The sequence below is a fragment of the Haliotis rubra genome, unplaced genomic scaffold (genome assembly GCF_003918875.1).
Source record: "Haliotis rubra isolate DU_JTF1 unplaced genomic scaffold, ASM391887v1 Scf1991, whole genome shotgun sequence".
Lineage (NCBI taxonomy): Eukaryota > Metazoa > Mollusca > Gastropoda > Lepetellida > Haliotidae > Haliotis > Haliotis rubra.
This window is the reverse complement of record NW_025765993.1, coordinates 10,913-78,546: the sequence shown is the minus strand read 5'-3', so window position 1 is coordinate 78,546 and position 67,634 is coordinate 10,913. Positions and strand designations below refer to the sequence as shown.

Here is a 67,634-nt window from a genome sequence, read left to right as displayed (position 1 = left end):
TTGGTATGCTTCACGTTCAGTTACACGTATTGCCGCATATTTATGGTACTTTATAATTCATTTGTGTCACGTAAACCTAGTCAAGTTATGCAACAAAACGAAAAATCATGGTTCCTCACCTTGCATCAAAGCTATAAATTGTCTAGTCACGCCAGTTTGATAACAACCCCTTTAAACGTTTTTAAGTTTGACTCATGATATACGTGGGATGTACTCGTTCATAGAGACTGATATATAAATAGCCTTTATTGTAGAGAATACGTAGGGGAAACCTTAAATAAAGTGATCCGGTTATCTTCCTTCCAGTTTCGTTTTTGAACAACTCGAGATTCCATGATATTGGGTTGTCGTTTGTAATATATCACGTCTCCATTTTTCGCCCAGAGTGGGACCGAGGACTTTGCGTGAGTAACTGGTTTATCAATAACTTATCTTGCCCATCATATTTGAAAGGAATAGACAAGACCAGGGCCAGAGACATACACGATTTCTCGCCGTGTATCAAGACAAAAGAGCATTGTTCTAATGTGACCCAGGTGATGTTCTTGAAATACCTCCCACCAGGTGTCATACGGATGTATCGAACCACAGGAACACCAGCTGCTAGGCATCATCACCTCCAATTGACAAAGCATAATTCTTGCTCCTTACAGTTATACTGAAATTTGTCTATAATGAGAAGGCTTTGATGTTCTTTTGGTCTGCAGAGTAGCCACAAAGGCATGTTGCAATGTTTACATACATACGCCATGGCAGTGACATATGGTGGTTTTGATGTGGGATATACGTTCTAACAGAGCTGTTCAGAAGGTTGAACGCACGTAATGGTGTCTTCAAACGTTTTTTGCTGGGTACGGCCCAACTTGGCTGAGTGTTTTCATCTACGGTTCTCCCTTGCAATAATTACAAGATGTATCTGTTAACTTTTAATATATAGATACTGGTTGATCGACTTACAGACAATTATATTTTATGCGAAGATCCCTAACATAGCATAAACTCAGGTAAATGGCAGGGGACGGTCTGCAGCTGCTTCTTTTGCTGAATCTTTAATGACACATACGTCAGTCTGGACTTTGTTGTTTAATGGGGGTAACTCCCTCTAGCACTCAAAGGCCGATTACTGAGGCAACCTATAGAGCCTTGAAGCTATTCAAAACTGTTCAGAATCGCCTTTATAAATAATACAAATCAATACACTTTTAAAAAAGCACCGTTGATTTTTCAGAACATTCGACTAATATTGCTTGCGGCAAACTCAATGCCAAATATACTATTTCTTTCCAGAGCATTATCTTTGTGTGACTAAACAGCTTCAACACCAAAACGCTTGAAGCTTGAATTTCAACTTTTCCCTTTGTTTAAGAAGCGTTTGAATAAGTATTGACCAAAACATCACCAACAAAATATGCAAAGCAAAATGCACGTGCGAGTAAGAGGCCAAAGATGTGGTATCGACCACTATAAATGGGCAAACGTGTTTAAGTTGGCCAATTCGCTGCCTGGAAAAGAGGAAATCATCATGCAACGACAGAGTGCCGCCAATTAAAACATCGCCATTGGCTGCCTTTGGAAGCTTGGAAGTTTCAGTCCGCAGTTGCCCTGACATTTCAATGTTCATCAAGAGCACCATCTCGCCTTTGGGATCGTTTCCGCAGACCAATTCCGTTCACGATCGCCCAAGAAGTGGCCGTCCACGACTTGCAAGCCAAGCCCAGGACCGCTACATCCGGGCGTAATCATCTTTCACCACAGCCATGGAGACTGCACAACGCATCCCTGGTTTGAGACGAATTTCCGACCAAACTGGCAGGAATCGATGGATTGAAGTGAAGGATTCGACCAAGAAGGACAGATGTCTTTTGAGAGACTTTGATCGGCGCAATCGCCTTCGGTGGTGTCGTAGAGACAGGGAACGGACGTTAAAACTGGAGGCGAGAGTCTGGTTCAGTAACGAATGGCGATTTCTTCTTCACCGGCGAGATGGAAGACAGCGTGTTTACCGTCAGAGGGGTGAATGTTTCGCCCCTTATTGCATTCGACAGGTCGACAGATTCGGTGGAAAGTGTCATGGTTAAGGGTTCGATATCCAGCACACAAAGATCTGATTTTAGTTGTGGTTCGAGGGGAAATTTGACAGCAAATCTGTACATGAACCGAAGTCCATTGCATGTACATGCTTCAGATTATGTGGACCGACAGAGGGAGTTGTTGCAATGCTACTTCACATACAGCCATCATCAGGTAAAACTAATGAACAGTAATTGTTAGGTTCATCAGTTTTACCTGATGATGATCAGGTCGGAACAGGCCCCAAACGTTGTATCAAAGAATAAAAAAGCAGATGAAATCTAGAAAAATTCTTTATGTTCATGGAAATAATAGCATCTTCTAACATACAAATCAGAGTATCTAACATAGTAGCAATGTTACTATACAGAAGTGCATGTATAGTTTGACTGTAATGTAACATATAGGAAATTAATGAATGTATTACTCTGACACTTAAGCTGTTCATTCAGGCTATGAGTTTACAGAGAGTTTATCATTTATTGAGTCAAATTTATGCTGCATAATATGAGTAGACATAAATGGAGGGAACTTTCAATACTGTTCAGGATCACTCAATTTGATGTAAATGGCGGTATTTTAGATTCACCTTTGTTCCTATAAACAAAGTGCATTAACCTGAGCCCAGTAGACATCGCACAACATTTAAAACATACATTTTCTTCACGAAAACAAAGAATGAACACTTACGTTTTTTATGCATCAAAGAAGCCCACTCTGATCTGGTGAGGAATAATCCTTGATGGTCTATCTTTGCATAGCCCACTTCCTTTGTGACATCACGATCCAAGTCTTTCCTTTGAACATATACATAAATGTTAGATTAGAAATGAATTCTTAGTTTTATACACATTGCTTTTTAACGTTACAGAGAAAACTCATGATCCTGTTGGCTTGCTAAATGGCGAGTACATGTCGTACGGACAGAGAGCTGCGTGCAATTGTTTCCTGTAACAGTGATCTGCTGTCATAACTGTTATTACATCTTGAGTTTATGGTGTCCAAATAGCTATCGAATTGCACCTGGTGCTGGATTACAGTGTCTTCTGATAAAAGCTAATAGATTTCAAATTAATGAGATGAGGTGAGAGTGAGTGAGTGAGTTTAGTTTTACGCCTCATTCAGCAATATGCCGGCTAGCTATATGGCGGCGGTCTGTAAATAGTCAAGTCTGACCCAGACCGATCCAGCGGCGATCAACAGCATGAGAACATCGATCTGCGCAAAATAGGAACCGATGATGATGTGCGTCCACCAAGTCAGTGAGTCTGACCACCCGATCCCGTTAGTCGCCTCTTACGACAAGCAGCGAGTAACTGAAGGCGAATTCTAAATCCAGGACCTTCACGGGTCTGGAGGTGAGGTGAGGTGAGGTGAAATGGGGTTAACGTCGTGCCCGAATATGTTCGCTCATATATGACGACATGCATGTGTGTGTATGTGTGGCTGCTTGTCCTAGCCCAGACTTGAGCTGAATTACAGTGATAGCTGACTGAGATACCATGCGGCAGTGAAGCATGAATACCCCATTCAGACACACATTATACTGACTCCGAGCAAACCAGTCCTTTGTTGTACCTATTAATGCCCAGCAGGCATGGACCAACAAGTACCATATTTTAAGCAGGTATTTTGGTATTATGCTGCCAGAGATCGAACCCGCGACCTTCTGTTCTTCGGGCGGACGCTCTAACCACTACGCCACGGAGGACTATTTCAAATGTAACTCGTTTAGCTTTGAATGCAAGCACAATCTGTAAATATGCCCATATGTTAAATACCAAAATCCAAGTGTCAGCTCCTTTTAAATGTGGATGAAAAGTAACAATAGTAATGTTTGTTTGCCAGTTTAAACATAATATACCTTGATGGACTCAGTACGTGATCACACAAGCTAGTTCTGACACCATAACCCATACGTTTCTTAACAGCAACTTTCTCACAGTAAAATCTCATACCTTGGTGAAGTTAAGAAAGACAGCCTCTTCTTTGGTGTGTCTGTGGCGGATATTTTGCTGTTGTAGCAGTGCAGGCAAGTTTCTTTATCTGATATATGCAAAATGTGCACTCGCTGATTTGACCACAGTGATATTTGCACAATTCAGGTCCTTGGTCATATGACGCTGTGACTACCACGGTGACTGTGCAAACTATTATAAGTGTGAAACGACATCCTCTGTGAGGAACCATCGTTCTCTACGCTGATGTTGCTGCAAGCAAATAGTTACACATTACTAAGCTCATTGATTCTTTAAGGCGTTTGGCCAGTGATCAACATGAATGTGAAAACTACCTAAAAAAGATATAGTAACTGCATTCAAATGATATGCCGTCATGCATGGTATCTTTCACCAATGATATACCGTCATGCATGGTATCTTTTCACCAATGATATACCGTCATGCATGGTATCTTTCACCAATGATATACCGCCACGTATGGTATCTTTTCACCAATGATATACCGTCATGCATGGTATATTTTTTACCAATGATATACCGTCATGCATGGTATCTTTTCACACATTTTGCAATCTCAGGAGATATTTGAATATTTTATTCATCTGGTGTAAGAGGTAAATGCAACTCTTATGTTTGAAAATTCTAAATAGGTTGCTGGGATTTCATAGTAATCACAATGTGCAAAGGTGTAAATGGCAGAGCGTAGTATTTCCACTCAAAGGTAGGTTTAGTATGTACCAGAATCACTGGCCACGTTCCACCTTAATGGTTTGTTAATCTACGAATTCTCTACTCATTTGATTCAATCTATAAATACAAATTCTCCCTTTACAAATCGACATCCTTAATCAGTTAACAAGCATATCATAACTGGTTGCGTAAGTCACAATGTCTCACTCTGTCACAAATCTCTATCTGCTAAATGGACCCATACGTGTATGCAAGCGTATGTGTAATAAGCTTATTGAAATGATTGGAAACACAAGTGACAGAGGAGAAGGATATTTGAGAATATCTGTTTACATTCCAAAGTATTCTTCAGAATTACAAGACCTTCAGTCCAATTACACTTGCAGTATGCAAAAAAAAGTAAAATTTTATGAATCATGGGGTAAGGTAAGTCACTTATCTCAACTTCAAAATGTTTGCAGCATTCATATCTCATTTTACCAGTCCGAGATGATAGCCACATGATTAACACTGCGTTACATAACAGATTCCTTAACGCAGCAGATCTTCAGACTGAACACTTCAGTGTTAGCAATGTAAGGATATCCGGGAGCACCGTTCGTTGATGTTTAAGGGCAGCCGGACTCCGCTGCGACCTGCAGCTCGTCCACCGCTGACACCACGTCACAGGCAAGCGCTGTTGAGATGGAGTAGACATCGTAGCGGCTGGAATAAACGTCAGTGGTCTCCTGTGCTCTTCACAGATGAAACCGGATTCAATGTGTCCTTCCATGATGGTCGGCAGAGGATTTATCGTAGCAATGGAGAGCAAATCTTAGATGCAAATGTGGCCACGCATAACCGATTTGGCGGGATGTCGGTCATGGTTTAGGCAGGGGTAACTCCTACTGAATGTCCTCCACTGCACGTGGTCGACTGTAATCTTACCGGACAGCGTTATGGGGACGAGATTCTGGCTAGTATAGCAGTACCATTCCTGCAAACTATGCATGGCTTTTACATTACGACAATGCTGAGCGGATGGAGTGTCCAGCATGCTGACCAGACCTCAACCCAATTGAGCTTGCCTGGGATAAACTCTGTCGATGTGTGTACACACGTCAACCAGCACCAGTGGATATCCCAGGACTCCGCAGGGCTCTAACAGAGAAATGAGAACTTGATAAGGAGCATGAGAACAAGGTGCACTTATGTCCTAGACGCGAGAGGAGGATACAAAGACATTGTATGACCGAGTGCTTCATGTTTGTCATTTTCATTTTGGGGAGTTGGTCTATACAAGTGATGCTTGCTAGTGTTGTTTGAACTTTTGTCTGTATGTCACGCTCTGTCATGTTTGTCAACACATTAAAAATCATGGTGACACTCCAAGTTCTATTATTACTGAGAAACTTTTATTTCTCCCTTTATTAATGATGCCTGGTATAGTTATGCGCATATTTAATGATTAAAACACGGGTGGAACCTATTGATTTATTTGTACACGAAAGGGATTTGTATACAATCTTGCTATTTACGGGTGTAATTGGGTTTGTATACAAATCATTCGTCAAAAGAATGGGTAGTTTTAGAGACCTAAAGTGAGAAAGAGTCGTCATTTGGGGTTATTTGCCTAGTTTTTAATGATAACACTTGGAGTCTAGGGTTAGTGTTATCATTGAACTAACGGTGGTGGTTAGGGCTACATTGAGCCAACGGTCGTAGTTAGGGCTAGGGTCAGGGTTTTTTACAAAATACTGTTGTTTTTATTCATTGTTATTGGGTTGTATACAACTCATTCGTCAACGGTGGTGGTTAGGGCTACATTGAGCCAACGAAGGTGGTTAGGGCTAGGGTTAGGGGTTATACAAAATACTCTTGTTTTTATTGCAACTGGGCTGTATACAATTCATTCGTCAAAAGAATAGGAACTTTTAGAGGTCTAAAGTGAGAAAGAGTCGTCCTTTTGGCTTATTTTGTCTTGTTTTTTATGGAAAACAGTTGGAGTCTAGGGTTAGTGCTGACATTGAACTAACGGTGGTGGTTAGGGCTACATTGAGCCAACGGTGTTGGTTAGGGCTACATTGATCCAACGGAGGTGGTTAGGCTAGGGTTGGGGGTTACACAAAATACTGTTGTTTTTATTGTAATTGGGTTGTATACAATTCATTCGTCAAAAGAATGGATACTTTTAGAGTTCTAAAGTGAGAAAGAGTCGTCATTTGGGGTTATTTTGCCTAGTTTTTAAAGAAAACACTTCGAGTCTAGGGTTAGTGTTAACATTGAACTAACGGTGGTGGTTAGGGCTACATTGAGCCAACGGTCGTAGTTAGGGCTAGGGTTAGGGTTTTTACAAAATACTGTTGTTTTTATTGATTGTAATTGGGTTGTATACAACTCATTCGTCAAAATAATGGATACTTTTAGAGGTCTAAATATGGAAACAGGGGTCATTTGGGCGTATTTTGTCTTGTTGTAAACAAAACACTTGGAGTCTAGGGTTAGTGTTAACATTGAACTAACGGTGGTGGTTAAGGCTACATTGAGCCAACGGTGGTGGTTAGGGCTAGGGTTTGGGGCTTTTACAAAACACTCTTGTTTTTTATTGTATTTGGGTTGTATACAATTCATTCGTCAAAAGAATGGGAACTTTTAGAGGTCTAAAGTGAGAAGGAGTCGTCCTTTGGCCTTATTTTGTATTGTTTTTAAGGAAAACTCTTGGAGTCTAGGATTAGTGCTGACTTTGAACTAACGGTGGTCGTTAGGGCTACATTGAGCCAACGGTGGTGGTTAGGGCTAGGTTGAGGGGGTTACACAAGATACTGTTGTTTTTATTGTAATTGGGTTGTATACAATTCATTCGTCAAAAGAATCGGTACTTTTAGAGGTCTAAATATGGAAACAGGGGTCATTTGGGATTGGGATTGGGATTTTACGGGTTTATGATTGACGTAATGCTAAGATCGGTTAGTTGAACTGCACCCAGAAAGATAACATACAGATATTTGTTTTTCTGTTTCCGTACCTGTGACCTGAAGGCATATAGTGAAACATATTGAAACTGACTTTCCAGCGCTCTCCCAGAAACATGATTTTCGTTCAAATATATATTCCAGATTTGACAACAAATGAGTATGACGAGAAAAGTTGAGACAAATGTTTGTGAGAGACATACGTATCCTGAACGCAGGTCAACGGGCGGCATGTTTCAGAACTCTAGCAAGTGTTCCAGTAGAGGTATCATTATCAGTTAAATATCGATGCCTCTTTCCTGAAACGCATGTCTGCTCACAAGTGAGAATTTGCACGAATTTCACACTTTAGCACACCTGCATATTGATTGCCAGTACATGAAAACAAATAGCATGTGAAAACTACAAACGTGTTTGTTCCTCCTCTTCTTTTACATCATCATCATCATCATCGTCATCATCTACATCATCATCATCATCATCATCTACATCATCATGTCTTCGGGGCGGTTGGGTAGCCAAGTGGTTAAAGCGTTGGCTCGTCACGACGAAGAGCTGGGTTCGAATCCCCACATTGGCACAATGTGTGAAGCCCATTTCTGGTGTCCCACGCCGTGATGTTGCTGGAATATTGCTTAAAGCGGCGTAAAACCAAACTCAGTCAGTCAGTCAGTCAGTCTTTTGGGGAGCTGTGGCCCAATACATCTGACAGCGATCTGATTTCGGTTAGGTCCGATCGAAATAACACAGTTGTTACAATAAAGAACACTATGGTGGATTTTGTGCCCTCATTATTCTTAAGTTTGTCACAGATGTTCAGATTTTGTTACGGTTAATAATTTTCCATGACAAAAGGTTTAAAGGTCCCCTTTGAACCAGCCAAATAGAACACAGTCTAAAATATTCAATAATATATTGAGCAAACAATGAGCAAAATACAATGCATTACAATACAGATATCTAGTACAATGCAATTGCGTCACAAATTTAAAATATTGGCTCGAAATATAAAATATTAATTACCAGAGTCTTGACATTTACAGTGTGAGGACATATACTGATTGAAGGTGGTTTACAATGACATATGTTGAATATAAACGAGCAGTCAGTCAGACGATGGCGATGGCAGACAGATGTACACAAATCCAGTCATGTAAAAAAGTCCCGCTCCAAACACAATAACCAGCCTTTATATAGCTCTTACACAGTTCTCCAGCATTCTAGTAAAGTTAGGGTGTATCACTATCCTATATCATGACATGACGTAGTCAACACGATGAACAGCCAGCCAAGGGAGGCAACTCTGAAACGCTGTCTCAAAAGGCGTACCGCTACAAATACTACTGCCATAGAAAATATATGATGCAAGATGTAAGCCAAAACCCACACTCAAAACTTTAAACATCGTAACCCATAATAAGTATCACTCAATCAACGATATTACAAAGTAAAATAACACACACACTCTCGTAACAATATTCTTTTTAGTTTCAATAATAATCGAGGAGTAACAGGTTTTTTATACTGGACAATAGCCAATGTCAAGAATCCTATCACGCAAAGTCTCTCAGATGACTTCACACCAGTGCCTGCAAAATCACGCTTTAGATAGTCATGAATTTATAGGAAGAGGTGGGACATGGTATTAAATAACCTGCCTCCATGCGACTTGAAGCATCCCTCAAGGAGAAGAAGAAGGGGCAAATCTTAAAAGAAGAATGGTGAATTACTGGAATATCTGACAGAGTGAAATACAAGTGTATTTCTTATAAATGAGAACATTATCTGTTACGAATTTTTGCGGCAACATTAGTTTGTTGACGTGGAGGAAGGCATGTTGACATAAAACGGAAATAACACGGCCTTTAATTAATTCACTGGAAAATATACTTTTCAAGAACCCTGTCTTTTACTGAAGGTAGAGAAATTATATATTATTTAATTATTACCAATCATTCCGATAAATAATTTATTTGCTGATTAACGTTTCAGATCGATATGATTTAAATACAGAACTAGTAAAATAAATAATAAATATATATACGCTTTGTTGACTGAGCAAAAGAGTGTGTTAAGATGAAGGGTTTTGACAACTTGTCCAAGATTTGGTGATGATTGCTTGAGAATGAAATTTATGTTTACTTGAACAACCTTTTGGAGGAGACAAAAGACTTCGGGACATTTTCATTTGTTTTGGTAAGTAAGTATGTTAGAAAATCAACTAGCTGAATAGCTTTTTGGGGGTGTCTCTTTATTATTTAATAAAAAGCTATTTTAGTGAGAGTCAGATTTTAGTGTCCGGGTACGTGACATCCAAGGTTATGGCGTTGGGTTTGTGTCAGACCACAGGACTGTTTGGCCCAGAAGCTAACTTCACATAGCAGGAATTTGCTGAGTGTGGCGATACACAACCAGGAACTAAATCAAGACGAGTCCGCATCATACGAATGTGGAGCTAGTTTCTTGCAACATTGTGAAGTGTCACTTCAGGTTCCCGTGGACAGGTAACCTGTGTGTTGTCCTTTTTGTCGAAAATTGCCGTCAAAGACTGATATAGAGGTGAACGAAACAATTTCGCCAACTCTGACCACGAGGTGCATTGATAACAAGATTAACATGGGTAAATAGTTGATAATCACAATAACACATGATTACATGCAGCTGATAGCAATGTCTGCAACTGAAGCGAGGACTCATTCGTGAACCATCATGTAATATAAAACTGTCAGGATCAATTTCATGCTATCAAGGACACCGACACATACATCGTCGTCATAGATTGATTTAAATGTTTTTGAAATAATACCACAAGCCCTGACCATGAAAATGTTCATAAAACCGTAAATTACATTATTAATGATTGATCAGCACCATAAAGACACAACAAACCTTTCGGGCGATAGAGTTATTGCAGTCGAAATTTGTAGGTCATTTATTTCCCATTTTATACCCTGCTACGTGATGTTACACTTCATGTATGATAAAACTAGGTTGCTTTACTTCTGGAAAACTATCAATTCCAGAATGGATCTTCATATATATGCTTCAGCTTTGTGACATAAACGAAATTGTACAATTGTCTTTTCAGAAGGGCCAGAAAAATCACTCTTGAAAATCCAGGTTATAATTAATTTTCAGCAACCCATGCTTGTCGTAAGAGGAATCTTACGGAATCGGGTGGTTGGGATCAGTAACTTGGTTGACACATGTCACCGTATCCCAACTTGTGTAGATCGATGACCATGATGTTGATTCTTGGAGTGCCTGGTCCGGACTTGATTATCTACAGACCGCCGCCGCATACTGAGTGCGGGGTTGAACACAATTACATTAAATTACAGTCAAATCCCGATGAGTCGGGACCAAGTAATAAATTCGACTTATCGATGTATTCGAGACATAGGTATGTCTATGGGGGTAGAAAAAAAAGATGATCCAGTCCTAATTCCTCCGCCTAAGCATTTGTTTATCTAATGATTTCCATATCACTAATAGGGGCACCTTATCAGTTCCAGTCTGATTAGCACAGACAGTGATTTCCATAAAATCACTAATCTGCCTTTTTGAACTCACCCGTCAATGGCGGAAAGGTGTGAGCCGCGCTGGTTTGTTAATTGGATCAGTTTGCTACACCAATCAACTTCTCATTGACGGACTTCGGCTTATGTATACAAGATTGCTGTTGTTTGAATCTCATGGGACCAAATTTCCTTCTCGAGTCATCGTGTGTATTTATGAGACGAATTCGTGTAACTGGTATTCAAATGATGACAACTATAACAGGGAATGGTCGGGACCGACAGATACTTCGAGTTATGCATAATATTCGAGACACCAGCATTCGACTCATCAGGATTTGACTGTATAAACATATGTCCTCGGAACTTGGTTGATGGGTACAATGCACGGAGCCCATTTCCTGTGTCCTCCACAGTGGGGTTACTGGAATATTTCCAAAAGCAGCGTAAACTAAAAACTCATCAACTCACTCCCAACACCCAACGTGTGCTCATATGGTATATGTACCTTAACAGTGTGTCATGTGTGAAACATATTCGACATAGAAGGTCACATTTATTGATTTAGGAGACAAATATACTAATACTAAACGTAATGGAGAATGACACGCATGAATGTGCAGTATATGTACCCTATTTTACCCTGTCGAAGCATAAAAGGAGAATTGGTTGATGTGAAGTGTTATGGGTTTTATTCCAACTGTCTGAGTGGGTTGTTCTCCTTAATGAAGTGATCATGCTGATCTTTACCAAATGAGTAATTCTCGGTGTGCTAAAGCATTATTTTGTTCACATATGACGGGCACATAGCCTTACCGTTGCTGTAGCCTGCTGTCTTCAGAGGTGAAAGTAATAGCTATATCACCAACTTGTATTAACCAGGTACATGTCGCTTCTAGTAAGCAGAGGCGGGCGATGGGGCTGGCCCATGCTTCAAGCGCCGCTCGTCACCCGGGTTCCATTGCCCACATGGGTAAACTGTGTAAAGCCCATTTCTGGTCTCCCCCGCCCTGATATTGCAGGAATACCGCTAAACGCAGCTGAACAAGGACTGCAGTTCTTCACACATTGTACCCATGTGTGGGGGATGGGGGTGGGGGGAGAAACTTTAACCTCTAGGCTACCCCCTTCCCCGCCCCCGTTCGTGCCAGATGTCGCTTGTCAAGTGCTTATTGTTACTTTGTCAATCTATGACATATGTATACAGGATTGTTGTATGGGACACCCGATAGTCACACAAGGTAGGACAGAGAAGTACATCCTTGGCCTTACTCCTCTTGTTACCACATAATAGAGGAATAATAAAACGCTCCACAGCTTACATATACATGGATGTAATTACATCTAAAGATTGAACCAGGTACGAGAGTAGGCTATGGTGGTGTCAGTGTATCAACATATATAACGCTCGATTATTGAAGTCAGTGATAACCTTGTACCAAGTCATCGTGCTATGCTTGTTGAATATAGAGACGGTACTCTTTAACGATGGATAACAATGAATGAACAACTTCATTACAGTAGGTGCAACGCTTCTTTATTACATAGTTCATCAATATATTTAAGGGGATCGGGTGGTCAGGCTCACTGACTTGGTTGGCACATGTCATCGGTTCCTAATTGCGCAGATCAATGCTCATGCTATTGATCACTGGATTGTCTGGTCCAGACTCGATGGCTGAGTGCGGTGTAGAGCTAAACTCACTCACTCACTCATCCATATACTGTTATCCACCCTTAGTGCTCCAACTTCTAAATGCCAACAAGTTAAGATGATGTTTGTTTTCCACTGCACTATCCCAGATAATGGCCCACATACTTGAGCCAGAAATATTGTCAGAAGTAACGCCATCGTTTCAATTTCCAGGGAAACACATTAATAACAGTTATGGAGGCTGCGGTAAGGTAGTGCCAATCTAATATGGTACAAAAAGAAGGCAATGGAAGCAAGAGAATTGTGGAAATGCTACGCTCGACAATTAACTGTATGAAGATGTATGAAAATGTTGATATCGGGTGCCCGTTTATTTATCCATTGCAGTGACACAAATCAATTCAAAAGAAACATTTCATGTTGCACAGTTTTATTTTTTGGTCGTCAATAACTCAAAAACTGAACATCCCACAGAAGATAACTTGTTACACGGAAAAGCAAGGAATGCCGTACTTTGTTCAGCGAAATATCATTACGTATTCATTAGACATAAGTGTCTTAAATTTATCTGTTTTTAGAGTTGAACAGTAGATAGAGAACTATTATATTTCATCTTTATTTTGCCAGTTTAACATACATTTGAAATTATATCTTTTCACTTGCATCCTCCAGTGTAGTGGTCGAGCCTCTGGATTCGAAGGATTTCCATATCGAAGGTATCAGGTGCATGCAGGGTTTCCGCTATAGCTTCCATGGCCTGCTGGCCAACTGGAGCGAAGTGCATCAGCTGAAATGGCGGCAGAGAACGAAGTCTTTTCAAAATGTTTTTGAGAACGATAACCATCATAGTATCTTCAGCAAACAATAGTGAGGTAATATTTGTTTATACGATCACATTGTAAACATTCCACACCTTAGGCAAACAGTAGGCAATTAGTTTACTGGTTTAGGAACCTCTCATTTGTATATGGCATTCTGGTATCATAATGTGCCATGGAGTGCTATGGGATAATCACAATGTGCTGGCACATTCATAGTGTACAGCTTACATTGCTCTAGTATACTAGACGTTACACCTTTTGGGTTATATTTATATCCAAAAAAAAGGTGTAGAATTCAACAATTAAATGCAACGATGGTAACCTAATTATACAATGAACTCGAGCCGTACTAAGCAATATTGCAGCTATATGGAGGCGGTCTGTAAATAATCGTGTCTGCACCAGACAATCCAGTAATCAACAGCATCAGCATCAATTTATACATCTGCGCAACTGGGAACCGATGACATGTGTCGACCAAGTCACCGATCCTGACCACCCAATCCCGTCAGTCTTCCTTACGACAAGCATGGGTTACTGAAGATCAATTTTAACCCGGATCTTCATGGGTACTACTCGAGTCAGTAAGCGAGTAAGTGAAATGAGTTTTACTCCACTTTGGTTTCATTTATAGCACAACATGTACATGGGATGAGGAAAGACGCTAGTGGGGAAATTAGAAACTCAAAGACAAACCTAGAAACTAAAGTACAGGATTACTGCAGAAGGTTTACCTCCACTGGAAGACTTGCTAGAGTTCTGAAACATGCCGCCCGTTGACCTGCGTTCAGGATGCTTATGTCTCTCACAAACATTTGTCTCAGCTTCTCGTCATACTCAGCTGTTGTCAAACCTGGAATAGATCTTTGAACGAAAAGCTCTGGGGGGAGCGGTGGACATGTCAGTTTCAACACGTTTCACTATATGCCTTCAGGTCACAGATACGAAAACAGAAAAACAAATGTCTGTATGTTATGTTTCTGGAATAGGAGTTGGACACTAACTTATCAAAGCAGATTGAGTAGGTTGATAATTTAACGGAAGCTGTGTAATTTTAATCTGTTGTGTTTGATCAAATATATAATACCTTTGACTGTAGTGTGTACCTTCTACTGTCAAACGCATCATAAACAGAAGAGTATATCAATCCTCGTATGTTACATCAAGGTAGAAGTATCATTTAAGAAGCAATCAAGGAACGATGAGCAGGTGCTATAAAATATTTCTGCCAGAAGGTATTTCAGTTCTTTGGTGGCTTTGGGGATCGACTACTCTGCTTTGAACGACAGCCGTGTTTACCCAAATCCCATATCAACATCTTGGGATATGTCTACCGTCGGCGTATCACATCATGCTGTAGGTGCATTTAGTGATGCTCCAACCATAGATATAAAACGGAACACACAAAATCTCTACCAGGCATACCTTTCACAGGAAATATCTGATTGCCCAGAAGTAAGTCCTCATCATCCGCGAGAGACGTATCATAGAAATCCCTGGTCATGTTCAGACCAAGTTCCCGGGCGAAGTCACTGCAGTAATACACTGGGGTCACCTTGACCTCATAGCCCTTGCGTGCCAGAAAGCTCGTCAACTGTGGCCAGCTGCACGCTTTGTCAACACGTAGAACTGCAAGATAAATATTGTTTCTTGTCAAGCAACATGTACTTTCTTACTGAGCTTTATGGTCCTACTCTGAAAACTAATGTCTCATTTAAACAGCCAGAAGTTTAGGCGTTAAGTGACACTTTACTTAATTTCCTTCTTGCAGTCACCTTGTTGTGTATTGTGGTAACATATCGTATTAAGTGAATGTATGTTAAGCAACAATTAGATGTATGTCTAGTTTGTTAGACAGAATAAAGCAGAACTGGTTTCGTAATTGAACTTACCAAGAATTACCATTGAATTCCCGATTTCCTGTTAAAGAAACATTAATTCGTTAGTGCCTGAAAAGCCATGGGCAAAGATCCATGAACATCTGCTGAAACAAATAGCATGGTCACATAATGATATTGGTAGCTGAAATCACCACCGTTACGTAACACGTTGCGCCTCAGAACTGCATTACAAGAACTACGTCGCATGTTGAAATGTCTGCCCAGGGCCATGTAGATGCATGAATGGCAGAAGGACTGGCATCAAAAGTTGGTCCCGACACTGTTTGGCGGTGAGATTTCCCTGGACGATGTGGCGGCAATTTAAATCAATTGTTGGCAGGCATTTCTCTTCAAACCATTTTGCTGAACCCTCCAGATCTGTCCATCTCACGAACACAAATCTCGGATTGATGGTCCCACTTTTTCTGCCACACCCGTACCTTGACACTGACATAACGCAATGGGAAACGAGACTCGTCACTGACGAATGGTTGAGTTTTGGCGTGTCTGCGGACACATCGAAAACGTTGAGATGCATCGTGATAGCTGCATCAACTGCGGTGTCCAGTCAATTCCCCAAGGTCTGTGTTGACACTCTACCCCTCAACACATGTTGCACATTTGTCATCAAACCATGGATTGCTATCCCAACTACAGCCCAGGACTCGAACAACTGCTTCAACAGAACGTTCAGCTAGATTTGTGAGGCGCCTTTTGATTGAATTTGGAATTCAATGCATTTTACTGTTTAGCAGTCTCTGTATCGTGCTTCCGTTACAATTTACGATTACGATTTATTACCAACTGTTTCACGTCGGACGCCCAAACCATACTCAAACAGCCTTCTTGCCATTAGCGTGTGTATGACGCAAGGAAATAAAATGAAAAACCCTCCTCACAATTATCTCCAATTTTGTGGGTATCTAGTTTCTAATTTTGTTGAGTATACAAACAAGCAAGGATCACTTTCAGCTACCAGTGAAGATCCGAGCTACAATTCGTCTTCGAGAACAGGTTTGTTCCTGTTTTGGGCGTTAACATTGACTGTTGTCGACCCGGACTCGGACTAAATGTAGAGAACACTGACGTGAGCCAAAACTAGGTCAAATTCAGTTTCAGCAAAATGTTGAAAACATTCATAATTGTGTTCCATCTTCTTATAAAAAGGTTCACAATTCCTGAGTTTTATTGTTCCCTTGCAAATTTTCACTGTTTTATAAGTTAAGGTTAAACAAACTGACAGGTCTATGTTGTGTGTGTCCAGCAACAGTCACCATCTGACACGAGTCTTGGCTAGATCCACACATTTGCGATCTACGACTAACTATTGAATATGATTTTACTCGTTGAAAATAATCTTAATCTTTACAAGGGGTGTGGTTAATAAAATCGCCATCAATCGAATTTGGAAACTGTTGAACTGTGTTGTTTTTCATACCGTTGTCTACGGTACTATATTGTGGTTCGTATACGATTCTATTAGGCTTGAGCAGTTTGGTTTCGCCCGCGCATTAATACAGCGCTAGCTCAGCTGATTTACTTGCAAACACTTACATAAGAAGATGCGGCTTTGAGTTCATAAATACTGATTTCTCGGTTTAATTACAGACTGGTAAATAAATAGAATAACCCACGAGGTATGAATAATTACGGGAAATATGTCCTTGACGAAATTCATTTTCAAATCAGTAAAAATTAATTTCACTCGGGACATATTTCCCGTAATCACTCGTAACTCGTTGGTTATTCTCTAAGTATCCCAACTGCGTAGATCGATGCTCATGCTGTTGATCACTGGATTGTCTGGTGGTCCAGACTCGATTATTTACAGACCGCCACCATATAGCTGGAATATTGCTGAGTGCGGCTCCTAATCCACATTAAGTCTTCGCAGTGATTCATCGATTCAATGACTTCACTTACCTTAAATGAAAACAGAACCTTGATGTCACTTAGCCCCGCCACTGTTGTTTTAATCTCCAGTATGTCGGCCTTCTCGTCCCTCCCTTCCTTCGGTGGAAGGGTGATGTCCACTCTGTACATACGGGCATCTCTATCTTCAGGGGCGCCGAGCACCGACGGGGGGAGACACGACAGGGCGAGGAGACCAAAGAGGACCGTGAACATTGTTGTGAAATCGTAATGTTTCCACACAGAGAAAAAGACAAGGCTTCGCACTTTTGGCTGCAGAAAGAATATATTTACGTTAACTTATAATTCTAGCAGATTGTGAAAATTATCAGGATAACTGTGTTTCATAAAATTATGCTTGAAACTTGTTGGAAAAGAGGAAGCCACTTAAGTTCTTGTGGTAGTAAGAGTATGGTTGCCTTTAGTGTCATCCAAACTAACGGGGTTTTCACATATCATTGAGATGTGCAGCCAACACGATTTAATGTTGGTGCATTGCTGAACATTGAGCGCTTGCTTTTTAATATTGTGTTATTTGATTTCAGGTTGCCGGGGAAACTGTATGTCGGCCTTTGATTAAATATCATCGTCAAAGAATGATTGACAGGTATGATAAAACAATATCACTATCCTGGCAGTAGAAGGACAAACAGTTGTCAGGGAAAGAGAAACTGCATGTCGGCCTTAATATCGTCGTCGAGGAATGACTTACAGGTCTAATAAAACAATATCACCATCTCTGGCAGTGGAAGGTCAGCCAGATGAGAGAACCACTACAACTGTACTATGTCTTGTCAATTATGACATCAGCCCTTCACGTTCAGAAAATGATCCACCATTAATCACATCAAGAGGCATATTCATATATTCCGTAATGCATAAAATATTGATCAACATAATATATTTAAAATTGTACCTTTTCAACAGTGGTGATGCTGAACGCTGGCTGCTGACTGGTGTTTGTTGGTTGACTGCCGCGAAATATATACATGTCCTTCTAATCGAAATTCCCACTGCGCATGTGAACACAAAGGCGGAGGACGAATGAACACACGTTCACCAATATTACATGCATATATGAATATTTATGAGATAAAATTTGTAATACATAGCACCAAAGTAGGTAGTAATTCAGGGTTGTAAATGTCATTGTAAATTGAATCGAACTAACGTATGACACTAAGTAGCATACACACACTGTAACCTAACGCAGTATCTACGTCCTGGAGTGTACACGTATATCACACAGGGCACTTACATGTAGTTAAGTAGCATACACACACTGTAACCCTAACGCAGTATCTACGTCCTGGAGTGTACACGTATATCACACAGGGCACTTACATGTAGTTAAGTAGCATACACATACACACACTGTACCCTAACGCAGTATCTACGTCCTGGAGTGTACACGTATATCACACAGGGCACTTACATGTAGTTAAGTAGCATACACACACTGTAACCTAACGCAGTATCTACGTCCTGGAGTGTACACGTATATCACACAGGGCACTTACATGTAGTTAAGTAGCATAAGTAGCATACACACGCACTGTATATCACACAGTCCTTACATGAACGCAGTATATACGTCCTGGAGTGTACGTCATGTAGTTAAGTAGTACACACTGTAACCTAACGCAGTATCTACGTCCTGGAGTGTACGTGTATATCACACACACTTACATGTAGTTACCGTAACCTAACGCAGTATCTACGTCCTGGAGTGTACGTGTATATCACACAGGGCACTTACATGTAGTTAAGTAGCATACACACACAGTAACCTAACGCAGTATCTACGTCCTGGAGTGTACGTGTATATCACACAGGGCACTTACATGTAGTTAAGTAGCATACACACACTGTAACCTAACGCAGTATCTACGTCCTGGAGTGTACGTGTATATCACACAGGGCACTTACATGTAGTTAAGTAGCATACACACGTAACCTAACGCAGTATCTACGTCCTGGAGTGTACACGTATATCACACAGGGCACATCACAGGCGGCATATCAGGATCGATCCCTCACGATCGGCGGGACAGCCTTACGGGCGGTAACACCTACCCCGGACACTGGATACAAAAGGTACAACATGTACTTGTAGACTTTACACATACACGATATATACATTTCACACACACACATGATGTGTTTACAGGGCTGTTTTACAGTCACTTGATACACAATACTACCACTATACATTACACATGAATGCTGACTGAATATTATTACGCCAGTATACTAGCTTAGGGACATTCCCAAATGCTCTCATATAAATCACAATTCCATCATATATCCAAATTATCCAGAATGTGATCCAAAGATCTGTTAAGAAAATCCACATGGAATGTTACTCATCTGACGATTGAATGTGGAGTGACCAGACAGATGATTTTATTTGTATGGATGGCCAAGAGGCCAACAGTACATCAACATTCATAATAGTAAAGAGTCCGGAGCGCCTGGACATTGATTCACATATGACCTGTATGTGATGGTACTTTTGTACAATACACAGCTAAACGTACTAGTATATTAGCTGATTTTGAATTCAGAAGAGTTACAAACTTGTGATAGTTGGGGTTGGTGAAGTAATAACAAGATAGATATTTTTTCCGTAGATCTTTGTACAATGGACATTCTAGTAATACATGATATTCATTTTCTAATTTATTAAGGCAATGTGGACACATGGCGATTGCGATATCTGCACTTTTCGATCTTCTGTATAATTGTATGTTAAAACCAGCAATACCACATCGAAATTTGGTCAGTGCTCTACGCAGATGAGCCGAGGGCAAGACTCGTAGGTAAGTTTCCGGCATTATATCAAGTTTATTGGTTGAATATGTGCGTAAATATTTGGAAGCAGTCACGGTAGCTGACCACTCTTGATAATAAATAGCTTTACATCTTTGTTTGAATATACACATGAACAATTCTTTATTACCTACGTCTTGGTTCAACCAGGCATAAGACAAGCCATGCTGGAACAATAACTCTCGCACTGCTGAGGTCCAATTAATATCTCCAGAATCATCTAAACGTTTTAACATGAGATACGCTCGTTTCGAAATACGAGAATCAGGCTGTCTGAGCAACCGTATCCAGTATGATATTACTCTAGCTTTGTAATTTACGTAGAGTGGATATCGTCCACACTCAGCTAAAATAGCTTTTGTGGGTGAGCGGTAACCAATTCGTAAGACAAATTTACAAAAATTGAATGTACCTTTTCAATGTTGTGTCGATACACTATCCCCCAGATTTCTTCCCCGTATAATAGGATAGGTTGGATTTTTCCATCGAAAATTTTAAAAGAGATGTCTGGAAGCACTGATTTATAGGTACAGATACATTTCTTGATTGGATACAGAGCCTTCTCGGCTTGCTTGGATAAAACATCACAAGCTTTAGAGAACATATTTCTACACGACAAAGTTAATCCCAAATATTTGTAATAATTGACAGTTTCAAGTTTCGCATTACCAATGTACCACTTTTCATGTTTTGATACTTTGCCACCTTTTTTAAACACTACGACCTTGGTCTTGTCGGTATTTATAGAGAGTCCCCACTTCTTACAATACCTTTCTAGAATGTAACTTTTCGTTTGTAAATTTAAAACACTGTCCCCAAATATTGCAACATCATCGGCAAACAGGAGAATGGAGAGTGTGGAAAGACAAAAGAACGTAGGTGGGGAAGGGCTTATGTTATTGTGCTGTGTGGTGAACATGCTCAATAAACTGGCTGTGGGTGATAGCTAAGGCAGGCTAAGTATCATGATAAAATGAAATGACTAAAGCTGTGCAATGAAATTTAGGGCATTTATTTACATGAATTCTAATCAATTTACAACATGTTAAAATATACAAAATCTGTTACTGCCACACATATACAAACAATTCATCGACCTGTTCTCACTAAGACATAACATAAAATTATAATACTCACACCAGTTGAATATACAGGAAAAACAGCCAACCTGACACACACATACACTGTCCAACTGGTTGCCAACTCACAACTTTCAAATCAGTCTTTATATACCCCCCAAGCTGCTTGATTGACCCAAAGCTTACTACCCAGATGCATACAATGGTCTCTCATACTGCACACCTTCGACACAAACAATCGCTCACTGCTAACATCACTGCCCTTGCTCGTAGTCCTCACTCCAAACCTGTCACAGCGGTACTCAAATATAAGATAAAACAGACATTACACTACTTGTGATCTTGACAATCATGTATACGTTTCATTATTTATGCATGTATATGATTATATTAATATATTGATATCATACCTGTACATCAGGTAGCTGTATTACATTAAGCCGTATGCATCACGGCTTTGTATATCTGTGATATTGTAATGTTTGGAACCAATAAAAGACAATAAAAACAAACAAACAGTTAAAATGAAATATATATCGTGTGAGGAAACAGAGGCAGTAGTCAGTTTACACAACATATGCTCCTAAAGCATTGTTCTTTAATATAATATTTGATGTTTATCACTTTATATTGGTATTTCAACACTTGTATTATGATGATAAATATTTATTCCATGAGTATAATTAAGAAGAGAATAATGAGTGTTCTTGATACAATATTATCCATACAATATCATCCAACATCCGAGAAAATCCTCTCCGGTCGCACTGAATGATCCATTTTACCGTTTTGGACTGGAAAAGGGTCGATGATCAATATCCTTGTCAGGAACTTTTCACAGCATTGCCAAAGTCGCAGTGTATTGCTAAATGTAATTTCCGTAAAATGCAACGTTTCAATTGTGCACCTTAAATGTAATAGGAGATGAGTACCACAACCGTTTTAACTGTCAATATTTTAATGAAATAAGAAAAAAAGGTTTATTCCCAAACAGTTCATTACAAAGACTTCAATATTAAATATGATTAATGTATTTCAGGAAAAACTGCAACATTGTAGCCTTGAGTGAATATAGTTTATATAACCCTGCTCTCCAGAAGGATACACATCGTTCCCTTATATTGTTGAATGCCTGGCCTTACCTTAAAAGTAAGGAAATGTCTGCAGTTTTAATACAAATATAATTATACGTTGAATGACACGGATGTGCCGCCATACAACTGGAATATTACTGAGTGCGGCGTAAATCTAAATATTAATATTTTAATCATTACACTGATCAAATGGCAATGGAAGTGTACCCTATGATATACTGGGTTCAAAGCTTTAAATACGTGTGCCAGTTTATCTGGGATTTACCCTGTATGGTGTGGAAATTCATTGGAAACTTTCTTCGTAAGATTTTAGCATCTGTTCATGGTTTTATTTAATAGACAAAAGATTTTAAGTTGATAACTGAAATGTATATGAACATGTAGCTTATTGCTTATACCCGACACAAATGCATCATATTCACTGGTATAATCTATTACCTATTTCTGCCTTGACTGATACTATTTTCATCTGTGATTTATGTATTACTGGAAATATGTTTATATAAATAGCAAGATTTGTATACAAATCCTTCTTTGTACAAATAAAGGAAATCAATCAGTTCCACCCGTATTTTAATCATTAAATATGCGCATAACTATACCAGGCGTCATTAATAAAGGGAGAAATAAAGGTTTCTCAGAAATAATAAAACTTGGAGCGTCACCATAATTTTTAATGTGTTGACAAACGTGACAGATCGTGACATACAGACAAATGTTCAAACAACACTAGCAAGCATCAGTTGTATAGACCAACTCCCCAAAATGAAAATGACAAACATGAAGCACTCGGTCATACAATGTCTTTTGTATCCTCCTCGCGCGTCTAGGACATAAGTGCACCTTGTTCTCATGCTCCTTATCAAGTTCTCAAAGAAAGCTCGCGGAATCGCATTCCATTTCTCTGCTAGAGCCCTGCGGAGTCCTGGTACATCCACTGGTGCTGGGTGACGTGTGTAGACACATCGACAGAGTTTATCCCAGGCAAGCTCAATTGGGTTGAGGTCTGGTCAGCATGCTGGACACTCCATCCGCTCTTCACCCTGCTACCTAAGGAATTCCGCGACAATCCGGATGCAAGCATTGTCGTCTTGCAGTAAAAGCCATGCATAGTTTGCAAGAATGGTACTGCTCTATTAGCTAGAATATCGTCGCCATAACCCTGTCCGGTATTCCACGGACCCATTGGCTTGAAATCTCTGCCACATTCTACTAATGGCACTCTGAGTCACATTAAAGTGCACAGCAACCTGCCGCTGAGTTTGATCAGATTCCAAAAGGTCTTTAGCCTGACCCCTTTCAGCAAGTGACAGAAAACGTCCCAACTTAAGATGCAATTTCAAACAGGTAGCTGAACAGTGAACGACAGTGAAAAAGCATCAATGTATGTGTATTGTCCTCAACTTTCCATGGATAGAGCGACTTGCACGTGCAAACCATTGACATTAAGTGGCGGGTGGACTTCCAGGTGACAAAATATAGTGGACGTAATTATAACATTTTAAGGGCCTGATGTGTTTTTCCATACTGTTAAGAAAGTTTGTAAAACATTCAGTTGTATACATTTCAAACAAAAACGAATGATTTTTACAACCTTTGAGAAATTGTGTTACCAATAGTTTGACCCTTCATTAATGACGCCGCATATATTTGAGCGTATTTTGAAGGGAAGAGATGGGAAAGGAGCTGATGTGTTCCCTTCATTATGATGTACTTTGGTTCAAGACATTCACGAAATTTTCCGTAGTGTGCAGTCATTTCTTTATCCATTGCTAGCCTCATCTTGGATAATTAATGTCAGAATCGATATGGCAGACATCTATTTGGTGTCATCTCTTTATCCATTGCTTGCCTCATCTTGGATAATTAATGTCAGAATCGATATGGCAGACATCTATTTGGTATCATCCCTTTATCCATTGCTAGCCTCATCTTGGATAATTAATGTCAGAATCGATATGGCAGACATCTATTTGGTGTCATCTCTTTATCCATTGCTAGCCTCATCTTGGATAATTAATGTCAGAATCGATATGGCAGACATCTATTTGGTGTCATCTCTTTATCCATTGCTTGCCTCATCTTGGATAATTAATGTCAGAATCCATATGGCAGACATCTATTTGGTATTATCCCTTTATCCATTGCTTGCCTCAACTTGGATAATTAATGTCAGAATCCATATGGCAGACATCTATTTGGCGTCATCTCTCTATCCATTGCTTGCCTTACCTTGGATAATTAATGTCACAATCCATATGGCAGACATGTGTCCAGCACGCCCCCAACACTGTGGATTAGCTTCACCCCGAAAACCCGGGTTCGATCCCCCACATTGATACAATATGTGAAGCCCGTCGTGATATTGCTTAAATGTTCCTATAAGCGCAGTAAAACTAAACACACTCACACAACTATGTAGACATGAGTTTGGTCGTACACATTGTACCCATGAGGGGAATTGAACCCGGGTCTTCAGCATGATGAGTAAACGCTTTAACCACTAGGCTACCCCTAACCAACACACACAACACACACACACACACACACACACACACACACACACACACACACCCAGATGTCGCTTGTCAAGTGCTTATTATTACTTTGTTAATCTTTGTCATATGTATGCAGCATCGATGTATGGAACACTGTATATCCCACAAGGTAGGGCCGGAAGTAAATCCTTGGTCTTACTTAGTTTTACCACTACATGTCAGTGTCTCCACCTACAACCACCACCACTACATGTCAGTGTCTCCACCTACACCACCACCACCACTACATGTCAGTGTCTCCACCTACACCACCACCACTACATGTCAGTGTCTCCACCTACACACCACCACCACCACTACATGTCAGTGTCTCCACCTACACACCTACCATCACCACTACATGTCAGTGTCTCCACCTACACACCACCACTACATGTCAGTGTCTCCACCCCACACACCACCACCACCACTACATGTCAGTGTCTCCACCTACACACCACCACCACCACTACATGTCAGTGTCTCCACCTACACCACCACCACCACTACATGTCAGTGTCTCCACCTACACCACCACCACTACATGTCAGTGTCTCCACCTACACACCACCACCACCACTACATGTCAGTGTCTCCACCTACACACCACCACCACCACTACATGTCAGTGTCTCCACCTACACACCACCACCACCACTACATGTCAGTGTCTCCACCTACACACCTACCACCACCACTACATGTCAGTGTCTCCACCTACACACCACCACCACCACCACTACATGTCAGTGTCTCCACCTACACACCACCATCACCACTACATGTCAGTGTCTCCACCTACACACCACCACTACATGTCAGTGTCTCCACCTACACACCACCACCACCACTACATGTCAGTGTCTCCACCTACACACCACCACCACCACTACATGTCAGTGTCTCCACCTACACACCACCACTACATGTCAGTGTCTCCACCTACACACCACCACCACCACTACATGTCAGTGTCTCCACCTACACACCACCACCATCACCACTACATGTCAGTGTCTCCACCTACACACCACCACCACCACTACATGTCAGTGTCTCCACCTACACACCACCACCACCACTACATGTCAGTGTCTCCACCTACACACCACCACTACACTGTCAGTGTCTCCACCTACCACACCGCCACCACTCACTACATGTCAGTGTCTCCACCTCACACCACCCACCACTACATGTCAGTGTCTCCACACCTACACACCACCACTACATGTCAGTGTCTCCACCTACACACCACCACCACCACTACATGTCAGTGTCTCCACCTACACACCACCACCACCACTACATGTCAGTGTATCCACCTACACACCACCACCACTACATGTCAGTGTCTCCATCTACACACCACCACCACCACTACATGTCAGTGTCTCCACCTACACACCACCACCACTACATGTCAGTGTCTCCACCTACACACCACCACCACCACTACATGTCAGTGTCTCCACCTACACACCACCACCACCACTACATGTCAGTGTCTCCACCTACACACCACCACTACATGTCAGTGTCTCCACCTACACACCACCACCACCACCACTACATGTCAGTGTCTCCACCTACACACCACCACCACCACTACATGTCAGTGTCTCCACCTACACACCGCCACCACCACTACATGTCAGTGTCTCCATCTACACACCGCCACCACCACTACATGTCAGTGTTTCCACCTACACACCACCACCACCACTACATGTCAGTGTCTCCACCTACACACCGCCACCACCACTACATGTCAGTGTCTCCACCTACACACCACCACCACCACTACATGTCAGTGTCTCCACCTACACACCACCACTACATGTCAGTGTCTCCACCTACACACCACCACCACCACTACATGTCAGTGTCTCCACCTACACACCACCACCACCACTACATGTCAGTGTCTCCACCTACACACCACCACTACATGTCATGATGCACGGAGCCCATTTCCTGTGTCCCCCACATTGATGTTACTGGAATATTGCTAAAAGCGGCGTAAACTCAAAACTCATTAACTCACTCCCAACACCTAGCATGTGCTCATATGGTATATGTACCTTAACAGTATGTCATGTCTGACACATACTCGACATAGAAGGTCAAGTGTATTGATTTAGGAGACAAATATACTAATACTAAACGTAATGGAGAATTACACGCATGAATGTGCAGTATATGTACCCTATTTTACCCTGTCGAAGCATAAAAGGAGAATTGGTTGATGTGAAGTGTTATGGGTTTTATTCCAACTGTCTGAGTGGGTTGTTCTCCTTAATGAAGTGATCATGCTGATCTTTACCAAATGAGTAATCCTCGGTGTGCTAAAGCATTATTTTGTTCACATATGACGGGCACATAGCCTTACCGTTGCTGTAGCCTGCTGTCTTCAGAGGTGAAAGTAATAGCTATATCACCAACTTGTATTAACCAGGTACATGTCACTTCTAGTAAGCAGAGGCGGACGAAGGGGCTGGCCCATGCTTCAAGCGCCGCTCGTCACCCGGGTTCCATTGCCCACATGGGTAAACTGTGTAAAGCCCATTTCTGGTCTCCCCCGCCCTGATATTGCAGGAATACCGCTAAACGCAGCTGAACAAGGACTGCAGTTCTTCACACATTGTACCCATGTGTGGGGGGATGGGGTGGGGAGAAACTTTAACCTCTAGGCTACCCCCCTCCCCGCCCCCGTTCGTGCCAGATGTCGCTTGTCAAGTGCTTATTGTTACTTTGTCAATCTATGACATATGTATACAGGATTGTTGTATGGGACACCCGATAGTCACACAAGGTAGGACAGAGAAGTACATCCTTGGCCTTACTCCTCTTGTTACCACAATGTAAAGGAATAATAAAACGCTCCACAGCTTACATATACATGGATGTAATTACATCTAAAGATTGAACCAGGTACGAGAGTAGGCTATGGTGGTGTCAGTGTATCAACATATATAACGCTCGATTATTGAAGTCAGTGATAACCTTGTACCAAGTCATCGTGCTGTGCTTGTTGAATATAGAGACGGTACTCTTTAACGATGGATAACAATGAATGAACAACTTCATTACAGTAGGTGCAACGCTTCTTTATTACATAGTTCATCAATATATTTAAGGGGATCGGGTGGTCAGGCTCACTGACTTGGTTGGCACATGTCATCGGTTCCTAATTGCGCAGATCAATGCTCATGCTATTGATCACTGGATTGTCATTCTATCAATCACAGTGTGAGTCATTCTATCAAACTACTTATTGTGTTTCCGCTCATTCCCGAGTCTGCACACACACAATGAACGGGCAGTTGGGTAGCCTAGTGGTTAAAGCGTTCGTTCGTCACGCCGAAGCCGGTTTCGATTCCCCACATGGGTACAATGTGTAAAGCCCATTTCTGGTGTTCCCCGCCGTGATGTTGCGGGAATATTTCTAAAAGCGGCGTGAAACCATGCTCACTCACTCACTCACTGACTCACTCACAGACAATGAACGGTGTTCCTCAACGCTTCTTTCAACATTAATGAAGCGAACTAGCAGTTTCCCCACAAATTGAATTAACAGTGACAGAGGATGCTGTGGTCGGTAAGCTCACTCACTTACTAACTCACTCACTTACTCACTCACTCTATCAAAAATGGTTTGTCAAAGCCGATATTATTGCACTTGGATGGAGATACAAAGCTACTTACAGACAACAGAATAACATAGATAACATTTAAACATTACTGAATATAGAATCCTCAATAAGTGTACAACTCACTCCCACTCACACTACCAACCACTGGTTTGTGGAAGCTAGATTTAATTACCGATATCAATGCACTTTGATTGAGATAAATAAATTGACTACGTGACAGAAACCGAGTTTTACCAAGTTTTTAAAGGAAGACAGCGACGTGTATGTACAAGCACAAAGAAAGGGCGATAACTCCGCTTGGCTTCAAAGTTCAGCTGCATCTAAGATAAATCCTGACAGGGAAAACAGGACCTTGTGTGGACATATTGAATTCACAAACAGTCGAGGATGTAGTGTGGCATGAGGCAGTGCTGTAACCTTCGACATTACACAGACCAGATAGATGATGGTGCTTCTTGAGGATGCAGTGCAGTGGTTGATAGAGCGAGTGAGTGATTGAGTGGTCAACTTTTATAACCTGTCGTTAGTAACAGACCTATCTACGTCAAAGAGCAACAATATCGCCATACTCTGTAATAAAACCCATCCTTACAAACCAGTGGTTGATAGAGTGAGTGAGTGATTGAGTGAGTGGTCACTTTTATAACCTGCCATCAGTAAGAGACCCATCTACGTGAAAGAGCAAGAATATCACCATACTCTGTAATAAAATACATCCGTCTATTTAATATTGTGTCCGTGAGCAAGAATAAATTGTTGCTGGGATGGTTGTTCGTGTATGACCATCCACTGACGTTTGAACTTACACAAAACCCGACTCTATACTGACTGTGCGACAGTCAACTCTGCGCGGGGCCTGTAAAGTGGCACTTCAGATGACGCGGTGTTTAGCAGAAAATGGGTACCGGGTGGGACAAGGGACAAGTCATGTGACTATTAACTTGGACTATCATGGAACTACAGAACAGTGAATTATTGTTATTTGAGGGAATATATTGACGATTGGGTACCTCACTTTGTGAATGTGGGTTTAATAGTCTAGATTCTTTCACCTATTATTTATTTCACTTAACTTTATTCTGAAAGATTTTGTAACATCAACTGTACGCCACACCACAACTACAGCTTTATCTTTCCGGAGAATGTTTATATCTTATGTGCGTTAGAAAGTGCTTTCAACAGTGGTTCTTGCAGTTAAGATATACCGCTAATAGGCGCGACCAATAGGCGCAAGATCCTCGCGATATCAATCACTGGTTTGTGTGGACCAATCATTTTGGATGGAAAATTGTTGGTGTTTCATTGTATCTGATTTCCATGCATTATACCCGTCTCTTCAGTAGTAAACTGTTCAAACCGTTCATTCACCAAGACATGCATATGTTCCACGGAGCAAAATGTGTTTTCCTATTTATGCATAAAATCTTCGGAAGGACTGTGGGAAACTTGCAACATGTTAATCACATTTAATAATATTTTGGCTGCCAACACGAATAAGTTGTGGCATGGCTGTTCATGCAATTGTTCAGGGCTCCTTTAGGATCATATATATTGTTTTGGAGATATATTTATATTTAAATACTTTATTCCAGGGACTGAACGCTAGTCTAAAGAATGGTGCAGTGGTGCCGGGAATGTTTGAGTGAGTGCGTGAGTTCAGTTTTACCGGGCTTTTAGCAATATTCCAGCAATATCACGGCAGGGGACACCAGACGTCACACTAGTAATAGGCGCGACCAACTTAGAATGGGCGCCATCGCCGCGCGTAGGGGAAACATACTCGTGATATCAATCACTGGTTTGTGTGGACCGATCACTTTGAATGGAGAATTGTTGGTGCACGTGGAGGCAGTAAGGTGAGGTGTAATATATGCCATGAGAGAGAGAGAGAGAGGAGAGGAGGGAGAGGAGAGAGAGAGAGATGTTATCACTCAACTTGAAACTACAGTCGCCACGATACAATGTATATAATGTGAAACAGTGTGTGACGTCATTGGTAGCAATACGGCCATTCAGCCTCCCGAGCCAGTGCGCTATCGGGTTTATTTACCTTTTCATTAATACATGTTTACAATCTAACAATCACTGTATAACAACATGTTTCAATGTTGAACTCACACAGATAGGACGAATGGACGAATGGACGAAATATTGACAAAATGGCCGAATTTGTCTCTTTCAGATGCTTTGGAGAGATAAACATGATAACCGACGGATGGACGGACAGACGGACGCGCTCATTATCAACTGTACTACATACCCGGGTTCACTAACGGACAGACGGACTGACAGCGGCGGCAGACGTATGACAATTTAGCTGTACTCAGGCAACCAATCACTTTGGAGGAAGGGAGGGGGATTTGGGGTGGGGATTGTGTGTCCCCAGCAGCCAATTCTTGGACCTGAAGGGACTGGACAAGCTTGTTGGATTCTGTGTCACACTACTTCCAGTTTGTATTAAAGGCTGTAAATCTGCTGGCCAGGTTTATTGGGACAGTTCAAACTGACTGAAGCGCCAGATAAATATCCGAAAATGAGTGAAAAACAGCCGTATACAAAGTAGGTGTAGCAAAGTAAAAAACAAATCCTGCCACTATACTATACTGTACTATACCCATATCTTCTTCAAAGGCATGTGGAAACACGTTCATTCACCAAGACAAACATTCTTTTCACGAAAGAAAAATGAAAAAAAAAGTGTTTCTTTAATGCTACTGATTGCACCACAGTCAACTATATCACAGTGCTGGTAATTCTCTTATTTATGCATAAAATCTTCTGGAGCATCGCGGGGTAAATGCGACGTTAGTTACGTTTTATATTATGGCTGTGAGCACGAACAAATGTTGCAGGGCTGTTTATTTGTGTATTTTTCACTACTAATGTTGAGAAAAGATGTGAATTTTGCTACCCTCAATGGCCACAGAGTTTACATCGAGTAACAGCAGCATGAGTAATCATCTCCAAGTGTACAATAATTTGGCAAGTGTAGATTGCTCGGGGCCTTTTGGGGAATATTTATTATCTTGGAGACATAGTTTTTACATTTTGGAATAACATTATTCTAGTCTACTCTACAGAATGCACACTATGGAATGGTGCAGTGGCGCCGGAATGTTGTGATGCACAACGAAGCCTGGATGCGTACGAAACCGGTAAACACACACACACGCACGCACGCACACAGACATACAAACAGACAGACAGAGGGCCGAGTAGCCTAGCCTAGTGGTTAAAGCGTTCGCTTGTCACGCTGAATACCCAGGTTCGAATCCTCATTTCTGGTGTGCCCCCTGCTGGAATATTGTTAAAGCGCGACGTAAAACCAGTGACTGGCTCATAAACCCTACAGCAGAACCCACAAAATATGCAATTTACTACACTGAAATATAAAGAGAACTGGGCGATCTTTTTCTCCCCCTGACAGTTACATAGGCCTCCATACAACAGTCATTAAGTGCTGAGAACGTTAGGTTTAACAAAAATCAAACTTGTTTTCCGGGTGAAACATATCTCACTCTATCTACCTAGCCCTTTCAGGAAAGGTTTTGTTCATAAAATTATTGATGCATGAGAGATATTAAAATATTAGGCTAGCTGGGAGTTTGTCTCACATTAAGTGGGAGTATTTCAGAAAGTGACGAGGCGTAATGCAGTGACTAATTGTAAATAAATAGTTCATAACACTTTGGGACGCTACGAGAGACCAAGCTTTACAATATAGACTTTGGCACGGCCTCATCACTGCGCCAGAATAATCAAAGGAGCCCTCGGCCGACTGGAACCCCGTGACGTCAGAACAGGCGATGATGACGTCAGGGCCTTTGTACTTGAACCTTGGTCCAGCAGCCGGTAAGAGCGTCACTTTTGTGACCACATTTCAGATGACTTCTGCCAGAAAACTGGTACATTTTAGACGACGTTTTCTGCCCAGCCTGTCTGTGTGTGTTATATACATTTTGGAGTTGAAGAACTGCCATAATTTTTCTCCTAATTTCCACGTATTGGTTAAAGGACCTGGATACTGAGAAAGAATTATATTACGTTGAACGTCTGATGTACCAAGTCACGTGACCAGCGCCATTCTTGAGAACGGTCGAGGAGGCTACAGTGAGGTGATATGAAGTTTGGCACCTCATTTCACACTTCAAACATTGGCACAATATTATATTTGTTTTGTCGCAATAAGCAATGGGTAAAAAGAACTTATGATACAAACTGGTGTTCACGGTAATTTCAGTGTTGCCATATTTTCCGCAAATATTTGTTTACAAATAAAACAGTTATGCCGTTCAGATATCAGGGTGTATTTTCTTCGCTCACACTTTCCGTAAAGATGCCAAAATAAAAATTCGTAGCACAGTGCTTTTATCGCTGCGCGATAAAAAAGCGGAGAAATTTACTGTTTTTTAACGCATAACAAAAAATTTGGACAACATTTAGCAAGGTCTATTTCTCAAACCGCAGAGGGAGTTGCACTTATATTTATACCAACGGATAGGAAATTAATATTCTACATTTCTGTGTAATTTTATAGCCGTACTTAGATCCAGGACCACGTGAGCGCAATTCTCGCACAACGTTCACTTTTCAAAGCGTATGAAAATGTTCGCCTGAAAACCTCGGCAGCCAGGGGCTTAAGGAGTAAATACACTGGGGAATACGTGTTTAACGCCATATTCCAAAGTTTGGCACCTGTCACAAAGTTTATTGTGCCACCCCAAGGATTAATGTGACAACGGCCCATAAACGCCAGCAAAACAAATATCTTAATGCTTTTATTTTTAACTAAAATTGCACCAATATCTACTTATCTACATAATTTCCGTTGTTGAGAACTCTACCCCTACAACAGATACGATATATTCCCCTGTTTCTGTGTTTAAGGCGTGGCATTATGTCCTAATTGTTTGGATTACCGCATGATTTCGATCACTGAATTGTCTGGTCCTGACTCATTTATTTGCTAACTATCATCACACAGCTGGAACTATTGCTGAGTGCAGACAAACTGGCAAATATTGTTATTGTATTCTGTATGAAATGAAAATACGTTTCAAGGTAACTGAATATTTGTTGAACTTTTCTGTCTTGAGTGTTTTAAGTGAACCATCTTTTCTGTATATTACTAAGTCAGACATGCAGGTAAACATGATATTAAGCATCACTCACAACTTATGTGTGAAATTATTAACGTTTTGTTGTTTGCAATCATAAATACATAATCAAGTGTGGATCAGACAATCAAGTGATAAATATAGTGAGTGAAGGCTGCACCCTGTGATGTAACTCTACCCTTACTGCGATCTACCTTACAGTGTATCTAGCCCTAACCCTGGTTATATTCTAGTTCAGAACTTACATAATCAAGTCTGGACAAGGCAATCAAGTGATTGATATAGTGAGTGTAATACTGCACCCTGTGAAGTAACTGTACCCTTACTGTGATGTACCTTACAGTGTATCTAACCCTTACCCTGGTTATATTCTAGTTCAGAACTTACATAATCAAGTGTGGACCAAACAATCAAGTGATTGATATAGTGAGTGAAAGACCGCACCCTGTGATGTAACTCTACCCTTACTGTGATCTACCTGACAGTGTATCTAACCCTAACCCTGGTTATATTCTAGTTCAGAACTTACATAATCAAGTCTGGACCAGACAATCAAGTGATTGATATAGTGAGTGAAAGACCGCACCCTGTGATGTAACTCTACCCTTACTGTGATCTACTTGACAGTGTATCTAACCCTAACCCTGGTTATATTCTAGTTCAGAACTTACATAATCAAGTCTGGACCAGACAATCAAGTGATTGATATAGTGAGTGAAAGGCCGCACTCTGTGATGTAACTCTACCCTTACTGTGATCTACCTGACAGTGTATCTAACCCTAACCCTGGTTATATTCTAGTTCAGAACTTACATAATCAAGTGTGGACCAAACAATCAAGTGATTGATATAGTGAGTGAAAGACCGCACCCTGTGATGTAACTCTACCCTTACCGTGATCTACCTGACAGTATATCTAAACCTAACACTGGTTATATTCTAGTTCAGAACTTACATAATCAAGTCTGGACCAAACAATCAAGTGATTGATATAGTGAGTGAAAGACCGCACCCTGTGATGTAACTCTACCCTTACTGTGATCTACCTGACAGTGTACCTAACCATAACCCTAACACTGGTTATATTCTAGTTCAGAACTTACATAATCAAGTCTGGACCAAACAATCAAGTGATTGATATAGTGAGTGAAAGACCGCACCCTGTGATATAACTCTACCCTTACCGTGATCTACCTGACAGTGTATCTAACCCTAACACTGGTTATATTCTAGTTCAGAACTTACATAATCAAGTCTGGACCAAACAATCAAGTGATTGATATAGTGTGTGAAAGACCGCACCTGTGATGTAACTCTACCCTTACCGTGATCTACCTGACAGTATATCTAAACCTAACACTGGTTATATACTAGTTCAGAACTTACATAATCAAGTCTGGACCAGACAATCAAGTGATTGATATAGTGAGTGAAAGACCGCACTCTGTGATGTAACTCTACCCTTACTGTGATCTACCTGACAGTGTACCTAACCATAACCCTAACACTGGTTATATTCTAGTTCAGAACTTACATAATCAAGTCTGGACCGACAATCAAGTGATTGATATAGTGAGTGAAAGACCGCACCCTGTGATGTAACTCTACCCTTACTGTGATCTACCTGACAGTGTATCTAACCCTAACCCTGGTTATATTTTAGTTCAGAACTTACATAATCAAGTCTGGACCGACAATCAAGTGATTGATATAGTGAGTGAAAGACCGCACCCTGTGATGTAACTCTACCCTTACTGTGATCTACCTGACAGTATATCTAACCCTAACACTTTTTATATTCTAGTTCAGAACTTACATAATCAAGTCTGGACCAGACAATCAAGTGATTGATATAGTGAGTGAAAGACCGCACCGTGATGTAACTCTACCCTTACTGTGATCTACCTGACAGTGTACCTAACCATAACCCTAACACTGGTTATATTCTAGTTCAGAACTTACATAATCAAGTCTGGACCAAACAATCAAGTGATTGATATAGTGAGTGAAAGACCGCACCCTGTGATGTAACTCTACCCTTGCTGTGATCTACCTGACAGTATATCTAACCCTAACCCTGGTTATATTCTAGTTCAGAACTTACATAATCAAGTCTGGACCAGACAATCAAGTGATTGATATAGTGAGTGAAAGACCGCACCCTGTGATGTAACTCTACCATTACCGTGATCTATCTGACAGTGTGTCTAACCCTAACCCTGGTTATATACTAGTTCAGAACTTACATAATCAAGTCTGGACCAGACAATCAAGTGATTGATATAGTGAGTGAAAGACCGCACCCTGTGATGTAACTCTACCCTTACTGTGATCTACCTGACAGTGTATCTAACCCTAACCCTGGTTATATTCTAGTTCAGAACTTACATAATCAAGCCTGGACCAGACAATCAAGTGACTGATATAGTGAGTGAATGACTGCACCCTGTGATGTAACTCTACTCTTGCTGTGTTCTGTCAAGAAACTGCACAAGTGTGGACAACAACCCCCTTGACTGGAAATGCATGGATCATTTTAAAACTTATGGGGCCACAATGAGAGATCATAGTAAAATAAAAACTGGACATGCTGGACATATTTGAGCAGCAGCAACACCCCATGTCTTCTAATCAGCCTCAACATACTGTAGGTGATCACTGCCATTACCATGTCTCTTTAGGTCCTGTTCTGAAATTAAACAGAAATCGAAACAGAAACATTATGAAACAAACAGCCGTTTCCTGTGATAAAAGAAGCAAAGTCTATTACTTTTTCTGTGGTTGACATAGAAACATCCTGTAGTATATGAAGTTGTAAAAAACATTGTATATGACGACTCATCTATATCTAATATCCTACCGATTGTTAATACTATATGCCAATCAACACTGATGCTGCAAGGCCGCTGTCCTGGCAGAACACTCACCTGGCCTTTAAATATTCTATACTAGCACTCTGAGAATTGCTCACTGACAGCTCATCAAGGAGCAAACTCTTCCACCAAAGTTTTGAAATTGTCTCCCTTTGTCCATTGATGAGACACAACAGCCAGCAACATAAGCCACTTGCAAGAATTAATAGAGAACATGACAACCATCTGTCTGTCTGTCTGTCTGTCTGTCAGTCTGGTGCACTGAGACACCAGGTGTTCTTGGACACCTTGCAAAACTGATGAAGGACCAAGCAGTACAGATGTAGCATTTTGCTGCCAAGTTGGAAGAAGAAAAAAGTACCAGAAGTTTCGGGGAGTAAACTTATATTTGTACACTTTTATGTGGGGCAAAATACAGTTGGCTCTCTCAAGACATTCTGCTGTTTATGTGCAGTGTTTCTGCAGCAGAAGCTTGGACAACAGTCATAAATAAAAGAAATTGACTCTACCAGTTTACCATTCCCCATGACATACAATACCAGTGGAGTGTCATAGCTGGTCTGGTTCTATACCCTGGCCAATTTTAGGTGTTTTCTACCTAAATCATTAAAACTTCAGGTGAGCCATAGAGCCTTGCTGCTCTTTGTGCCTCAGGGGTGGAAATAACTTTAAAATTGCTAGTGTACTCCGGTACAGTGGCACATGTAAAATCACTTGCCCTGATAATTTTTCCACTATACCGGCCGTTTTCTTGTTGATTTTTTAAATAAACAACATAATTAACATTGGAATATCAACTTGACACCGGTACAGTGTGATATACAAATTTGCTTTTGCCCGACAGAAAAAACCACTGGACTCGGGCAATGGGTTATTTCCACCCCTGGTGCTGTATCTGGTCTGTGTCTGGAGACATGGGTGGCCCAGTCTATACAGATCACAGTGCTATAGGATAAGGACATTACTACATTGGACCATTTAGACAAAAAAGTCAAATAAGAATTTGATGATAAAGTTTAGAAAGTACAGGAGAAATAAATGATTCTGATGATAGTAAGACTGAACTTACAGAAACACGTGATCAGTACTGTTACTTCATCAAGTAATCTTCAAAGGCAGCTCAAGATGACCTATTGATCTCCCTGGAAACATTAATCAGAATACTAACTGATAATACACTGAAGTGTTACCATGGAAACTGACCATCCTCTTTTCCATCAAATAAATATTCTACTATGAAATCTACCAAGATACCACGATGCTACACCATAGACCAGACAACCAATGAATACACAGATCTACTTTTTGTTGCACATGCAAGTATAGGGGAGCCTACATTTTGACTGACTGAGTTTGGTTTACGCCGCTTTTAGCAATATTCCAGCAACATCACGGCGGGGACACCAGAAATGGGCTTCACACATTGTACCCATGTGGGATTTGGACCCGGTCTTCGGCGTGACGAGGCCAACGCTTTGACCACTAGGCTACCCCACCGCCCGCCATACATTATGAAGGGAAATCAAATATCACTTGTGATGTGTGAGACCTGAGCAGCATCAATGAAGATGCTCACTCTCCCTCAGCTCGAACGCATGGCTACATTGATTGGAGCCTGAATGGCATCATCTTCATATCAAATGAAACAATTTGGTGAGATAGCCAAATGTTCTACACTTGACATCAAGACACAACAAACTATATCCATTTGTCACCAAAGAGATGTGGAGAAATGTCCTCACCTGATATCTGGCGATACTTCATGTTTTTAGAAATCCCTCTGGGTTTATTGGCTCACAGAATTTCTGCATCTGGACCAACCTCACTCACTGTCACCCAGCTACCCAGGATAGTCACTAGGTTAAGTACTAAAGGGGTTAACACATCCCTTAACACAATAAGCAGCTTAACCCATGCACATGCAACACATGAGCCCTGTCACCCAGCTACCCAGGATAGTCACTAGGTTGAGTACTAAAGAGTTAACACATCCCCTTCACCACACCAGCAGTTTAACCCATGCACATGCAATACATGTGCCCTGTCACACAGTTACACAGGTTTGTGCTGAAGACTTCTCACAGGTTCAGAGTCAAGGTTGGATGGCACTGGGCGGCTGACTGGCTGGGACTGCATTTGTGCAGCTGTAAAGCTGGAGAACAGCTGTGCAACTGCACAAAGAGTACACCTCTAAACCTAAATGGACCTACAAAGGGAATACATCTGTACAGCTGCATTGTCATACATGGAATACAGCTGTACAGTCCTACATGGAGTACACCTCGACAGATTCACTGTCATATACGGGGTAAACCTCTACAGCTTCACTGTCATATATGGGGTACACCTCTACAGCTTCACTGTCATATATGGGGTACAGCTTCACTGTCATATATGGGGTACAGCTCTACAGCTTCACTGTCATATATGGGGTACAGCTTCACTGTCATAATATATGGGGTACAGCTCTGCAGCTTCACTGTCATATATGGGTATAGCTCGACAGCTTCACTGTCATATATGGGGTACACCTCGACAGCTTCACTGTCGCTATATAGGGTACACCTCTACAGCTTCACTGTCATATATATAGGGTACACCTCTACAGCTTCACTGTCATATATGGGGTACAGCTCTACAGCTTCACTGTCATATATGGGGTACACCTCGACAGCTTCACTGTCATATATAGGGTACACCTCGACAGCTTCACTGTCATATATAGAATACACCTCTACAGCTTCACTGTCATATATGGGTTCAGCTCGACAGCTTCACTGTCATATATGGGGTACACCTCTACAGCTTCACTGTCATATATGGGGTAAACCTCTACAGCTTCACTGTCATATATGGGGTACAGCTCTACAGCTTTACGGTCATATATGGGGTACAGCTCTACAGCTTCACTGTCATATATGGGGTACAGCTCTACAGCTTCACTGTCATATATGGGTACAGCTCTACAGATTCACTGTCATATATGGGGTACACCTCGACAGCTTCACTGTCATATATAGGGTACACCTCTACAGCTTCACTGTCATATATGGGTACAGCTCGACAGATTCACTGTCATATATGGGGTACACCTAGACAGCTTCACTGTCATATATAGGGTACACCTCTACAGCTTCACTGTCATATGGGTTACAGCTAAACAGCTGTACTGACCTACATTGTGTACATCTCTACAGCTGTTCTGTCCTACATGGGGTAACGTCAGAGCTGCATTGATCTACATGGGGTAACATTGTACAGCTGCATTGTCCTACATGGGGTAACATAGCACAGCTGCATTGATTTACATGTGGTAACATTGCACAGGTGCATTGACCTACATGGGGTAACGTTGCACAGCTGCATCGATCTACATGGGGTACAGCTGCATTGACCTACATGGGGTAACATTGCACAGCTGCATTGACCTACATGGGGTACAGCTGCATTGACCTACATGGGTACAGCTGTACAGCTGTATTATTCTACTTGTCACTGGTGGTGACACCATTAAGGTCAACTTGACCTGCCCCAAGTCTCAGCAGTGACCCCAAACAAAATTACATTCCTTTGCTTAGCTGCTGCTTTGATGAAAATCAGCAAATGAATCAAATATTAATCATATACTCAGCCTTTGTTCTTGTTTCTTCGTTGTTACAGGATATCTAGATATGGGACATTGCTGTTACAAGGAGAGAGTTCCACAAAATATTCTGTCTGCATTGAGACTCACTGATTGACAAAGAGCATCAGACATTTTGGCACCAATTTAGCCAGCAATACAATGTCTCCTGTCAGAACACACAACCATTGGTCAGCGAGTACTTGCCCAAGTTCTTGCAAGGCCAAGAGTTCACCCATCTGCTGTCCCACTTGTCTTCCCAGCTCATCCAAAATGTGTTTTATCGGGTTCAGTTCTGAGGAACAAGAAGACCAGTCCATTTCATCAGCACTTGTGTTACCAAGAGGTTGTACGCTGAAACTGCTATAGAATTGTCAGTCATGTGATTGCTATGTTTTCTTGAGTACATCAACATCATATCTGTGCACAATATAGCTGAATCTATAGACATTTATACTGTATCACTTCAGAGGCCCAGATAAGCTGCGTATCCGGGTACAATACGCATAGAAAATTTCCAATTACGCATTGAAAAACTAATTGTTGCGTACCATTTACGCATTTAAAATGTAAGTTACGCAATAAGTTTAAAACAAATGCGTACGGAGTATATTTATAAAAATCGCTTGCGTAATGAAAAAGACTTCGATTGGTATCAAGTTGTACTGTTAGTATAGGACTAGTGTTGTACTGTCAGTATAGGATAAGTGATTTTTTTATGAAATCATTTCCATTATATTTAAGTTGGTTTTGATTAGGTATGACATGAGGCAGAACATACCTGCTTAGTAACCTTACTCAATGACGTAATACTTAGGTGAGTGAAATGACTGAAATACACACATATTTGAAAGCAGTGGGTAACGGAAAATGAAATACCCACTCAACATTCATAATACCCACTCCATATAAATACAGTGGGTACAGTACCCACATGAGCTAAATTTTATCTGGAGCTCTGTCACTTGTTTCGAACTTGGAAAGATATCCTTCAACCCTGATTTGCTTGGACTCTCCAACCCAATTGTACATTATTATACTCAAACTACACATCAAAATTAACCACCAACCCAGTGAGTCACCTACCCAGACAGCCAATGAGAAAGTCACCTACCTAGCCAGCCAAGGTGTGGGTCACCTACCCATGAGTTACCTGAATGAGTTACCTGGCTAGTCACTGCCTAAGCCAGTCCTGTCAGCCAGGGAGATAGTATGTGAGTCACCTGGCCAGTGGGGTAACCATGTAGCAAGTGAATGAGTATTCTTGCTCCAGAGCTGTTTGATAAGAGAAAGGGTCTTAGGGATAATGATAAGGGCTGGATAACCTAGCCTTACTTGACATAAGCCTAACTCTCACACCCAGGCAACAAAACCTGTCAAAGGTACTACGAGATAGGATACTCACAAAAAAGAGGTGACAGGGTGAAACACATATGTGAGTCACCTACCTAGTCTGCCAAGGTGTGGGTCACCTACCCACTGTGTCATGTCCAGCTAATATGTTAGTCACTTACCTAGCCAGCCAAGGTGTGGGTCACCTACCCACTGTGTCACCCAGCCAATATGTGAGTCACTTACCTAGCCAGCCAAGGTGTGGGTCACCTACCCACTGTGTCATGTCCAGCCAATATGTGAGTCACTTACCTAGCAAGCCAAGGTGTGGGTCACCTACCCACTGTGTCACCCAGCCAATATGTTAGTCACTTACCTAGCCAGCCAAGGTGTGGGTCACCTACCCACTGTGTCACCCAGCCAATATGTGAGTCACCTACTCAGCTTGCACTGTATGAGTCACCTACTTAGGTAAACACTGTCAGTATGTGAGTCACCTTGCCAAACCACCATTGTTGGAGTCAGTTGGCCAGTCAGTGTGAGTCACCGAGCCAGCCAACCAACCAACCAGCCAGCCAGCCAGTGTTGGAGTCACCGAGCCTGTCAGTCAGTGAGTGAGTCATTCATCTAACCAGTGAAGACAGTTAATCACTTAGCCAGGAAACCTACGTGAGGCTTCTCCCTAGTTTGCCACTGAATAAGTTACCTGGCTAGTCAGTGCCTAGCCAGTCTTGTCAACCAGGCAGCTAGTATGTGAGTCACCTAGCCAGTCAGGTAGCCATGTTGCAAGTGAATGACTCACTTTGCTCCTGAACTGTAAGCAGAAAGGGTCTTAGGGATAATGATAAGGGTTGGATAGACTAGCCTTAACTGACATAAGCCTCACTCTCACATCCCAGGCAGCGAAACCTATGAAAATGTACCACGAGATAGGGTACTCACGAAAACAGGTGACAGGGCGAAACACATGTCAAATGCAACGATAGACACCGTCGGATACCAAAATACACGAACAGCCAATTGATAGAAAATGATAACTGGAGTCCATACAGCACAATGTCCAAGTTTATATGTACAGAAGGAACTGACATTACCACTAATCAAAAATACTTCTTCTCTTGTGAGCTTACCTCTCACGAAGACAACAGTGCCATATCAGCTGATAGTGATAATTCAACTCTTGCAAGAACCGTTGTTAAACATTCGTATCAATCTGAATCGTTAGACAATGATGGTACATATACCTACCTAATGCACAAACTGCACCGGTTTCTCTTGCCTGACACTTTGTATTTGTCGCACATGACCGATCATCATTGGGCAAGAAATCTCCAAAATCTTCATACATGGTGGCCATTTTGTTTCGCAGACTGGATCTTCCGCTTGGTGTCGCTGCACTCGATCGTCCAAAGCTGGGTCCCGTCTCTACATATTGCAATATACGACAATACAGCGCACTGTGGGAACCGAGAACCAAGCAAAGTTCCAGTCTGTCCCAGGAATAAATGGGAACCAGTCTAACAGATTCGCAATTTTATCCAGATTTTGACCACAAAATGACCCCTTTTAGAATTCTGAATAATTGCATTTTAAAAAATCTTTTAAAACTCTAGTAAAATCATCGTAAGTGTGTTGGTATATTTCCTCTTTGAATTTATTCAGGAATATTCTGAAAACATACACATTTCATCTTTAAACGTTGACATTAAACGCCGGTGGTGAAGAATGTCTCGAGGAAATATAAGACTGTACCTATAAAGGAGGATATACAGTGTGTTGTACTGCGCCTGTGCTCAATGACCTTCCTGTTAGATCCCGTTCGCCATCGAAACCATTTCATTAATTTTTTTCTCACATGTATGTGTGTGCGTGCGCGCGTATCTACTCATGAATTTGTGCATGTGTGTGCGTGCGCGCGTTATGAAGGGAGGGGGCTATGTGTGTGTGTGAGAGAGAGAGAGGGGGGCGGGGGTAATTGGAGAACCCACGCTCTACAAAGAGATGGACTAATGATTGTAGTTATAAAGAATTACTGCAAAGCTATATTTTTGTCCATTTATTAACTACATCATTGTACGTGCATGCTACAATGTAAGGAGGAACTTGTCATTGCCTACTGCACAGAATTATAGATGTGTTTGTCTCGCTCTGTCTTCTTCTTTAGCCTGTCTTCTTGACCATTATGGCTGGTGACACCCATGTGGTCGTGTATGAGTTTAAGTCAGACACAGAGAAAATATCCCACAGCGCCTGCTCGCTGTTCCAGGGATTTATAGCTCCATTTGCATTGTGGTAAATAACCTGCACCCACTGAAGTCAGATTGCAAGGCAGGTAATAGTGTTATTAGGCAATGGACGTTTTAACTGAACAATGTATTGTCTGATGCAACAGAACTTTGTCTGTTCCCCCAAGACGGACACGAGTCCTTGGGGTGTGACAGCTAATTTGACAAGTTATTGGGAACTTGAGAGCACGAAGCACCAGATAATGTTAGAGTTTGACGCGCTATCATGTTGTCACACCCTTTACAACACCTGTTCTTATTGTGTGTGTTATCGTTGTTGTTGTTGTTTTAATTTCTGATTCTATGCTGTTCCCGGTAACTCCTGATCTGTATGTGTTCGTGTGGTGGCAGTGACATACCTCTAATTAAATGTATATGTATAACATATACACATTGACTTTGAACTGGACAAGTACGTCCAACGGTACCATGTCTTCCATACCGACAATAGTAATACTATAATATTATCTAACGCTGGTTGTAATACAACAGCTGAGGTGGGACCTGGCATTCGCTATAGAATTCACTTATTCTCACCAGAATAAAATACTCTTAAATTTCGTGTATATATTCTACACAGAATAATTCTAAATGAGTCAACTAATTTAGATTCCCCGGTGCCTCGATCACTTGATTGTCTGGTTTATTTACAGGCGCTCTGCGTGGCAGGAGCACTGCTGTATGGCGTCTGGCAAAAAAGTACTTCCACTTCAGATAAATGTTTTGAATGGTGGGTTCCATGGTATTGGTGGAACATGCTTACTCTTTTGGTGAACCCCTGGTGTCACTGATTTTCAGCGATCCATTCATATACATATCCCCATGACACCAACTGTGGTTTGTTTCTGGGGAAAGTCTAGACTGGGTATTTTTTTTTCACCTACGTTCTGTATTTATTCAGCAGCAACAAATATAGCTCGAACACACCAGTTGACAAACAGCTCGAATGAATAATACATTTTATTTTGCAGTAGATTTACCCTGCTCATAATGTGTTGTATTTTTTCCATTAAGATCCAATCTACAATATATCTACAAATCCGCAATGGTCGGTTTCCGAACCAGTTGCTATAGCAACTGCACCTAACTATAGATATTCAATAAGTTTTTTCAGGCTCCAAATATAAATATACAAGTTAGCTTTTGTCAATGTCCCAAGCAACTGCTACAATAAATGCAGCTAAAACTGACATACAAAATAGGTCTCTTAGATTATTTGTGTAATGTTCACAAATCGTCTCGTGACCAAGACGTTAGACCTTTTAATGATATCCCAGATGATGGCAGAACGAGAGTCGCCTAGGATTGGAAGCAACGGTTAGCGGACCCCCATATGTTTAAAGAAACACTAGATGTTTTAAGTGCTAAGTGTCTCCCCCAACCGGCGGCTGCACCATCTCGCCTGTTATGTGCCGGGTTTGAGTCTGGACCAAATAAACCACGGTGATGGCGGAAGGGGCTTTGCTTGATTATACCATTAAGATGTTCTCAAAATGACATAAATGCAGGAAGGAATCTATTGACAAAACAGTAACCAGGTGCGTGGGCAAATAACCACAAGAATTTTAGAAAATCCATACACGACATGGGTACGCAGGATTCTGTGAGGACCCTTCCCTTGAGTCAGGGATCGTTTGTACATAAATATGTGATGTAAGAAATCATAATGATTCTGACTAGCTGTGTATTGTTTTATGTTTTTATCGTTTTCATTGTACGTAAGGGAACAAACCTGAAATGCCCATACTTACCGTTGTTGTTCTGTGTGATTTTGCGTTTGTCAGTTTCGTATAAACATATCTCATTACTGTTTTGTATCTATTTTTAATTTGCTATTTCTGGCTACGATACCCTTTCCATGCATATTTTTAAAGTATGGAGCATATGTACGCTACGAATAGACGAATGGATGTCTGTACATTTGAGAAAATGCTACACAGTGTAAAGTGTGAATTTTTCTTTGTTTACATTTCAAACAAATGCTGTCATTCGGGCACAATTCGTTTTCTCACCCATGCACTTTTATTTCATCTCGACACTAGGTATTGGTGACAAAGACCAGTTGTAATTTGATTCTAAAATGTATGAGGAAATAAGTGATGCATTTGTCGCAGCTGAGTGTGAAATATGCATGATGCAATAGGCGTCTCAATGCGGGCCTTCGCGAAACATCATTGTGTAGACTCTATTCAATATGGAGGAAAACCCACTTCAAAATGGCGTTCATGTTAGTGTATTTTCGAAAACATCCCAACCGATTCTAAGTTCATTAGCAACGTTTCAGAATTATGATCAGTGACTTCATGAAAAACTGATACCAGTGATCATTAATATGCTATTTGTGAAATTCAACACTCAGAGTAATTATCCGATTTTTGCATTTCAATACATGCACCAAATAATGCTGTGAATCGCCATTTCGTAATAAGTAAAAAATGGCGACATTTATGAAGAAGCCTAGCTGTTTTGAGAGGTCATGTTCAGTACTTTTGTTTAAGATAACAGTGGATGGTATAATAAAACAGGAAATGTCCCGTAGAATTCGAAACTGTGAAGTGTAGTTGAGTACCTGATATATTTGGAATTTTATTGCACTTCAAAGTGAGGGTCGAAGAGGAAGGACATATATGTCCCTGTGGCATCCGGGGTTAAACATTATGATTTTATTTGCATACTGTCAGCTTAATACAGAATTATTTGTCTTATTATTGTATTTTTCACTTCACAGTCTGAAAACAGCTTTTCAGTCTTGAAGAAATATTTCCAGTCAGTAAACACTTTGTCAAACTTTAGGATTTGTTGTCTTTTCCAGTAATTGCTGGCGAGGACAGATGGACAACAATCAATTTCGAAATAAAAACTAAATAATAACTGTGTTGGCGCTGTCCTTCAACAGTACACCGTCCGCCAAAGTGCTTCTATTTATAGACCTCGCCTAAGCAACACCTCACAGCTGGCTGCCGGTAGCAGGCCAAGAGCTACAATTGTCACACAATGTATGAACTTGTGTATTACCATAACTGGCAGGAGACAGGTTAAATCTATTTCAATATAACAACATTCAATAATGTAATTTGATCGATGTAAAGTTAATTCTCGCTAATGCGGGCCTTGTATATCTGGAGAAAAACGCAAATCTGTCTGCCGAGGTCGTCTGCACGTACATTGTGTATAAACAATCCACATATCCAGGTACAAATATATTGGCATTATCGATCCAGTTTGTTTCATTACAATATTGAAATACCAGCAGAAAAATTCAAGCGATGCTTTGATGTATGGAATGAATATATTTAAAAATTTATGAAAGAATGTTAATCAGTAAATCAGAAGGTTTATCAGACTCAATCAAGCTGTATCTCTTTCCTCAAGTATATTGAGGTCAATAAGTGAATAAAGAGAGAATCGTTTACCATTATATTGAAAAGTAAATCAGGAAAAGATATCAAGAAACCGTTTATCACAAAGCTACGAAAATAGGGATATTAAAGCAATAGATTTCCATATCTTTATAATGTACTAAACTGTATTATGGCTTACAAAATACTTTTAAAAGGATGCTTTTGGACATACCCACATTGGAGCTCTATTTGTCTTGGTTGGCTCATTTCATTATTTATTACAGTGTAATTCTTACATTTCAAGATTAAAGTTCAAACTTTCATTATTCCAGAAGAATATTTTAAATCTATGGGAAATGAATTAAATGTACTATATATGGGTGTAAAGTAACTGGGAATGATTGTATGTTTGATATATTTAAGAGGGATCTATTATTACAGATAAAAATAGGAAACATCCCAGCCAGTCTGCTACCACAGAATTGAAGCTTCAAATATTTTATGAATCAATTTCATCGGAAATAAAACTGCCTAAAGAACAACAACCCAAAAAACAACAATAATCCACATTGATAAAAATAACAAAGATCGTTAATCAGGACATTTGATAATCAGGATGGTTGATCAATCATCGCAAGAGTCTGTATTAGCAGGTTTCATTATATATGCTTACTTACAGCAACATTATTCTTGTGTTGTTGCACTTGTAGATTAGAGCAGAAGCTGATGCTCACATGAACATACATTTTGATTAGTACTTACTTGGCGTTAAAACAGCTGGAGTACACAATCATGGGTATCTACATTAGGCCTTGTACAAAACTTGGTACAGTAGTACAGTGCTGTATATGGGAAGGTGTGGCAATTTAATCAACTTTACCTAACCTTCTTATAACATGACTCCCAGGTACATAGGCTGTATGTGGAATGTACATCGTAATATTATTAATACGAGTTTAAGTATTGAAGAAAAAGATGTAAATTTCAAAATACCCTGTCAGTCAAAACGAACAATCCCCTTATATACCAGAGTACAAGTCAGAAACGTATGGTTCGTGTTTAGATGTAAGATATTGTATGTATATGAGCATACACACTCACCTAGACCTGAGTCAGTGCCAGCTAGGGACAGGGCACAATATTCACAGATATTCTTATTTATGTTTTATTGGTGAATCTTGTTCTCCTCGTCTTGTTTATACAAGTCCTTTGTCAAACTTTGTTATCATCTATTAAATTCCAACGTGAACAAGACGTAGTGGATCCACTAGATATTCCTTGATGCTGCCAATATAATTCAATTATTCAGAATTTCCACTTTGTCAAGTAGGTAATCACAGATGTGGTATTTTTACATTCCCTTAAGGACTATTGTGTTTTAAGTGGTGTGTGAGACTCTGGGCAAACAGGCGGGCAGTGTGGACCAGACAAACCGGTGATTTGAATTTAAAGTTAACACCTGTTAATCCGACTTCTCATGTTTGTATAAGGTAGGGACCCACTATTTGATATTCTTCTAATAACAGGGCGGGGTGGGACTCAGAGGTTCTGTTATAGAGAGGGTCATTATTTGTCAACCACTGGCTCTACTCAAAGCACTTTGTGTCTGTGGAAGTTGGACTGAAAAAATGAATGTTTGTTATAAATGTTAATAAACGAAATATATATGGGTAAAACCCATAGACTGATTAATTGTGTTCAGGTTTTTCTGCATAAATGTTTTTGAATATTTTCACAAATTGTGACAATGCATCTTTCAAAATCTGTTTCAATTAAACGTAAGCTTTTAAGTCATGCATGAAGTTATCTTTTTTGGATATATGTGGCCCTGAAAAGGGCCGTTGGGGGAACATGTCAGGAGTCTCTCATGAAGGGTTCGAGTCCGTGCCGGTAGTCCCCATAATTCCACGTCAGCTCCGCACCAGCACTGACGTACGTGATGGTGCACCTTATGAACCTCCAGCGCAGTGCCCCAACCTTCTGGCTATGAGCCTCCGGCCCCCAAAAAAAAAATTATCACGCCTAATCTTACAATTTGGAGACTCAAAGCAGTGGTTCATGGTACCCCCCAAATTTTCATCCGGGTGAATACGATCACCCTGAAAATTCCGATGGCCGTCCAAAACAAATGAACAGGCCTGAAAATGTAAACCACCCCCCCCTCTCCTTTCCCTCTCCCACACTGACCTACGAGTAGCGTACCCCCTCAACGAATAACCCAAAGGTTCTGCCAAAAAATCCAGGTGACCTCCCCCCAAATTTCGACCGAACCTAACCTGTGAGATACGATATCCACGGCGTGAAGTGTCCACGTAGGCAAAGCCCGCGTTGATAGCGACCACCTTGAACTGACAAGAGAAGGCGATCTTCTGTAGGTTCTTGTCAGTTGTCCACACATTCGCCCTGGCTTTGTATTCTTCGAAGAGGTCACGCGACGTGGTGAGGCCATCTTTGTTGGAGTCGTATCGGTATGCAGATCTGGACAAGAAGGGACAGAGGCAGGCGCTTTCCCTTGGCTGGACCGAGAGACCCCGACGAAATTCCCCTGCTCGTGGCATTGTTGCTGTTCGCTGATCGAAGTAAAATAGCCGAATGTAACACAGCCCGCATTCTCAATCTTATATAGTCGCGCCAAAACTGGAATGACTGTGCCAGTGTGCCTGTCTAGGTGTGTTCTGATTGGTTGATACAGTGATGACAACCTTCACAGAATCAAGTTTCAGCGTTTGTTCGTAATTCCAGAAACATTGTTTTACCCCGCCCACATTTGTCCGTGTATATTTGTCCCACTGATACACTTTGGGTGTCTTCACAGGAGGGCTCAGACACCCTCACCAACACCCTTCCCCGTGATGCTCGTCAATGTTGAGCAGTCTTTGACAGTTCAGTGCGCGTGAGATTGCTACTATTGCCATTCATATGTAATCTTATATTTATCCCACTATAGGACCGTTCAAAATTTATGGCTATGGGGCCGGGTCGGTGGCGGAGAATGATGGTGGCGATTTTAAAGGGGCGTCACCCATTTAGTTCTGGGTAGTTTGGGGTTGTGGGTGTTCTCATAAATTTTGTACATAGCAATATTTAAAAATTATGCTAAGAAATTATGGTGGGGGTGTCATTGATTTGGAATGGTAAACGTGACCAAAAAACACTGTATATCTATTGAGTTAAGGAATATTTGCTTCACTGGATTTGAACAAATACTTGTTAATGGTCATGTATGTTTACACTGTACAGGAGATTGTCTATATATTAATTGAAGCCACATTTTTCAATATTCAAGCTCTATGATGGCGCCCGGTAAATAACCCAGTCAGTACTTCGCCTCTTATAACAATGTGACATTGCTGGGTATCTATGTTCGTCCTGTAGGCCCTAAGGGTGTGTCTCACCAGAGTTCTGTGACAACACACCTAATGTACCTGTAATCTAATATATAGTCTGCATGCCCTGACCCTGAAATGCATGTACCCAATACAGCCCATGCAAGTCTAGAATATAGTTCAGAATACCACAGTTTCAGGAAATACGTAGACTGCCGTTGGACTCCTTTTTATTATATTTAGGAAGCAACTGTCACTGTATCACATGTACATGGCGATACTGTTCACGGTAATTATAAGATAAGGTCTGCACAAATATGAAAGGTTTATTTAGGCTGTCGCATAATTTCCAGTTTTGAACACACCCTCATCAGGAAAGCTGGTTTCCTTGGCGACATGAAGTAGATCAACTTGCGTAAGAGCAAGAGAAGAGTGAAACGTATTATTGTCTTTAAAGTGAGTGAGTGAGTGTCAGCAATGATATCGGCGGTGCTCAGAACCTTGTTCACACAATTCAGTCGCTCATAGAGTTAGAGACTGTTTTTCGCCATAATCAACAATAATATAGCTTCTGGGGTCTGTCTGTAGGTTGTCCATTACATATGAAACAAATCCGTGGGAACATGAAATCACACTTTCCTCAATACCTTTGAGATTTGACACGACTATTAACAGAAATTGAGTGGCCACGATACAATGTATATAATGTGAAACAGTGAGTAACGTCATCGGTAGCAATATGGCCATTCAGCCTGCCAAGTCATGGCGCTATGGGGTATATTCACCTATTCTATTAATACATATTTACAATCTAACAATCACTGCACAGCGACCATTTTCATTGTTACAGACTGTTACAAAATGTTATCTATCTGTCTGTCTGTCTGTTGTCATGTAACGTACACTGTTATTTGCAGTACAGTCTTATGCTTATACATATGAATATGGAATGCTTTATGCGTTTGTACTACTATGTGGATCTATTCTTTAATGTGTGTACTCGGAGAACTATTGTAATTGAAAACAAAATAATATACTTGAATACATCTTTGAGTAAATAAATACTGCAGCAAGTAACCATTTGTGCCAAAATGATACCCGAGTTCATAAACTGACAGGCTTTGGTATTGTGGACCTTGTCCCATCTTCCATGATATGGGGACTTCACCATTTGTAGAACAAAATGATAAATTTTAAAACATTTTACTAAGGATAGTGAACACTGGTTGTTCTCTGGCGTTGATACGTTGCATGGACTGTATATTCCACCTTTCGTCCAGTAGTTCGAGTCAAAGTCACCTTTTTATTGTTTGTTTATTTATTTTTATTAGCGTTTGCAGTAACGCATGAATATGTGCATGTGCTATCTGGTTGAATGGTTCCAGTACATGTTTCTCAAGTTTGTACCTCTATGACAACGTGTCCGCACTCTCCAAACCCATCTGTAACCAGCAACTTTCGGCTATTTTGTCAATATTTCGTCCATTCTGTGTTTGAACCCCAAACAGCCACCTTGTTGTAGGTATCTTAGCGTTTGCTGTAATACATGAATACATGTGATATTTGTTCCACATCTGGCTGGATGGCACCAGCACATGTTTTTTTAAGTTTGTAGGCTCTATGACAATTGGTCGGCACTCTCCAAACCATCTGTAAAGAGACATTTTCGGCCATTTTGTCCACATTTCGTCCATTTCGTCAGGCACCCTGTTGTGGGTGTCTTAGCATTTGGTACAGATGACGGGAGCAGCTTAGGGCTCAGTCTTGCAGTATGTGCATTCCACAGTGGATGCGTGTGTGTGTGCGTGTGCGTGTTTTTGTGTTGCGGAGGGGAGTGGGTGGGGTGGGTGAAGACAGAGAGAGAACAACACTCATTGAGTTTAAGCTTATGGCTACTCTCTGACTATTTATTGGGATTGTTAAAACTTTTACTTCCATTCTGTGGCAAAGTTGCCTTCAGATTCAAACAGTTTTGGGTTTTTTGTTTGACACAAATTGTATCAAAATGTGAACCAAATGCAGCAAGTTACCTGAAAGCGACTTTTCGATGTCAAGGACCAAACTTGGAGCATTTGAAGAGAGAATGGGTCAACATGCAGGCACGGTTACAGTGCTTGTCAATGATGTTCTAACCAGAATTGATTGAATTAAGATGAGCTACTATCTATATTGCTACATTATGAAGTACGATTCAATTTATTTTTATAATTAGAACAAAATCCAGGACATTACCTGAAAGCGACTTTGGGCAGCCGAGGACCAAAATTGTAGCATTTGAAGAGAGAATGGGTCAACATGCAGGTCCGGTTACAGTGCTTGTCAAGGACTTTCTAACCAGAATTGATTGAATTAAGATGAGCTACTATCTATATTGCTACACTATGAAGTTAGATTCAATTTTTTTTATAATTTCAACAAAATCCAGGACATTACCTGAAAGCGATTTGTGGGCTGTCGAGGATCAAAATTGGAGCATTTGAAGAGAGAATCAGTCAAAATGCTGGCTCGGTTACAGTGCTTGTCAAGAGCGTTCTAATCAGAATTGATTGAATTAAGATGAGATACTATCTGTATTGCTACATTATGGAGTTAGATTAAAAATTTACCTGAAACTGACTTTTGGCTATCAAGGACGAAAATTGTTTCATTTTAAGACAGAATGGGTGACCTTGCCAGGCTGGTTACTATGCTTGTCATGAATTTTCTTACCAGAATTCATTGAATTAAAAAGAGTTTTTATCTACATCCTTTCATTATTACGTTAGATACAATTTGTATTAACATTTGAACAAAACATAGCAAGTTACCTGAAAGCGATTTGTGGCTGTGGAGGGCCAAAATAGGAGCATTTGGAAAGAGAATGGGTCAAGATGCAGGCCCGGTTACTGTGCTTGTGAAAGATGTTCTAACCAGAATTCATTGAATTAAGATGCGCTACTACCTATATTGCTACATTATGAAGTTACATTCAAGTTTTATCCAAATGTGAACAAAATCCAGCAAGTTACCTGAAAGCGACTTTTGGCTGTGGAGGGCCAACATAGGAGCATTTGGAGAGAGAATGGGTCAACATGCAGGCCCGGTTACTGTGCTTGTCAAGGATGTTCAAACCAGAATGTATTGTATTAACATGCGGTAGTATCTATATTGCTACATTATGAAGTTACATTCAAATTTTATCAAAATGTGAACAAAATCCAGCACGTTACCTGAAAGCGACTTTTGGCTGTAGAGGGCCAAAATGGGAGCATTTGGAGAGAGAATGGGTCAACATGCAGGCCCGGTTACTGTGCTTTTCAAGGATCTTCTCACCAGAATTGATTGAATTAAGATGCGCTAGTATCTATATTGCTACATTATGAAGTAAAATTCAAATTTTATCAAAATGTGAACAAAATCTAGGTGTGTATGACAGACTGTCAGTGAGGTTGTGACTGACGGAACACTTTTATACGCCAGAGTAATATCTGACAGGTTCTTTATCTTTGCAGATTTATAGGTGAAGGTGTCATCACCCCTTCTCCCAAATACCAAATACCACCTTATATGTTACAGCATCATTGTGTAGCTCGAATACTGAACATGTCTTCACACAAATGTCAAAGGCATTGAGGAAAATGTTTTAATGATCATAATATCGTTGTGAAATGGCGGGACCAAAACTTTATGCCGGTTTTGACAGTGTGCCAGATTAAACAGGTGCCGGTGTTGGTAGGTTTCACTGTAGTGTGATTTGATGTTCTTTTATATGTAATGGACGACCTCCAGACAGACCCCAGAAACTACATTATCTTTGATTATGGCGACAAACACTTACTAGCTCTATCAACGACTGAATTGTTTGAACAAGGTTCTGAGCACCGCCTGTTACATTCCTGACACTCACTCACTCATTCACTGATGAGGGTGTGTTCAAATCTTGAAATTCTACGACAGCCCAAATAAACCTTTCATATTTTTTGCAGACTTTATCTTTATAATTACAGTGAACAGTATCGCCATGTAAATGTGATACAGTGAAGTTAAATTCCGTGTGTTGCCTCCTGAATATAATAAAAAGGAGCCCAGGGGCGTAAACAGTTTTACATTTTTCCTGAAACTGTGGTATTCTATACTTGCAGTGTCTATGTTTCAATCTGCTTGATTATTTGTACTCAAACTTGCACCATGGGAAAAAAATAAAGGATCGGGTCTATACCCTGACCTATAATATATACAATAAGGACACTGATTGGAAGTATGCCCAGGCGTTGCCAGACAGTTGCGAGAGGACATCCGGGACATACTCGATACAGCTTTTCTTTATTTAAAATGAAAACAATGAATCAACTCTGTGATTTCTATGCGATCCCTTATTTGTTTCTCTCAGTATATGTGTGCCAGAAAGGCGAGGAGGCGGGCAGGCCAGCTTTGTTGGTGACAGTGTGTTGCCTCAACAGTTTACGGAAAGGGACGATTGGTTCGGAATGCAAAAACAATAAACAGCGCTATTATGTCATGAGGAATCTATGAACAACGTCAAACGTTCCGATTGCTTTCTTGGAATTTGTGAGTGAACGTGATCACGTGACTGAGAGGGGTATGCACAAGCACAAAGAAAGGGCGATAACTCCGCTTGCCTTCAAACTGAGGCATTTATGTGAGGCGGTAACACTTTTTGTTCTGGTATACTTAAGAATAAGTAAACATCCGACATTTCAATTTGAACACAAAAAGCAAAATTGATTTGCCTAAATTTAAAGTGAATATTGAAGAGGATTAGAGTTTCCTGTAATGCATGAATACATGTGATATTTGGGCCACATCAGGTTGGATGGTACCAGCACATATACCCCAAGTTTGGATCCTCCATGACAACGCACTGTCCAAACCACCTGTAAAGAGACATTTTGGGCCATTTCGTCAATTCTGTGTTTGAACCCAAACAGTCTTAGCGTTTGCTGTAATGCATGAATACACGTGATATTTGTGCCACATCTGGTTGGATGGTACCAGCACGTTTCTCAAGTTCGTATGCTCTATATCAACGGATCCGCAGTCTCCAAACCATCTGTAAATAGACATTTTCGGCCATTTTGTCGACCTTTCGTCCATTCTGTGTTTGAACCCCACACAGGCCCCCCTGTTGTGGGTGTTTTATCGCTTGCTGTAATGCATGAATACATCTGGTATTTGACATCTGAAAACAGGGTGTCAAAGATAAAACATAGTCTTACTGCAGATAGAACCCTTACCAACTCACTCTCTCTATCAACCACTTGTTTGTCGAAGCTAGATTTAACTGCTGATATTGTTCCTGTTTGATGAAGATAAAAGGCCACTTCCTGCCGACAGGCTGTCAAATATAAAACATAGTCTTACTGCAGATAGAACCCTTATGACCTCACTCACTCTATCAACCACTGGTTTGTCGAAGCTAGATTAAACTGCTGATATTGTTCCTGTTTGATGAAGATACAAGGCCACTTCCTGCCGACAGGCTGTCAAATATAAAACATAGTCTCACTAAAGATAGGTTATAGTTATGTTACAGAGCACCGTGATATTGTTACCTTTTATGTAGGTAAAACGTCACTTCGTCCCTACAAAGTGTTCTGAGCCGTGAGTGCTATATGTCTCCTATCTATCTATCTATCTATCTATCTATCTATCTATGTAACTATCTATCTACAATGCCGTGTATGACAAATTGTTTTTAATACGTTTACAATCAGTTGTCATGTTCTCGTACATTGTTGTTTGTAGTACATTGCTTTATATGAATATGGAAGACGTTTAATGCGTTCTTTAATGTGTTACTTGGCGAAATAATGTATTAGAAAAGAAATTAAACACTGGAAGATTTTTTTACAGTGTGTAAATACGGCAGCAAGTACCAATTTATGCCAAAATTATACCCAACTTCATAACTCACAGACTTTGGTAATGCGGCCCTTATACCATATTTCCATGATATGGGGTCCTGAATATTTGGCAGAACATAATGAGAAATGTTTAAGCAGTGAAACAATAACAAAATCACCTTAAACTGCTTCAGCGGGGACATAATTTACCCGGGCGACTTTTATCGCCTTGTCTTTGTATCGCCTTATACCAGAGATTAGACATGCACAAGTCTCTAATACAATGGTAATTAGCTTTCGCATTGGGAAATAGTCTTTGTGAATACTATCAATAATCAGAACATGCTGTCACTACTAAAAGCTGGAATCTATAAATGTAGTGTCCGTTTATCTAGATTTGCCTATTAAAAGGTTACATACTCTGTACAACCTTGAAGTACGTTTAACGACGGAAAGTGAAGCCTGGTTGTTCTATGGCGTCGGTAGGCTATATTGACTGTATACTCCACTTTTTGTCCAGTAGTCCATGAGATCAAAGTCACTTTTCTAAAAAAAATATTGTTTCTGGAAGGTGAACATCTAAATGTTTATTTGAAAGCTTAATATAAGCTGTAGATACTGGCCAGATATCCAAACAGACTGATGATATATCAAACGGATTTGAAGGTCAAGTATTTCTCACATATTCGAAATGAAAAACCAAAAAACAACAACTGAGTTTTCATCATGTTTTCCAGTGAAAACACGACAGAGAGGTGTAAAACACGCAGAAAGAAAGGGGTATAACTCCGCCATGCTTCAAACTGAGCCATGTATGTGTGGCGGTAACACTGTTAAGAAAAGTAATAAAATTTAATAGATTGCCCTATCTGAGACTTCAATTCAGACGGACCATATCAATGCATTCACCAGTATGTTTAATTAATCTGTCTTGCTTGGGAAATATTGCAAGCTCTAGTCTTATGTTCTAGTGTGAAGACAATGCAAAAATATTTAAATTCAGAAACGCACACAAAATTTGTTTATTAAATGTTACAGTGAGGATCGATGGGCATGTGCGTACTTGTCCTGTGGTATTCAGGGGGAGGAGGGGCGTTGGGGTGAGGGTGGGTGTGGGTGTGTGTGTGTGTGTGGGGGGGTTAGTAGGGGGTGGCAAAATTATACAGAAAATACAAGACAGGAACATTAACAAAGCTGGTTGAAATTGTTCGTGTGAATAAGAAGGGGAACAATTGCAGTCTTATCAACTAAGGTAAAGATATGCAGCTTGTATACTGGATATATATTTTTATACATATATTGTTCGTTCAAAAAACCTGTAGCTTACATGTGTTTATGGATACAATACACCTGGCAGTACCTAGTGGCAAAACATAGGACTTTTAAAACCAGACACCTAACATCTGATCTTTGAAATGATCTTATTTACAGAAAATAATAACAGTTTCTCAACCATATCAATAAAATAAAATAAAAAGATATGTTTTTCCTATTCATAGGCTGTGATGATCTAGACTTGCCACATCTTGTAGACTTTCCTGGGCTGCATTGGGTATGTCTGTTTCAGGGTGTGTATGACAGACTCTACCAGTGTGGTTGTGACTGATGGAACACTTAAAACCCCAGAGTATTATCTGACAAATTGTATCTCTTTTCAGGTTTATAGGTGAAGGTGTCCCCCTTCTCCCGAATACCAAATATGATCTTATGTATGACAGCATCGTTGTGTAGCCCGGACTCCTGAATATATATGATCACAAATCGCAAAGGCATTGCGGAAAGTGTGTGAGTTCATGTTCGCACAGATTTCTTTTTATGTGTAACGGGAATGTGTTCGTAACATATTATTTTGAATCGTTTTATATACTACCAAGTATAATATTACTTTCGCAGTGTATATCCCACACGGCTATCACACCGGACGATCTATATAGACAGACCCCCCGAATCCAGTGTATCAAAAGGAAGCGGCACTATTTAGAATACAATTGAGCCACGAGGACCTACAGACTTTAGAAGCTGCTGGCCCTGACCCAACTCTCCAAGATCTCATTTAAAATACAACAACAGGACCACGGCTTATCAAGGGAAATACAACATGAAATGTACTTGCCACGGCCACCGGGCAAGCGATTTAAGGTGATGGAAATGATCAGGTGATTTATGTTATCATCTGATGCCATCCAAACACATGAATGACACCAGAAAATTCAGCCATTAGTCCATTTTCGTACAACGTATGGATTGACTTGGCCATAAATATAGTTTATAAAATAGCATAGTTTTGTATAAACACTTTTTATAGATGTTCTAAATGTGTGTTTTTTTGTCATACATGTACAGTGGTAAATATATATACATGTTGGACACATACGTTTTTAGATCCATGTTTTGATTAGGATATCCAAGTAGAAATGTGATTTCAATTATTTTGTTTGTACTTACATCCATGTTCATATCACATTTTGAATGTTTCTATAAACGATTTAACTTAAATACTGGTGAAAAATAGTGCTCAACAGGCAATGAAGAACAAGTACTATATTTTAACGTTTTTGGGTATGACGCGGCCGGGGATGGAACCCGGGACCTTCCACTCACCGGGCGGACGCGCTAACCACTAAACCATGGATGTGGTTTGCACGAAAGAAGAAAGGTAGCGACTGATACCTGGTTTGATCCATAAACTCTTTCAGTACACACAATCTTATGGTGAAAAACACTCACTCACACTCACTCATTATATCAACCACTGGATTGTTTGAACAAGGTTCTGTTGCAGAGCATCGCCTATATCATTGCTGACTCTGGCAGAAACACTCACTCACTCATTATATCAACCACTGGATTGTTTGAACAAGGTTCTGTTGCAGAGCATCGCCTTTATCTTTGCTGACTCTGTCAGAAACACTCACTCATTCATCATATCAACCACTGGATTGGAGAAGGTTCTGTTGCAGTGCATCGCCTATATCATTGCTGACTCTGGCAGAAACACTCACTAACTCACGCACTCGACCACTAGATTGTTTGTATATGGTATAAGGCGGGAAAACACTCACTCACTCACTCTATTGCAGACTGGAGTTAAGCTTCTGTTACAGAGCACTACCAATAACATGGCTGACGAGGTTGATAACAACACTCACTCACTCACTCGGCCTTGGATTGTTTGTGCACGTTTTCGATACTAAAACTCGTATTGATAATATCATGATGTATATTCCACATAAGCCTACATAAGTGGGGGTCATCTTATAAGAAGGTCAGGTAAAACTTATTCAATTGCAATTCTTTCTTATACGCTGCACTGTAATGTACCAAGTTTTCTACAAGGTTTAAAATAGATATCTATGATTGTGTAGCCCAGCTGCTTCAGGTGAATACTAATCAATATGTGTGTTCATCTGAGTATCAGTTTGTGTTCTAATACACATATGTAACATACACATATGAATAACGTTGCTTTAAGACAGTATATTTAGTGAAATCCACACTAATACAGACTCATGTGATGTCTTTTCAACCATTCTGATTATTTTAATGATAGTCGGTTAAACAATAATGTACGTGGACATTTATTGTGCGCATTTTTTGACACGACACATGATTCAATTACCGAGCTGCTGGATACTCTGACCAAATAGCTTGTACAATACTCATCAATATTCCATCTAAATACATACTGTACATAATGGACCAGGCAATCAAGTGATCTACTGCATGAGCATCGGTCTGTTCAATTGGGATAAGATAGCATTCAATTTTGGGAAAATTTAAATGACAATTATTATATATATTATGTACCTCTGTTTAGAAACGCTCTGTTAAGTTGGGAGGTTGGTTTTCCGATCCCCTCTATATACTTTAATTTTGAAACAATTTGTAAGATATAGAGAGCCTTCTAGGATTTGTTCTTTGAGTATGTCATATGAGGCCGAAAATGCAAAATGATGATGGAAAATATTTCCCATGAATTTGGCTTCCTTTACAATTTTAACAACAGGACCGTCTTACAATAATGTCGGAAAATACTTAGCAGTGTCTATATTTCAATCTGCTTGATTACTTGTACTAAAACTTGCACCATCGGAAAAAATAAAGGATAGGGTCTATTCCCTGACCTATAATATATACAATAAGGACACTGATTGGAAGTATGTCCAGACGTTGCCAGACAGTTGCGAGAGGACATCCGGGACATACTCGATACAGCTTTTCTTTATTTAAACTGAAAACAATGAATCAACTCTGTTATGTTTGACGTGATTAAAATCTGAAATTTTATGCGATCCCTTATTTTTTTCTCTCAGTATACTAGTATGTGTGTCAGGCGAGGAGGCGGGCAGGCCAGCATTGTTGGTGACAGTGTGTTGCCTCAACAGTTTACGGAAAGGGACGATTGGTTCAGAATGCAAAAACAATAAACAGCGCTATTATTTCATGAGTTATCTATGAACAACGTCGAACGTTCCGATTGCTTTCTTGGAATTTGTGAGTGAACGTGATCACGTGACTGCCTTTGCCAGGAAAGGTGTGGGTTTGTGCGATGTGTTACGAAGCTGGTTAAGAACAGAAAGTTAGTGTGAAAGTATGGAAGTAAATAATTTTACCGATATTTATAAGTAATGCTTTTGCGTAAACATTCTGTTATGAATTAATCCGCAATTATCTGTGATTTAAGATGCCATTTCGGATATACGCGATTTTGGTTCCATGACAATTACAAAAACATTTGTGCAAACGCAACCAGTCCATCGCTCACTATGAGAGACGGGACCCAGCTTTGGACGATCGAATGCAGCGATACCAAGCGGAAGATGCAGTCTGCGAATCAAAATGGCCACCACGCAAGAAGGTTTTGGAGATTTCTTGCCGAATCACGATCGGTCATGTGCAGTACTACCAAGTGTCAGGCAAGAGAAACTGATGCAGTTTGTGCATTAGGTAATGTACCATTATTGTCTAACGATTTAGATTGGGAAGAATGCTTAACAACGGCTCCTGCAAGAGTTGAACGATCAGCTGATATGGCACTGTTGTCTTGGCCGCCTCAATCTTCACGCTTGGACACGATGTTTAATGCGAAAATATATGCATGAAGCATTTTGTCACAGGTCAAAACCTAGCACGATACGTCCAATAAGTTCCATAATTTACGTATAGATAGCGATTTCGTGCTTAATATGTTCCGAATAGCATTATTTTACTCAAAACTTTCGTCAAAATATAAAAGTTTTCGTTTACGAGGGCGGTAATCATTGCCGTAATATGATTGGCTGTCTCATGTCATGTGTCTGATTTTGGCCAATCACGACCCTTATGGCAGACTGTGACGAAAAAGCATCATTAGAAACCAATCTTTATCAAATATAAAATCGCTTCTGACAACTGTGAAAATACTCTCAGCAAGGGTATAGTGATATTGTTGATCTTCAGAGCTTTCGAACGATTCGCCTCGCATGTAATTCATACGAAGCTTCGAAAACGGAGGTATTTTCCGTTGTTGTGTCATGTTACCGAGCGGAAAGCCACTGATATCGGGAAATAGGCGACCATACATATTATTTAAGAAATCTTCATATAATAATTTTCTGATTACGTGAAGTTCATCAAATAACTGCCTATGTTATGACTTGCAGCCCAGTGGCTGGACATTACCTACCACACCGGCTACACATAGTTATCCAACCCGTATCATTAGCCCTAAGACCCTTTCTCTCATCATCTGATATAGGGCCTAAAAAAGGGGTTATAGCTAAAACGGCACCACAGCAGAACGGCACCAAAATCGTTTGGTGAAAACGGCACCGTATTGGCGAAAACGGCTACTTATTCCTGAGCTAAAACGGCACCATATCAAAACACAGTATGATGTTGACTTTTATGTTTTATTTCATTTCATAACATTAGCAAGATTATAACACGTGATATAGCTGGAATATTGCTAAAAGCGGCGTAAAATCATAAGAATATAGAATGGGAGATCCGCTGACTCTCAAAATACCGTGATACAGAAAGGCCGGTACCACAAACACGATGAGTCCATAAATCACACTCGTCACAAGATACGGCATGTTGATTCTTCCTGACAGTCTTATCGCATACAACACAATGGTGAGACATTGTGATGAATGATATGTAATGTGTACATTCTTGCGTTTTAAATACAGTTTCATTTTGACACTGAGTTTGGGCGATTTGAGTTGAGTAAATGTACTTAAAACATCAAAGGTTGTGATGTTTTCACGCTAAATTGGCATGCTTTTCCAATCACTGTCGGCACAGTAGATGTTTTGACTATCGAAACATTCTACAAGCCGATTATCGGCTATGGGATTCACTTTACAATCACTGTCGGCAGAATAGACTCATTCATTATCTAAACATACTGGAATCCGATTATCAGCTAACACAAACTTTCCAATCACTGTCGGCAGAGTAGACGCATTCCAAAATTCTGTATTCAGATTATCTAATGACAAATAAGATTTTCCCAATAATTAAAATTTTATATGGTGCCGTTTTCGCCATAAGATTTCTAGCCGTTTTCGCCAAGTCGAGGTTCCGTTATGTCCAAATGGTGCCGTTTTCGCCAGGTGCCGTTTTGCTGTGGTGCTGTTTTAGCCTGATCCCCCCCAAAAAAGCTTGTGGTTCCAATTTCCCGACCGACCCTAAATATTCCCGCTGAGCCTAACAATTTTACTCACCACATAATAAATTAAATTTATTTTCTGACACATGAGTAATGTAAAAATATTTTGCCAAAAAAAACAACAACCCTACCTACCTACCCTAGTTCTGAAATGTAGGAAATCGGAACCACAACATTTATTTTTTTGGGCCTAGTCAGAGTAGGGGAGGGTGAGGGATGTTGTTGCAGTTGGTGGAGGATGCACCAGTTATTGACGTTGTACTTGGTTATTGATATTATGTCATCTCTTGAAGATTGTGTGCTAGAATCTTAAAACAACCCCACTTGTTAACATCATGCAACCGTAGTTATCAGAAGTACAAAATTAATCCATTACTTTACCTTGTTTGCTTCTCTCAATAAACTACGGTTGTTTTTTTCTTTACTTTGGGTTTAATTATTCATTTTTCTGTATTCCACGGTCAATGCATCCAGAAAGTAAGCTAACTTGAGTTTTGGATAAGTTCATTTGCTCTGGTTAATGGTAACATATTGATTTTGGGGTGTTGCAATACTTTTTCCATGTGTATGTACAATGTGCAGAAACAAATGAGCAACAGTTGTTCCATTTATGTATTAGTGGTCTGAGATTTGCATAAACGTGCGTAAATAACATTTTACTCCCGAAACTTAGGGTACTTGTTTCTTCTTCCAACTTGACAGCAAAAATGTTACATCTATATTGCTTGTTCCTCCATCAGTTTTGCAGGGTGTCCAGGAACACCTGGTGTCCCAGTGCACCACAGTCATCTAAGAAGTTGGGCTGCATCAAATGTGCACTGCAGGTTGGTCTGTTTCAGCAGAGGGTTTACTCCAGTAAAAGAAAAAGGTGGTGCTCTCATATTTCTGGAATATTGCTCACTGATAGAAAGACTGACAGACAGACAGACAGAGAGACCTTGAGATGGCTGACAGGTTAACTATTTATTCCTTAAGATGGCTTATGTTGCTGTGTGTTGTGTCTCATCAGTATAGAATATAGCCAGGGGTTTGTATCAGAGCACGGGCAGAGTCAGATCACAGTATGCAGTCTTTCACTCACTATATCAATCACTTGATTGTCTAGTCCACACCTGATGATGTAAGTTCTAAACTAGAATATAGCCAGGGGTAGAGTTGGGGTTTGTGTTAGGGTTAGGTACACTGCTGCATACATCAGAGCACGGTAGAGCGAGATGACAGGGTGCAGTCTTTCACCACTTATATCAATCACTTGATTGTCTAGTCCACACCTGATGATGTAAGTTCTAAACTAGAATAATATAGCCAGGGTAGAGTTGGGGTTTGTGTTAGGGTTAGGTACATTGCTGCATACATCAGAGCACTGGTAGAGTTAGACCACAGGGTGCAGTCTTCAAGTCATTATATCAATCACTTGATTGTCTGGTCCCTGACATGATTTATGCGTAAGTTCTAAACTAGAATATTTATCACTGCAAACAACCAAACATTTATAATTTCACAAAATAATTGTGGGAGTGAAGCTTGATATAATATTGATGTGCATGTCTGACTTAATAATATACATAAAAGATGGTGCACCTCAAAACACTCAAGACTGAAATTTCAACCACCATTCAGTTACCTTAACACGCCTTTAAGTTAATACAGATTGGAATAACAATAAATGTTTGTTTGTCTGTGTGGTTGTTTGTTTTCTGCACCTCAGCAATATTTCCAGCTGTATGATGAGAGTAAATGTGTAAGTCTGGACCAGACAATTCAAGTGATTGAGATCATGAGCTAATCTAAACGATTGGGACATAATGGCTTGCATAACACAGAAACATACCTGTTCCAGTTTGTTCTTATAACCAGCAAATGATGCTGGATAACTTCAAGACAATCACAACACTGGCATGGAGGAGATGTATTGAATGTACATTTTCTTGAAATGGTCAAGTGGTTAAGTTGACTCTGGAAAGTCAGCCGATATATCCTGAGTATGGGTAGATTTAGCACAGCCCGTCTTAATAGGTTTTGTGATGTTACAAGATAATAATTTTTCTGCAAATGGTCTGGTGGTCAAATTGATCAGACGACCATCCATCCATAGTAGATTGATAATACAGAGCTTCTGAAGGGTTCCATGTCTTCAAGGTGGTTCGTGTAGCTTTGAGTCAAATGTTGGGCTTTTGTGTATCGGCCGTGTGAATTAGGTAAGGCATGTTTTAGTTCTAGAGTGAGTGTTATGATGGGAGGGGTGTGTGGTTTTGTACATGGTGGATGGTCTCTGTAGGGTGGATTGTCTCTGAAGGGTGGTCTCTGAAGGGTGGATGGTATACATCGGGTGGATTGTGTCTGTAGGTTGGATTGTCTACATGGGGTGGATTGTCTACATAGGATATATGGTCACAACAGGGTGGATGGTCTACATGGGATAAATGATCACAACAGGGTGGATGGTCTACATGGGATAAATGATCACAACAGGGTGGATGGTCTACATAGGATATATGGTCACAACAGGGTGGATGGTTTACATGGGATAAATGATCACAACAGGGTGGATGGTCTACATAGGATATATGGTGACAACAGGGTGGATGGTCTACATAAGATATATAGTGACAACAGGATGGATGGTCTCTCTGGAGCGGATGGTCTACATAGGATATATGGTGACAACAGGGTGGATGGTCTACATAAGATATATAGTGACAACAGGATGGATGGTCTCTCTGGGGCGGATGGTCTACATAGGATATATGGTCACAACAGGGTGGCTGGTCTACATGGGGTAAATAATGACAACAGGGTGGCTGGTCTACATGAGGTATATGGTCACAACAGGGTGGCTGGTCTACATGAGGTATATGATGACAACAGGGTGGCTGGTCTACATGAGGTATATGGTCACAACAGGGTGGATGGTCTCTGTTGGGTGGATGGTCTACATAGGATATATGGTCACAACAGGGTGGCTGGTCTACATGAGGTATATGGTCACAACAGGGTGGCTGGTCTACATGAGGTAAATGATGACAACAGGGTGGCTGGTCTACATGAGGTATATGGTCACAACAGGGTGGCTGGTCTACATAGGATATATGGTCACAACAGGGTTGCTGGTCTACATGGGGTATATGATGACAACAGGGTGGCTGGTCTACATGAGGTAAATGATGACAACAGGGTGGCTGGTCTACATGAGGTATATGGTCACAACAGGGTGGCTGGTCTACATGGGGTATATGATGACAACAGGGTGGCTGGTCTACATGAGGTATATGGTCACAACAGGGTGGATGGTCTCTGTTGGGTGGATGGTCTACATGGGATATATGGTCACAACAGGGTGGCTGGTCTACATGGGGTAAATGATCACAACAGGGTGGATGGTCTCTGTGGGGTGGATGGTCTACATAGGATATATGGTCACAACGGAACGAACGAAATTAATGGTTTAACGTCGGCTTTTAGCATAGCCAATGTCGCCGACGGGTAGGTTGGGTTTGAAATAAATTAATTAATAGTGTGTTAATAGGAATAAACTGACCATACCCCCAAAATGTAAATTTTGGGGATTAAACTTAACTGAATTTAAAATAAAACAGTTATAAATATAATATAAATAAAATAAAAGCCGGGAAATTATAAAGAGAGAGAGAAAATAAAGCAGTTGTTAATAATAAGAAGAGCTGAAATGAATATATAGTAGATAAAGTTGGGGTGGGGGTGGGGTAGGTGGGTAGAGAGTAATTGTACAGCATATTGGGGTTTAATTTGTAATAGTGCAGTTAAGCTGTACTGTTAGCAATAAGGGACCCAATAAAGAAAGAAAAACAGGCTTGTAAGGGGGGGGGTGGGTGGTTAGGAGCAAAGAAGGCTGTGCGAGTGATCAGGGAGGGAGGCTGTATATGGTGGGTATGGGGCTACATTGATGCCTAGTTGAGTAATAGGGTGGCAGATGAATAAGGTTTGGATATGGGGAGAGGTGGACGGTAGGAAAGTTGCTTGTAATGTATATATTGGCTTAGGTATGGGTTGTGGTGGTAGTAGACTGGTTTGAGTGGGTGGGTGGAAGGGGTGTTATGTAATGTTTCACGGCTAGCGTGTTGGCTGTGAGTGGGGAGGGTTGAGCCGCTTGCTATGTGTGGGAGACCAGATCGAAATGAGAGGAACGGCAAGAGACCCTCGGAGAAGAATTTGAATGTGAATTTGGATGCCTTTTCTAAATATAGGTGTTAAGAGTAAATTTAAAACAAGTTTGGTAATTTGTTTGGGAGGGTCTAAATTTTACATAATGTTAGAATTTTGAGATGAAAGTGGCTAGGGCTTTGAATATGCTGGGGATTATGGGGATTGAGTAGGAGATGAATATTGTTATGGTATTTTGGAGGTATGGAGCTGTGTAGTTGCCTAATGTTTGTTTGTTGTAGGTGGCATTGTGTAAATATGTGGTTAATGTCCTCTGGTGTGTTGCAGTGGTTGCATAGTCCATCTGTGGGTGTCTATTTTGTTTGTAAAGTGGGAGTTAAATTTGTAATGCCTGTAATTAGTGGGTTATGCACGTGTCAATGCTTTTAATGTTAGAGAATGTAGGA

The 67,634-nt window shown here is 40.6% G+C and overlaps 1 protein-coding gene and 3 long non-coding RNA genes across 4 annotated transcripts; 1 reads left to right on the top strand and 3 right to left on the bottom strand.

Annotated features, from left to right (window-relative positions):
* The first annotated feature begins 10,055 nt into the window (after positions 1-10,055).
* On the top strand, positions 10,056-13,207 carry LOC124275192. The gene is made up of 3 exons (XR_006898234.1): positions 10,056-10,069; positions 12,443-12,444; positions 12,884-13,207. It is a non-coding gene; the product is annotated as an uncharacterized LOC124275192 (long non-coding RNA).
* Positions 13,208-13,441: 234 nt separating this feature from the next.
* On the bottom strand, positions 13,442-18,423 carry LOC124275191. Its single transcript, XM_046710679.1, has 6 exons — positions 18,373-18,423; positions 17,469-17,729; positions 15,558-15,585; positions 15,091-15,294; positions 14,400-14,518; positions 13,442-13,631 (listed from the first exon to the last, which is right to left on the bottom strand). The coding sequence occupies exons 2-6, from the start codon at positions 17,670-17,672 to the stop codon at positions 13,500-13,502; spliced, it is 687 nt and encodes a 228-aa protein (XP_046566635.1). The 5' UTR covers positions 17,673-17,729; positions 18,373-18,423; the 3' UTR covers positions 13,442-13,499.
* A 2,972-nt stretch (positions 18,424-21,395) lies between these two features.
* LOC124275190 lies at positions 21,396-41,430 on the bottom strand. Its single transcript, XR_006898233.1, has 3 exons — positions 41,420-41,430; positions 33,172-33,175; positions 21,396-21,498 (listed from the first exon to the last, which is right to left on the bottom strand). It is a non-coding gene; the product is annotated as an uncharacterized LOC124275190 (long non-coding RNA).
* On the bottom strand, positions 36,358-38,504 carry LOC124275189. Its single transcript, XR_006898232.1, has 3 exons — positions 38,387-38,504; positions 37,714-37,786; positions 36,358-36,460 (listed from the first exon to the last, which is right to left on the bottom strand). It is a non-coding gene; the product is annotated as an uncharacterized LOC124275189 (long non-coding RNA).
* Positions 41,431-67,634: the final 26,204 nt, after the last annotated feature.

What these genes read in the sequence shown, in the direction of transcription:
- LOC124275191 (XM_046710679.1), bottom strand. Translation starts at nt 17,672, where the DNA reads ATGTTCACGGTCCTCTTTGGTCTCCTCGCCCTGTCGTGTCTCCCCCCG. An exon ending in AGGTTCTGTTTTCATTTAAG is followed by an intron (nt 15,586 to 17,468) that starts GTAAGTGAAGTC and finishes TTTCTTTAACAG; the next exon opens with GAAATCGGGAATTCAATGGT. An exon ending in GAATTCAATGGTAATTCTTG is followed by an intron (nt 15,295 to 15,557) that starts GTAAGTTCAATT and finishes TTTATCTTGCAG; the next exon opens with TTCTACGTGTTGACAAAGCG.